The sequence below is a fragment of the Gossypium raimondii genome, chromosome 13, assembly GCF_025698545.1.
Source record: "Gossypium raimondii isolate GPD5lz chromosome 13, ASM2569854v1, whole genome shotgun sequence".
In the NCBI taxonomy this organism is placed as follows: Eukaryota; Viridiplantae; Streptophyta; class Magnoliopsida; order Malvales; family Malvaceae; genus Gossypium; species Gossypium raimondii.
The window spans coordinates 30,093,321-30,165,409 of record NC_068577.1 but is presented as its reverse complement, the minus strand read 5'-3'; the positions used below and the strand labels follow the sequence as shown (position 1 = coordinate 30,165,409).

The 72,089-nt window shown below is 32.4% G+C and overlaps 2 protein-coding genes and 2 non-coding genes across 4 annotated transcripts; 3 read left to right on the top strand and 1 right to left on the bottom strand.

Moving 5' to 3' along the window:
• The first annotated feature begins 16,754 nt into the window (after positions 1–16,754).
• Positions 16,755–18,779, top strand: LOC105783646 (thioredoxin-like 1-1, chloroplastic). Its single transcript, XM_012609219.2, has 4 exons — positions 16,755–17,196; positions 17,662–17,841; positions 17,919–18,083; positions 18,197–18,779. Exons 1-4 carry the CDS (start codon positions 16,948–16,950, stop codon positions 18,464–18,466), a joined length of 864 nt encoding a protein of 287 aa, XP_012464673.1. The 5' UTR covers positions 16,755–16,947; the 3' UTR covers positions 18,467–18,779.
• A 27,371-nt stretch (positions 18,780–46,150) lies between these two features.
• Positions 46,151–46,342, top strand: LOC128036498 (U2 spliceosomal RNA). The gene has a single exon (XR_008193293.1). It is a non-coding gene; the product is annotated as a U2 spliceosomal RNA (small nuclear RNA).
• A 1,801-nt stretch (positions 46,343–48,143) lies between these two features.
• On the top strand, positions 48,144–48,332 carry LOC105781205 (U2 spliceosomal RNA). The gene has a single exon (XR_001129558.2). It is a non-coding gene; the product is annotated as a U2 spliceosomal RNA (small nuclear RNA).
• A 14,160-nt stretch (positions 48,333–62,492) lies between these two features.
• On the bottom strand, positions 62,493–63,247 carry LOC105781810 (uncharacterized). Its single transcript, XM_012606334.2, has 2 exons — positions 63,092–63,247; positions 62,493–62,994 (listed from the first exon to the last, which is right to left on the bottom strand). Exons 1-2 carry the CDS (start codon positions 63,092–63,094, stop codon positions 62,653–62,655), a joined length of 345 nt encoding a protein of 114 aa, XP_012461788.1. The 5' UTR covers positions 63,095–63,247; the 3' UTR covers positions 62,493–62,652.
• Between the last annotated feature and the right edge of the window lie 8,842 nt (positions 63,248–72,089).

The following is a 72,089-nucleotide window of genomic DNA, read 5'->3' as shown; positions in this document are numbered from 1 at the left end:
ATCTAGAAATTTAAGGAAAAAAGTAAAATGATTATCTGATAAATTCTTAAAGGCGTTCCATATGGAATTACCTCTAACTTTATCATATTTCCAATAAGCTTGTTGTTGATAATGCATAAATTTCAGCATATCTACTATAGTTGACTGATCCGACTCTTTAACATGTGTCGGATTGGTCGACCCAGCATCTTCAAGGATTCTAGTTGGTTTAGCCATGTTAGGAGATTCATCAGGTTCTGGTTTGTCTTCTGGTTCAGGTTGGTCCAAATTCTCAACACTTCCCACCAATCTGGCAATGTCGTTCTCTGTTATGCATCCTTGAGGATATGGACCTCCAAGATTGACTTACGGATGGATGCGCGCTTGCAAACATAGTAAAGTAATTAATGATGGCAAATAAGCGCATCTTGGTCATTTTTTTAACACATTCTCAGATTTCTTTCAAGATAATTTTTCTCACATTAATGGACTTTCCTATCATGATCGTATATAACAAGAGCAGATGTTTCATCGAGATGGTGAAACTGCGTGAAGTTGGCATGAAGCTAAACCGTAAGAAAAAAACCATACCTTGGCAATCAGTTTTAAATACTCCTTTTGGCAAGTATGACTACCATATTTTCTAATTATCTATTGAGATCCTAGATTTGTAACTACTAAAAACACTTTTTGAAGAATATCCCAATTGACATTTTTTAGCATCATGGAATAATCATCTTCTTCATTATTGGGCAGTTCAAGAAAATCATTAATGGATTCAAAAGTCAAAGGTACCTTTTTTCTTGCGGACAAGAATTTCTTATACATCGGTTGGGATCAAATTTGCATAGAACTCTCATACTAATTTTTCATTAAAAGGTGGACTCACGTCACAGAATATGTTTCATTTTAAAGCCACCACTGTTTTTCGAATGGCTAGTGGTACGACAGTGTTATCAATGTTTCCTAGTTTGAACCATTTCCCCAGAAACATCGGTTAAGTCTTGAAAATAGAATCAAACCTCTCCTTTGCTTCATCATCATGAACCCAAATTGAATATTCAGTAGATTTTTGGAAGAATGTGTCCTTTTTGCATGACATAATCTCTGGGAATTTTTGTAAACGATACTGAAAAAATAAATAGTAGAACTTCGTAGCAATTTGTAAACTTAGTTAGAATGTACGGCAATAGGGATATGTGACACAAAGGTTTACCTATGGATACTACCATGGAATTAATAAGCCATGCAATTATCATAAAATTTTTTAACCTTTACGTGTTGATCCTTGGATCACCCACTTATGGTTTCTTGACTTCTCCAATTGGATCACCAATTGCTAACTTCACGAACTGCAACAATTCGAGGTAATTCTTGCCATTCAACTTGTGAGATGTCAGCTGAAAAGAGAGGTAAGATGCTTCCGTCCCTTTAGTCATTGCACTCTCAATAATTGTTCCAATGGTAGAGCTTTCTACCTCAGTTTGGTTGTTGGATCTCTTATCCCTAGTGAAGGTTGTTTTAACAATGGTGTTACTAGAGATTTAACCTAGCTCTTATACCATGAAAGTTTTCAAGAGACTATATTCAATAAAACTATTCTGTATTTATTATGTAAAAAATTGAGTTTAAATAAAAAAACTCACAACATAACTGGGAAAATAAGTCTCTTATTCCGATAAACTACTAAAAGATAAAAAAAAACCTTCCTAAAAAACCTCAATTGATTATTCTAATATTATCTACTCAAATAACTTAAAAATTATCCCAAAGTATATAGAAGTTCAACACATATTTCGACACAATGCTTATATTGTTAAGTTTTTTCCTCCCTGCTTCTGGAACATGGGCATGTGTTATGTAGCCGAAAACTCGAAAATGTTCTACTTATGGCTTTAATCCACTTTAAACCTCCTTTAGTGTAACATATCTGACCGCCAATGTTGGACACCTATTAAGGACATAGTCCAATTTACTACTTCTAGCTAAAACATTTTAGGAATGCTTTTATTAGATAACATCGATCAAACTATGTTCATAATGGTTCTATTCTTCCGTTCAGCCACGTTGTTTTGCTGCAGTGTATGAGTGATGGTCAATTGCCTCCTTACTCCATTGTGTTTACAGAAATTATTGAACTTATTTGAATTAAATTTGCCTCATCTATCAGTGCTTAGACACTTAATAAATAATCTTGTTTCTTACGCAACCATGTTTTTAAAACATTTAAAATAATCTAAAGCCTATGACTTTTCTATCAAAAAATACACTTAAGCTTTTCTACTATAATCATCAATGAATAAGAAGATCTTATTGCTATTAGAAGTAGGTGTGATCAGATCGTAAATATCTGCATGAATGAGTGTCAATTTTTAAGTTGCTCTCTAATTACTTTTCTTTGAGATGGGATCACGATGTTGTTTCCCATTAATACAATCAGTACATGTGACATTTGAGGTGGTGAGTAGAGGTAGTCCATGTACCATGCCTTTGTTTAGCAAGGTTCTTAAGCCTTTGTAGCTTAGATGCTCGTATCTTCTATGCCAAAGATGAGTCAAGTTTTCAGCTTTTGTGTGAAACCATTGATCAACTTGCGCTAGAGAAGAAATATGTGACTGAGTAAGTAGAATAAACATTCTATTGGTACTCATATTGGTTTGAGTAATCAAACCCCTCTTTAGATGAAAAATCTTACATTTTTTGCCAAGCCTTTTTCCTGCAAATACCCTATGCTCAAAAGATTATTTATAAATTCATGAACATAGTATATCTCAATAACAACATGACTAACTCTATTTAGCAATAGTTTCAGACTTCTTTTTCCCATCACACTCATCTTTGTGTTATTCTTGAGTTTCACCGAATGTTGAAATCCTTCATCAAGTTCACTAAACATAGCTCGATCACCACACATGTGATTAGAACCACCCAAATTAAGGAACCATGTATCTTCCTTTCTAACCCCATTTGACTCCACATAAGCCATTAGAAACATCTCATCTTCCTCACCAAATTCTACATAGTTTTCTTCTTTATTCTCAATACACTCATATTGAAAATGTCCAAGTTTATGACATTTGTCACATTCCACCGTTGTTTTCTAGAAACTTGTTCGACCTTTTTCATTTTCTGTTCTATAGGCACTATGACCACGAACTCTTCCTCCATCATATGTCACTTTCAAAACCTGCTCCTCTCCACAATGCCTTTGAAAATTTTGTTCATGTACTATTAATTAGCTTTGTAATTCATCAAATGTGAGAGCATCAATGTCTTGTGATTCCTCAATAGAACAAACAACATAGTTAAACTTCTCAATTAAAAAGCGTAGAATTTTCTACCACTTTAACATCCTACGTATCTTCTCCATAAGTTCGCATCTTGTTTGCCACTGTCATGACCCTTGAGAAGTACTTTGTCACTCCTTCATCATTCCTCATCTCAAGCATTTCAAATTCTCTTCAGAGAGCTTGAAGATTAGATCTTTTGACCATTGCATTTCTTTCATATTTCTTCTTCATGGCATCCCATATTTATTTGGCAGTATTCTTGTTAAGAATGGTGTTAAAAATTGTGTGGCCAATAGCCTGAAAGAGATAGTTCTTCACTTTCAAATCTTTGAGCTTCGTCGCATCATTCTTCTTTCATTGTGCATCTGACTAAGGTGTTTCTCTTGCTAGTTCAACATAGCTAAGAACTACCAACTCTCAATATTCCTTAGAACATAGAAAATTTCCCATTAGCATGCTCCAATGATCATAGTGACCATCAAAGCGAGGAATAGCTGGTTGTATGAAGTTGTCAAAATTCATCTTTTGAGTCATCTTTTATGCTGCTGCTAGAATTTCTCAAGCCCAGTGAGGGTTCCAATACCAAACTGTTGGGAACTTTTATCTGATATGAGACTTAATAACACAAGTAAACAACAAGCTAGATTTTTAATGACTTGAGTTTTATTGATGATGACCTCAACTTATGTAGTCATACAATAAGATCTTAACAGAGAATAAAAACTGCACATTCAAATCAAATCAAAGATAAGAAATAACAGTAACATAGAATAATTCAAATATCAATACCCCTAAAGAATAGGAACCTATTCTAACAATAAGATCTGCAAAAAAAAAAAACTCATTCAATCTTCTCTTAATAAAAAAAATCAATCCAAGGCCTCACTCTTTTCATTACTTTAATTTTACCATTTCAACTAAATCACATTTAATTTTTACTTCAGTTTTTATAAATTTATATAAATATTTTATCACATCATGATTGTAATAAAATCTAATATTAATAGTATGTGGATGTGGAGGGTGAAATTTTAATGAATTTCTAATTTATTTGTTTAATTTTGTATATTTCAATTTTCATTCCTTTATTGGTGCAAAGATTCTTCAATGAATGATTACTTAGAAAATTTTAAAAGTCAAACTTTTGTATTTGCTAATTTTTCTTTTTCAATTTTAGCAGACGGTGGGATGAAAAAGGATTGAATGAAAGGTGAGGTTATATAAACTCATATCTTCTCTTTATTAAAACGCGTAATTTTTTCACAGTAATAATGTTACGTGTGATTAATTTCTTTTTAAAAAGTCAAATAAAACTTGAACCTTGAATGAATTGAGGTTCACGCGTAGGTTCTTGAGAAGTGCCTTCAATGATTGTAAGAGTCTCTTTCAAGGTGTACTCACAAATCACGTTTATATATATTCTTTTAATTTAATTTTTAGTTTAATTTAATTTTTAATTTTTCAAAATAAGTTAAATTAATTTTTAAATAAAATACAGATTAAAACATTAAAATTTTTAAATATGGAAGCTCATATGACAATCCATGTATTTTTCATATTATTTTTAAATTATTTGTTGACATAACATATAAGATAAATAATGTCATGTCGGCATGAAATACATATGAAGTGTCACATTAACATCATTAAAATTAATGATTTAATCAACATTTACGTTAAAGAAAAACCATTTAACGATTTTGAAATATTAAATTTAGTTAAAACATCATGTTCATAATGTGAAAGTATAGTCTTTTTAATATCACTGAATATACGAAACACTTTCAAAGTTTTATCCCTAAAGTTTAATATTGATTCTCAAAAATACTTTTGGGGTCAAAATATTTTTAGAGCCATAAGCAATACTAATTAAATAACTTTTGGAGTTGGAAATACTTTTAAAAATATTTTTGAACCCAAAAGCAAAATCAATTTTTTTTCTAGCTCCTACCTTTGGCAAAAGCACTTTTAGGGACAAAGAACAATTTTAATCTTTATAAATTATTTTATATAATATTTATATTGTGTATGTAATTACTTTCTTATTGAAATTTATTTTAAATATATAATATTATATATTTAAATTTTTATTGGTTATATTTTAATATTTAGAATATAGTTTATATATTTAAATTAAATTTATAAATAATTAATATTAATTATTTTAAAATATTTAAAATTTATATTTCATATATTAAAATATTAACAACAAATTATAATAACTTATTTTTGTATTATTACTAAAATATCATAATATTAACTGATTTGAATATTATTTAAATGCATATTTGTTACCTTATAACACCATAATTAAAATGAACATTTTATTTCTTAAAAGTATTTTTTGACAAGAATACTAACTACTTAAGTCTCAAATAAAACTTTTCAAAAGTACTTCCCAAAATAACTTTTCCACGGTACTTTTAAAAGCACTTCTCAAAAGTAATGTTAAATTAGCCTTAAAAGCATTAAAATTTTGAGAATTGACAAAAAAAATCTAAATTAAAGAAATACATATAGTTTTCCCTTAAATTTTATTTAAAATTTTCATTTTTACTTTTTTTAAAAATAAACTATTTACATTTTTTTCATATGACTCATATAGGGGAACGTGTCACTACGTACACTATATATCTTGACAAACATTTGTTAGTACAAATCTCCAGTGAAGAAAATCTCAAACACACGAATGGAACTCAAATAAAAAAAAGAAGAAATAGGACAAGGCTCCAAGGCGTGTATCAAGTCACTATCTTTAAGGTTATATTCGCCTCCACCTATCTTTGGTGTGCAAATGAGTTCTAAGCAAATTAACCTCGAGGATACAATTAAGCCAATGATTATTTGTGTTCTGTACTGATGAGAATAGTCCACTACACACTAAGCAATGTTTAACAAGAAACTCAATTTCTACAAAGGATTTATGCAGTAATACTTTATAGAATAATGTAATAATATTAGAAAATAAATGAAGGAAAGAAAGAATATTAGAATTTATTGGTTTTATTTCCAAATGAAATCTCATTCCTATTTATAGGAATTTTTATGTCTCTTCATAGAGATATCTTTCAATAGGTGTCTTTCTAAATAATTATGTCTTTAAAATAAACACATAATTATTCATTTAATATTATAACTATTCAAATAATATTATTTAAATAGTTATAATTCTTTTCAAAAATCAAATAATATAACTTTTGATTAATTACACCCATTCATTTATAGTTATTAGAACACTATAAATATTTGAAAATGTTCCAACAATCTTCGCCCAGTTTCAAAATATTTTAGATTTTGATATTCTTGGAAATCAATTTGCATAAATGAAGGTATCTTACGATTGAACCTTCACTTAGTGAAAACATGTTAAAGTTAATCGAAATTGCATGGTAGACTAAGCTTTGAATCAACTATTCTATTTGATTAACCGAACACACTCACACAATGATTTCAACATCGGTCAATGCATGGTATCTAGGGACATTGTTATGGCCATGTGTCTATGTCCTCTTTTCATGAGTGTAACACCCCAAACCCGGTCTAAAGGTTATGACCGAATCTGGCGATGTCACATTGTAACACCCCTTACCCGTATTCGACGCCAGAATAGGGTACGAGGCATTACCAGAACACATACACTTATAAACATGTTAAACCGAGTTATAAAATTTCATTCAAATTTAAACTCTTCAAATTTTTAACATGCTTTTATAAATCTTCACGTTATAACTTCAAAATACTATATTTGTAAAAATAGGGCTTCTGAGACCCAATACATGCTCATGCAATTCAATACTTCATTTCCATTTCATTTAATTCACGATTCTCATTTTCACGATTCAATTCAATTTCTCAATCCAATATATATTTCAATACCACAATAATTCATTTAATTCAAATCATATCATTTGCAATTTCCATTTAATTCACATACAATTCAATTTCATTAAGTTCAATACTAATACATATTTATCGTTTAACTTAACATCCCCTTTTTGCATCATTTTACACTTCAAGCATGAACCTAGTATTTCATTTCCTTTCCACTCTCGTTTCCTATGCATATCACACAAGATATAAACATTACACTAAACCGTAGTCGCAAGCTAGCCTTTTTGAAGACTAACCACATGATAAACCATTTTAATAAAGATTACAAACTTTAAACCTTACCACCCTTTTATGGTCACAAGCATATTTTCATCTAGACATTTACCATCTCAATGCATAATTTTATAAATTTAATGTGGCTTAATCCAGCCACAACTTGGCCAAAGCCTAAGCATACACACCAAACATGCTAGCCAAATAAACATATAGTATAAGCATTATAAGCATGGATAAGCACCACATTTATTTATGTATCAAACTTATCAACATGAGTTAATTTATAAACCATTTCTGACATTGCTACATACCAAATCATATACCAAGTATACCACATACACATACTATGAAACTTTATTTTCTCACATGAACTTTAACTATAACTAATAATGCACAATTATAAACATCATTTCTTTTTAATTGTTTATCGATTATAATCGAGCATATGGCCAATTATACACAAAGCATTCATATGTTCTTCCAATTTTCCTCCTCCTCCTCTCCATTACACATCCTTAATGTGTATAACACATTTAAACAACATTAACTACAATTTTACTATTCACTCACATGTATATTCAAAGTTGTCTATTCGAGTCAGAGTCACTAAATTATTTTTACCTGGAGCTACAGAACTTCAAATTAAGATTCATAAATTTTCCCCAAAACTATATTCACATATCCTTTTACCATAAAATTTTTATAATTTTTGGTTTAGCCAAATAGTACAGTTTATTCTTTAAAGTTCCCCTGTTTCACTGCTCAACATTTCTGACCTCTCTTCACTAAAAATTAATTATCTCATTGTACAGAATTCAGATATTGTTTACGTTTGTTTCTCTTGAATATATATTCAATGAGGATTCTAAACATATAAAATTTATCTCATAATTATTTTTGTACTATATTTAAAAATTTTCCAAAGTCAGAACAGGGGATTCCAAACTCATTCTAAACAGGGGATTCCAAACTCATTCTAACTCTGTCTAACTAAACTTCAAATATCTCAAAATATATAACTCTTTTTCTTGCCCTGTTTCTTTTATGTGAAAATAAACTCATTCAGCTTCAATTTCATATATCATTAAGCCTCTAATTCAATCTCCATATTTTTTGGTGATTTTTCAAAGTCACACAACTGTTGCTGTCTAAACTGTTTTATTGCTAAATGTACTCTTTCATAATTTCACTTTTTCACTTTCAATCACAATTCAATTCAAAATTCACTTTTCCATTTCTAAGTCGATATTCAATTCAATTCCACACCTATATTCATTATTCAATTACACTTAGTCAATTTCCCGATGAACACTTCGGAATAATAACAGATACTCTGTGGATTCAGCACATAGAAACCACATTATTAATCAATGATGTCCGGTGGAATCAGCACATAGCAACCACCTTACTAATCAATGATATTCGGTTCACATTGTAGCCTGCACATAGTACTACACATGTGACCATTACCATCCGATACACGTAGTAGCCTGCACATAGTACTACACACGTGATCGAAACTATCTGGTACGTATAGTAGCCTGCACATAGTACTACACATGCGACCTATCATTTCGGTACACGTAGTACCCTGCACATAGTACTACACACGTGACCATCACTTTCACTTTTATATAGTGGCCTACACACAATCCGTGCCACACATGTGATCATTTCTGTCACTTCATTCGTATCCATTTTTATTCCAAAAGTTCATTCGGGAGTTTTTCACTTTTTCTCACTTTACTTTTTATCGATCAATTTCAATTTCTTGTCTTTCTTGATTTATAACAATACATTTAACTTATATAACATTCACACTATTCATTCCAGTCCAAAAATCATACTTTGGAAAAATTACATTTTGCCCCTAAAGTTTCACAAAATTACGATTTTGCCCCTAGGCTCGTAAAATAATTTTTTTTCAATTTCCTTGCATTTTAGGCCTAGTTGAACCATTTTCATAACTATAGTAGTCCACAATACTCACTTATTCACACACTTGTGACATATTTTATAACCTTTACAAATTAATTCTTTTAGGCATTTTCATCGAAAATTACTTAGTACAAATCGTTTATCACACTCCAAACATTCATATTCTTCCATAAAACAACAAAATACATGCATATCATTCATGGGTAAATTTTTAAACACAAACCCTAGTTCAAAACAATGGTAAAAATAGGCAAATCTTGTTATGAGGATTTCAAAAACGTAAAAATCATTAAAAACGGGGATAGAACGGACTTACAATCGAGCTTGGAAGCTTGAAAAACCCTAGCCATGGTTTATCCATGCAATTTTCGGCTTAGGGGTTGAAGATGGACAAAAATTGGCTTTTAATTTTGTTTTTAATTCATTTTAATAACTAAATGACCAAAATGCCCTTAATGAAAAGCTTTGGAAACATGCCTAACCATACCCATTTTTTTCCACCAACTTAACCAATGGTCTAATTACCATATAAAGACCTCTAATTTAAAATTTCATAACAATTGGACGCCTCTAACATATAGAACTCAACTTTTGCACTTTTTACAATTTAGTCCTTTTGACTAAATTGAGTGAACAAATGTCAAAATTTTCGAACGAAATTTTCACGAAATCATTTTGTGAAATAGTAGACCATAAAAATATAATGAAAATAAATTTTTTTCTTGTCGAATTTGTGGTCCTGAAACCACTATTCCAGCTAGCCCCAAATTTAAGTTGTTACAATGAGTGTTGTCAGAGCCAAGCCCTTGAGCTCCTAAAAGCAGCCACACTTCCACTCACATAGGTAGATCCCATCAAGAGTGTTCCCATAATTATAACACTCTAACATATTTATGTTATGGGTCCATTAAGAGTACATTACTCATCTTTCCATTATCATTACGAGTACCTAACACTTTAGTCTTAGGATGAATTTATTTATAGTGCTAACAGTCACATACTAATGGTCTACTTTGTCTCATTGAACTCAAGACTTGACGTTATACCAAGCGTTAAGTCGAGTTTCCATCATAGGTGACTCTAATTAATGGGTTTGAATCCCATCCGTTTTGAGGTTTTTTTTTACTGCATCTCTAGCAATACTTTTTGTCAAAAGATCCACCAAATTTTCAATTGACCTCACATAATTAATAGTGATCACTCCATCAAAGATTAATTATCAGACATAACTATGTCTTAATCCAATGTGTCTAGATTTTCCATTATATACTTGGCTATATGCCTTTGGTAGAGTAGCCTCACTATCACAATAGATAGAAATAGGAGAAACTGGCTTAGACCATAAAGGTACACCATAAATAAAATTTCTTAACCATTATGCTTCTTTAGATGTAACGACTAATGCAATAAATTATGTTGCCATAGTGGAATCAGTAATACATGTTTGTTTCTTGGAACCCCTAGAAATAGCTCATCCACCAAGAATGAAGATTCATCAACTAGTAGATGCAGGATTTTTCAAACTTGTAATCCAACTAGCATCCGAATACCCTTCTAAAATTGAAGGATATCCATTATAACACAATCCATATTAATAGTTTTTTTAAGTACCTAAGTACCCTATTCAAAGCTTGCCAATGCAAACTATTTGAATTACTTGTGTACCTACTCAATTTCCCAACATCATATGCAATATCTGGTCTTGTACAAGTCATTATGTACATAAGACAACCAATTAGACTTACATATTTCAATTGGTCAATTTTCCTACCAGCATTAGATACTAATTTTATTTGAGGATCCATGGGTGTAGATGCTAGTATACAGTTGAAAAGATCAAACTTTTTAAGTATGTTTTCAATGTAATGTGATTGTGATAAAGCTATAGTGCTTTCATCTCGGGTTATTTTAATCCCAAGAATAACATCTGCTACACCCATATCCTTTGTAGCAAAGTTGTTTGACAAGACTTTCTTTGTGTTTTCTGTTTGTCCCAAATCCGTGCCAAAAATGAGCATGTCATCTACATATAAGCAAATTATGACACCTTTTCCGTTTTCAAATTTGTTATATATGCACTTATCGGGTTCATTTATTTTATAGTCATTAGCTAAAACAACCTTGTCAAATTTTTGGTGCTATTTTTTTAGTGCTTCTTTAAGTTCATACAAAGATTTAACAAGCTTACATACCTTATGCTCTTGTCCTAGAACAACAAATCCTTCCGGTTGTTCCATGTACACTTCCTCTTTCAATTCACCATTTAAAAATGCAATTTTAACATCCATTTGGTGAACAACCAAATTATATATAGAGGTAAGTGATATTAAGAGTCTAATTGTAGCAATTCTTGCTACTGGAGCATAGATATCAAAGTAATCAATACCTTGTTTTTGTGTAAAACCTTTGGCTACCAACCTTGCTTTAAATTTATCAATGGTTCCATCGACCTTCATTTTCTTTTTGAAGATCCATTTACAACCTATTGGTTTGGAACCTGATGGAAGATCAACTAAAATCCAAGTTTGATTTCCCATTATTGAACCATCTCATCATTTATTGCTACTTTCCAAAAAGCAGAGTCTTGAGATTTCATTACCTCTTCAAATGTAACAGGATCATATTTCGTATTATAATAATAAGGTATCTTATTGCATATACTTTCACATTTCCTTCTACAAGAAATATAATGAAATCTAGTCCAAAATCTTTGACATTTTTAATCCTCTTACTTCTTAATAATTCTTGGCAAGATTCATCATTATTATCAATTTGTTCCAATGGAATCCCATTCTCATTTGAAAAATGAATCAATTGTTGTGGTTGTAATTGTCTTGATATAGAATTAAATTTATTTTCATCAAAAATATCATCTCTTGATTCAATAACAGTATTAATTAAAATTGAATCATTTGGTTCAATTACCATGAACCTATATGCCTTGCTATTATGTGCATATATTATAAATATGCATTCAATTCCTCTTTCACCTAACTTTTTACGTTTAGGTGTTGGAACTTTGACAATAGCTCTACAACCCCAAACCTTCAAATAATTAAGGTTTGGTTTCCTTTTCTTCCATTGTTCATAGGGGGTTATTTTAGTTTCTGTATTAGGAACTCTATTCAATATATGACAAACTGTTAGAGTAACTTCTCCCCAAAAACCTTATCCAAGACCTGAATATGATAATATTGAATTTACCATTTCAGTCAAGACTCTATTTTTCCTTTCAGCTTCACCATTTTGTTGTGGTGTGTAAGGGGCTGAAACTTGATGGACAATTCCAATGGGTTCAAAATAACTTGGATTATAGTATTCTCCACCTCTATCTGATCTTAAGCACTTGATAAATGATTCACACTGAAGTTTAACTTCAGATTTATAAACTTTAAATTTATCAAGCGTTTCATCTTTTAAATGCAATAAATATACATAACAATATCTAGAACAATCATCAATAAAAGTAACAAAATATTTCTTTCCACCTAATGTAAGAGTATTACGCATGTCACATAAATCACTATGTATCAAATCAAGCAATTTTGTTTTCCTTTTAACCTTAGGGAAAGGGTTTCTTGTAATTTTAGTCAACATACAAATATTGCATTTTCAATATTATTATTAAAACATGAATTAAATTTAACTTATACATGTCATTCAATTTTCTATAATTTAAATGACCTAATCTATAATGTCACAATTAAAAAGATTCAACCATATAAGCAGAAATAGTATTTTTATTCTTATTAATAATATTGAGTTTGAACATACTCTCATACATATACCATTTCCCTACAAAAATTCCTCCCTTAGACAAAATAAATTTATCTGCCTCAAAAACAAGTTTGAAACCAAACTTATTCAACAGACTTCCAGACACTAAATTCTTCCTAACTTTTGGTACATAATATACATCATTTAAGGTTAAAACCTTTCTAGAAGTGAATTGTAGTTCAACAGACCCTTTGCCTTTGATTGTTGCAGTGGAAGAATTTTCCATGTACAAGACATTTTCATTTTCACATTGTGTGAACTTTGTGAACATGCTTTTGTCTTTGCACACATGTTTGGTTGCTCCAGTATCAATCCACCATGTATTATATCTTGTGCCATATTAATTTCAGATATCATTGCAACGAACTTTTCGTTATTATCAGCCTTAGAAGATGATTTCTTCTTTAAAAATTGACATTTATTCTTGAAATATCTCGGCTTACCATAATGATAGCATGAGCCATTTTGTTTCTTTTTGAACTTAGGTGCTCTATCAGTCTGTTTGAACTTTCTCTTGAATGGTTTAGTAGTCTGTACTTCCTCCGTAACATGCACTTTGGTATTTTCAGAATTTAGGTTCTGATCTTGTTTTATCCCTAAAGTTTAATATTGATTCTCAAAAATATTTTTGGGGTCAAAAATATTTTTAGAGTCATAAACAATACTGAATAAACAGCTTTTGGAGTCGGAAATGCTTTTAAAAAATACTTTTGAACCCAAAAGCAAAATCAATTTTTTTTCTAACTCCTACTTTTGGCAAAAGCACTTTTAGGGACAAAGAACAATTTTAACCTTTATAAATTATTTTATATAATATTTATATTGGGTATGTAATTCTTATTGAAATTTATTTTAAATATCTAATATTATATATTTAAATTTTTATTGGTTATATTTTAATATTTAAAATATAGTTTATATATTTAAATTAAATTTATAAATAATTAATATTAATTACCTAAAATATTTAAAATTTATATTTCATATATTAAAATATTAACAACAAATTATAATAAATTTTTTATATTATTACTAAAATATCATAATATTAATTAATTTGAATATTATTTAAATGCATATTTGTTACTTTATAACACCATAACTAAAATGAACATTTTATTTCTTAAAAGTACTTTTTGACGGTAATACTAACTACTTAAATCTTAAATAAAACTTTTCAAAAGTACTTCCCAAATTAACTTTTCCACGGTAATTTTAAAAGCACTTCTCAAAAGTAACGTTAAATTAGCCTTAAAAGCATTAAAATTTTGAGAATTGACAAAAGAAATCAAAATTAAAGAAATACATATAATTTTCCTTAAATTTTATTTAAAATTTTCATTTTTACTTTTTTAAAAATAAATTATTTACATTTTTTCATATGACTCATATAGGGGAGCTTGTCACTACGTACACTATATATCTTGACAAACATTTGTTAGTACAAATCTCTGGTGAAGAAAATCTCGAACACACGAACGGAACCAAACAAAAAAAAGAAAAAATAGGACAAGGCTCCAAGGCGTGTATTAAGTCACTTTCTTTAAGGTTATATTCGCCCCCACCTATCTTCGGTGTGCAAATGAGTTCCAAGCAAATTAACCTCGAGAATACAATGAAGCCAATGACTATTTGCGTTTTGCACTGACGAGAATAGTCCACTACACACTGAGCAATGTTTAACAAGAAACTCAATTTCTATAAAGGATTTTTGCAGTAATACTTTATAGAATAATGTAATAATATTAGAAAATGAAGGAATGAAAAAGAATATTAGAATTTATTGGTTTTATTTCCAAATGAAATCTCATTCCTATTTATAGGAATTTTCACGTCTCTTAATAGAAGTATCTTTCAATAGGTGTCTTTCTAAATAATAATGTCTTTAAAATAAACACATAATTTTTTATTTAATATTATAACTATTCAAATAATATTATTTAAATAGTTATAATTCTTTTCAAAAATTAAATAATATAACTTTTGATTAATTACACGTTCATTTATAGTTATTGGAACACTATAAATATTTAAAAATATTCCAACAACATTAATAGTTTTCGTAGTTGAATTTGTTACCACAAAAAATTGGTCAAGGAAATAAAACAAACAAATATGGTTACAAACTTATACTAATAAATTATTTTTGAAAAGAAAACTAAATTACACCATTAGTCACTAAATTATGAATAAGTTTTTATCTTGGTCATTTAATTAAAAAAGTTTCAATTTGGTTATTAAACTAATCAAAAGTTTTTATTTAAGTTACTAGGCTATTAAAACCGATGTTATATGGCATTTTCTATTCGCACTACCTGCATCAATTAAAAGCTTTATTTTTCCTTCTCTTGTACAGTTCAATTTTTTCATGAAAAAATTTTGGACGTCACAAATTTGCAAAACAAAATTCAAACAATTTGTTTCTCTAATCTCTAACATTGATTTTTGGATTGACTTGAATCTAAGGTATGCTATTCTACTCGTCAATGAGTATTGATTCACTGTACCGGTCGTCAAATCGTCGCTTGGAGATCGTTGTTAGAACTTTAAAAAGAAAATTTTATAGCCTAGTGATTTAAATAAAAACTTTTGAATAATTCGGTGACCAAATTATAACTCTTTTTAATTAAGTGAACAAAACGAAAATTTACCCATAATTTAATAATTAATGATATAATTTACCCTAACAAAATAAGGTCACTGAGTAAAATTATTAATTTTGTTCCTTTAAACTATTTCCCTATTTATTTCATTTACATCAATTTCCAAAATAAAATACTTAATGTTTTAAAATATAAATTTAGAAACAATTATTTATAATTTTTCTGTAAAACTGATAGTAGTTTAGAATGCTGGTAGTAGTAATATTTTATTATATTAAAATTATTGATCAAATAATAATGTTGTAAAGATATAACTTTTGTACATAAATTTATCTTATAAATATATAAATTTATGTAAAATTACTTTGTAAAACAATATGAAAGAGTGTCTCGCTAAAATGTATATCTCTATAAAAGGATATATTATGGAAAGATACACCTATTTTATGTAAAAAAACTTTTTATTAGCCATTTTATTGTTTTGTTTGAAGCATTTAGAGCTTTATTATACGTTGGGTGCATATAAAACTTTAAGGAAAATATTTTACACGCCTCAAAAATCGCTATATTTTAGTAATATGATTTTATTTTCCTTATTTATATTTTTAATAATTTATTTTTCTAATAAAATATTTAAATTTACTTTTTTATTATTTATTCGTAATCTTTAAGGTGGGACATACACGGTTGCTTTATTTTTCTGAGGAAATAAAAAATAAAAAAAATTCCAGGGTGGCCACAAAGGAAATGATGTGGGTAAAGAAACTACCTTTTATCCAAAGCATATCTGAAACTTCCTTTTATTTTTGCAAAATTGTAGGTACGATGCCACGTGTCTTAAATTTCACTGATCACGTGCATCTCCAGACCACCATAAAAACCGGCCAACACAAAAAAAATTTTTTTAAAAGAAAACCTTATCCAATACGTTTTCAATTTTTCCATCAAATACAAAATTATCCGTCAAAAAAAATCTTTGACCGTTAGATTCACATCATGACAAAACCCGATCAACGGTTGAAGTCAATCCTTAGACCTTAAAATAACCAACAAAAACTGGCAAAGCAAATCCTACACAGAAAAGGGGAAAAGAGAAAAAGGAAATCACTTTTGCTTTAAACTTCAAAGACACTGCAAAAGAAACTCTCCTCTGTATTTGTTGTATTTTAATTTTGATTGTGAGATTATAGCAAAGGGTTCAGTTTTCAATCTGCGTTTTTTTTAGTGTTGTTGTGAGAAAAAAAAAACTAGTTATGGCTGAAGTTTTTGGGAAGGGAAATCTGTTTACGACTTGTAACTATAGTCAGACGAAGAATCTAGAAGGTGGAACTTGTTTAGTTCCTAAGAAAATTTCTGGGTTTTCTTTAGAAAGGAACTGTTTTTCTTCTTTAAAGGTTAAATCTCAGGCTTTGAGAAGTGGTTTTAATGGGCAAAGAATGGTTTTTTTGGAGAAGAAAAGTATGAACAGGAGAAGGTTTTGTCAAGTTCCCATCAAAGCACAGGTTTGATTTAATCAACTTTACATCTTGTTAATTTCAATTTCTGGATCTTTGCTTCTTCTTTTTGTCCTTATTTTTGTGGAAAAGCGTGGGTATATTTTTATTTGTTTAGTTGTGTCAATTTATTTTGTGATTAATTTTTATTTAATTTTGAATTTCTTGATAATTTACTTTTTTTCTTTTCTATTATTAGCTTTCTACAGTTAGTTCTTTGCTCAGTTTTTACATACCAAAGATCAAAATCTTTAAATATAAATCGCCTTATATATGTGTAAAATTTTGATTTTTTTCACGTAACACAAAGATTAAACAAGAAATTTTACTCTTTCTTTCTTTTTTTGTTTGAAAATCTGTAGTAGTGTTATGATTTAAATTCTTTTTGTCCCCATAAGCTGATCTGTACATAGATCAATCAAGAAATACTAATTGGTTTCACTTTTTTTTTCTGGGTTTGTTTAATGGAATCAGATGCAAAGTGGGCTTATTGGTCGAGTTCAGAAATGGTGGGAGAAAGGGCTTCAACCAAATATGAAAGAAGTTGCATCTGCACAAGACCTAGTAGACTCTCTTTTGAATGCTGGTGATAAGCTTGTTGTGGTAGATTTCTTCTCCCCTGGTTGTGGTGGTTGCAAGGCTCTTCATCCCAAGGTATATATATGCATAGCTCTGTATCTAGATTTTGTTTTGGGGGTTTTATGTATTTGAATTGATTGTGGATTTGGCAGATTTGCCAATTTGCAGAGATGAATCCAGATGTGCAGTTTCTTCAGGTTAATTACGAGGAGCACAAGTCAATGTGCTATAGCCTTAATGTCCATGTGCTGCCTTTCTTCCGGTTCTATCGAGGTGCGCAGGGGCGTGTATGCAGCTTTAGTTGTACCAATGCCACGGTTAATCCTGAATCCTTCCTTTTAGATGCTAATTTCATTAGATATGGCTCCTAGTTCTTTTATTATTGTTTTCTAATGATGTGTGTTCTAAATTACAATGGCAAATTCTATAGATCAAAAAATTCAGAGATGCATTAGCCAAACACACACCAGACCGGTGCAGCCTCAGCACGACAAAAGGGCTCGAGGAGAAGGAGCTTTTGGCATTATCCGCGAACAAAGACCTTTCCTTCAACTACACACCAATTCCCACACATGAAGAGATTCTTATTTGGAAACAAGCTCCATCTGATTCAACGAGAAAGCTCCCGCTTTCAGTCCCGACAACATCCGCAAAACAAAGGGACAGTGAGGAGAAAACTTTGGTTGGTGTCGGAAGATGATGTAGTTAGGTTTTCTGCCATTTCCATTGCCCAGTGTACATTCTTACAGTATAATTGGAGTTGCAGGGCAGTTTGGATTTATTTTTTGGATCCTAGCCCTGCATGATTCAAGGGTAAGTTTGAAGACCAAAACTAGTGTGTATATTTTTGAGGTTGTCATTTTAATGTTCAAGGGAAAACCCCTTTTGTGAATGTAAAAACCTTTTGGTGTTGAAAACTAGATTACGAGTATTTGTACTTTTTGGGGGGTAATACGAGTATTTGTATTGGATATTTGGTATTAATGATGTTTTTTTGTTGCCTTTTTGTTTTACTTTGTACATATATTGAATTTGGTTCACACACTTTGTATCATTGGTATGAAAAATGACAAAATCTGATATCCAGCTTTCAAGGTGAAGTAGAGTTAACGAATTTAATTTGTGAAGAAATTACATTCAAAATCATTAAATTTTTAGTAAATTTACGATTTTATCACTCAAATTTGAAAAAGTTAATTTACTAAACTATTTGAAATTTTTTATTTAACTCCTTGGATTGTTAAGTTTTTTTTTTTTAAAAGTCCAGGTAGTAAGCTCTAAGAAATAATTTGACAATACCACTAAATGTGACGTCTCAAATCCGATCTGGACGATCTAACCTGAATTTTGAACGTCACATTAGCCATCAAAGTGACTTTTCATTTAAAATATTACGAACCACATTAACAAACTGTATACACCACAAATTTGCAGAATATTTCATATAGGAAATTAGACCTAAGTGTATATTTTTCTAAATTAATCATTTGCTTCACACAATCAGAAGGTAATACTCGACGGTCTCCCTTAGCCACAAAAATTTGTTAGTTCATTTAATTATCATCACATTAAACAAGTAATTAAACCATCCAAATTAACAATCAAGCAAGCAATTATAACATTCAAAAATCTCAAAGTTAAACAGTTCATAATGTTCGTTTATAACCTGTTGAAAATTTTATTTAGAGTATGTGTGTTGAGCTTTTAAACTCCGAAGTGAAATGTTGAAAAACATGCCTTAGATCCGAGTTGACCTAACGATCAATATTGGAGATTGGAGAAGAAAGGTGTTTCGATTTTGGTCTGTAAATTCGTGATGTTCAAAATTGTTTCATGAAAAACGAAATTAAACTATAGAAAAGAAAGAAAAAAAAAAGCTTTTGATTGATGCAGGCAGTGCGAATGGAGAAGATTATATAGCAACAATTTTAATAAATAATGAATAAAATGAAAACTTTCAAATAATTCAACAAATTTTTATAACTTTTTGAAGTTGAGTGATCAAGATATAAACTTACTAATAATTTAATAACTTGAATATAGTTTATTATGTTACAAGTATCCCAGGTTAATATCCAGTAGTTGTGGGTGGCCTACAACTCATGGAAGCCTCAAGAATTGTCTACTTGGACAGTGAACTCTTTTCTCGGAACATGGACAGTTAAGTAGACATCATCAACCGCTGCTTTGAAACATTTGCAGGATGACAATGCCACAAACCCAGGAGAGAGTAGAACATGTTCAGGTCATTAGTTTATAATAGAATTTTTAAATATTTCTTGTGTTGGTTAACCATGTAAAATCTTTACCTTACCTGTTTAATTAAAGATATTTATATTCTTATCAACATATTTTTTTCAATACTAACAGTAAAACAACCTTAAAACTTGGTGGAATTTTGATAAAATTGAGACATAATTCCAATGTTTTCTGATAATATTATCTTTACAAGTTATTAGCAAGAAAACAAGAAAACCTTGACATGAAATTTGGATGAATAGGAGAAAGGCAAGATGGCAAAGAAATAGAGGAGTTTTAAAAGGAAATGTTGGATAAGGTTGCTTGTGTATTAAATTCATCAACGTGGCCAACCTTGCTTTTCAATAAATTTTTTTTTTTTTAAAAACACCTTGGATTGATTGTAGAAAGAATGTGGGGCATTCTGACAACCCAATCCACTCTAGAAAAATTTCAAAATCTGAAAGCTCCCATTATTTCCTCCCAAGTGTCCAACATGTTTCATAACTTTGAAAGTAACTCCTCCCGTTCAATGTTTCCACCATTTCTTTTTCTTTTAATTTTCAAACCCGATCTCTCTAAATGTTTCCATGTGCCCATTGAATAAGCTTTTGCCTGCTTCAAATACTAAGCTTGGAAGCGACAAATGGGGCCTGTAGACTTTGCTTATTTATTTCCAACATCAATGATTTGAGAGCAAATCAGATTTTTTAACATAATATATTCAAAAATTTTATTATTTTTCATCGTAAATTTCTCAAAATTTACTTTTTAAATAGGGTATTTAGAAGATTATCCCAACTGTAGATATAAAAAATTTCAAATCAATTATAAAGTATTACATATCAAATCAAAATGATTGAGTGTCATATTAAAATTATTATGGGTAGAAATTATGTCATAATTATTATTTTAATTAATTTAAATTAATTAAGAGATAAATAACAAAAGTTTATATTATCACTAATTTAAAATAAAATAATTATGTGATAAAATTAAACGGTTATTTTTTCCTAATTAATTAAATCAATAAGAGATAAATAATAAATAAAAGAGTTTAGGTTCTTGTAGAATAATCAAGTGAAGCAGTTAAATTCTACTAAAATTTTCTTTTATTCAAGTAATTGACACTATAAAAAGTAGGAGTGAGCGTTCGATCGAATCGAGTAAAAAAATTTCGAGTTAATTAAGTTCACAAGTCTTATTTTATCATTCAAACGCAATTTGAAATTTTTCGAATCGAGTGAAATTATTCGAGTTAAATTAAAAAAATTAAACATGTCAAATAAAAATATTGTTAGAGTTTAACTAATTTCATGTTAGAGCACATAAATTTGAAACCATATATATTTAAAAAATTAAAGAAAAATTATAAAAATAAGATACTTGAGTATGATAAATTTGAATCATTAATTAGGTCCCTAAATTATTATTTTAGAACATTTTTAAAATTTTAAGGTTTTTTATATATTTTAGAATTTTTTAAAATATAAATTTTGAATTTTTTATATATTTTTGAATTTTGAAATTTATTTTGAATTATTTTGGTAGTTTTTGTTGAGAGTGAGACTAATTTGCTTGTTTTCAAAGTTAATAGGGATCAAAAGGATATTTACACGAATCTATTATTTGAATTATTTGAATTATTCAAGTTATTTGAATTGTGAAATTCAACTCGACTCGAATTCGAAACTCGAATCAAGTTATTTGAGTTGGCTCGAATAATTCGAATAACTTGATTCAATTAACATGAAATTCGAATTTTTTTCGATTTTTAGAATCAAATCAAGATGCTCACCCTTAATAAAAAGGGTCACCCAAGTCATTTTACAAAGTTCAAGAAGCCTAGATGATAGAGGGGTTGCACGCGGACCAAGATCGAGTTGCCAAGTCACGAGAAAACTCCTACGAGGCTCTAAACGAACAGATCTGAAACGAAACAGAAATTAAAAGATTAGAACTTTGAATTTCCAGATCTGGAATAAAAATCCCAAAATCAACAAAGAATCAAATTGAGAATAGGAATAATTGTTAATAAAGGTTCTTGGGGAATCAAGAACATGTAATTGAACCCCAAAGAATACTCCAATCACGAATCAAAAGAAAGACACAAACACGAACAACAAGTTAGTCTTGAAATTCAAAAATCGATGGAAACAAGATAGGATTTGGAACGGCAAGAACAAATAAAGAATTAAGGATCAAACAATCTTCGAATCGCAAGGGTATAACGAATTGATAAAATTGAAACAGAAAGTTATGTTATCCCCAAAATTCCAGCAATCGAAATCAAACAAAGACGAAAGCAAAGAAATCGGCCACGACTAAGAGTTTAGGGATCTTGACGATTTTTGGCTGCTAAGATCAAAGGAACCGATCGGTTTGAATAATGAAGAGATCTTGGAGTTTAATCAAGGCTGAAACACAAACAAGAACAGCAAAGGAATTAGAAAAGAATCGGCACAAGCATAAACAAAGAAAATAAATCGAACAGCAAGAAATTAAATAGAAGTCCTAAGAATCCTTGAAATCTCGAAGACTTCACAAATCCCTTCAAACGGCTCTAATCTCCCCTCCAAATAATATCAATGGCAAGAAGAAGGTTGAAGATGGCTCCCACAATCAAAAGATTGCTAAAACAACTTCTAAAGAAAACTCAAGAGAGAAATCTTGGAGAAAACCTCAAAGAAAATTCTGCTCTCAACAAATCTGAAACTTTGATAAAAATTCTAAGTGTGTGTACAAGGGGTGGCCGGCCATCACTTATATAGGCCTCAAACTAATCCTAATCTCATTAGTAAACTTAAAAAATTAAACCTAATTAATAAAAATAAAGGGAAAATCCGGCCATGCACTCAAATGGGTTGTTTTGGGCCGAATTTAACATGTAATATTCCTAAAGCCTAAAAATTAAATTAAACAATTAAAATTTTACAAATTGGGCCCTTTGACATTTTGGTCTGATTTTCAACTAAGTATGTACGGATTTCTTGATTGGGCTGGAATTTGCTTAATGGGCCTTGCCTTCAAGAATTTGGGCTTGTGATCCATCTCCTACCGAAATTGGGTCGTTGATGCTCGTAACGGAGATCCAATGCGCCTTGGCTGCAAGATTCAGTTTCTTGGACCAAGATTTCCAAGATTTGAAATCTTGATTTTCTTGATTCTTGTAATCGCTCCAAACAACAAAATTGGGCCAAGATTCGGTTTCTTGGCTTTCTTGAAAACAAGAAAGTGAATCTTGATTTTCTTGTTCTTTCGTGTACGCATCTAAGGCCTTGCTAACAAACTCCTGAATGGTCCCATTTAGTTTGGAACGCATTTGTCGGGCCTTTGATCTCGTTATTGGGCCTTGTGGTAATTTGAGCCCATCACGTTCTTGAACTTGGATTGGGCCTTTGTGATCATATCATTCCCCCTTCCTCAAAAAGATTCGTCCTCAAATCTGAAAAATCAAATAGGGACAAGTCAACCACATTAAAAGTGGAGCTTACATTGTACTCACCAGGTAGATCAATTTTATAGGCATTATCGTTGATCCGCTCAAGTACTTGGAAAGGCCCATCGCCCCTTGGGTCCAACTTGGTCTTTCTTTTCGTAGGAAATCGTTCTTTCCTCATATGAACCCAAACCCAATCTCCGGGTTCTAGGACAACCCGTTTGCGCCCCTTGTTTGCTTTGTTGGTGTTGGCATAATTTGTTTTGTCTATTCGCTGCCTAGCCTTCTCATGTAAGGATTTCACCAACTCAGCTTTCTGTTTGCCATCTAAATTAACAATGTGTTCAAGTGGTAATGGCGCAAGATCAAGTACTATTAGTGGGTTAAAACCATAAACAAGTTCAAATGGAGAATAACCAGTTGTAGAATGAATAGATCTATTATATGCAAATTCAACAAATGGTAGGCATTCTTCCCAATTTCTAATGTTTTTTCCCACAACAGATCGTAATAAAGTCCCTAAGATCCGATTAACTACTTCAGTTTGGCCATCAGTTTGGGGGTGACATGTAGTAGACTAAAGTAATTTAGTACCAAGCTTACCCCACAATACCTTCCAAAAGTGGCTAAGGAATTTGACATCTCTGTCAGAAACAATTTTTTTAGGGATGCCATGAAGTCTTACCATTTCTTTAAAGAATAAGTCTGCCACATGTGTAGCATCATCTGTTTTGTGACAAGGAATAAAATGTGCCATCTTTGAAAACCTGTCAACAACAACAAATATACTATCTCTTCCTTTCTTAGTTCGAGGCAAACCTAAAATAAAATCCATGGATAAATCTACCCAAGGTGAAGTAGGAATCGGTAGAGGAGTGTAAAGGCCATGAGGCATTACCTTATATTTTGCTTGTTTGCATGTAATTCACTTGGAACATACCTTTTCGACGTCCTTCTTCATATGTGGCCAATAGAAGTGTTCTTGCAAGATGTCTAGTGTCTTGGCCACTCCAAAATGTCACATCAAACCCCCACTATGGGCCTCATGAATCAATAAGTCTCTCATGGAACACTTTGGTATGCATAACCTGTTTATATGAAAAAGAAAGCCATCTACAAGATAAAATTTTTCAAAAGTAGTATGTCCACAATTCTTATAGATATGGCCGAAATCAGCATCATCATCATATAGCTCCTTAATATGTTCAAACCCTAAGACTTTAGCATTCAATGTAGTTCCTTAATATAGCTCCTTAATATGTTCAAACCCTAAGACTTTAGCATTCAATGTAGTTATTAAAGTATATCGTCTAGACAAAGCATCTGCAACTACATTATCTTTACCTGTTTTATATTGTATCACATAAGGGAATGTTTCAATGAATTCTACCCATCGGGCATGTCTTTTACTCAACTTACCTTGTCCCTTTAACCATTTAAGGGATTCATGATCTGTGTGTATGACAAACTCATTAGGCAGCAAATAATGTTACCATACTTGAAGTGCACGAACCAATGCCAAGAGTTCTTTGTCATAAGTTGAGTAGTTTAATTGTGCACCATTCAATTTCTCACTAAAATAAGCAATAGGTTGCTTATCTTGCATTAAAACGGCGCCAATTCCAATTCCTGAAGCATCACACTCAAGCTCAAAAGTATTAGAAAAATCGAGTAATTTGAGAAGAGGAGCAGAACATAAATTATCTTTCAGGGTCTAAAAAGCCTTTTCTTGGGTTTCACCCTATTCATAACCCACTGATTTCTTTATAACCTCTGTCAATGGGGCAGCAATAGTAGAGAAATCTTTCACAAATCATCTATAAAACTAGCTAAACCATGGAAAGATCTCACCTCAGTTACCGATTTAGGAGTCGGCCATTCCTTAATTGCCTTCACTTTGTCCTCGTCGACCTGAATACCTTGAGCACTAACTATGAAACCTAAGAATATTAGTTTATTACAACAGAATGCGCATTTATCAAGGTTGGCAAATAATTTTTCAGGTCGCAGAATATCCAAAACGGTTTTAACATGGAAAACATGATCATCTAATGTCTTGGAGTAAATTAAAATATCATCAAAATAAACCACTACAAATTTACCCAAGTGAAGCCTTAAAACATGATTCATTAATCTCATAAATGTACTAGGTGCATTAGTAAGGCCGAAAGGCATAACTAACCATTCATACAATCCAAATTTTGTTTTAAATGTTGTTTTCCATTCATCCCCTTCCCTCATTCGAATTTGAAGATAACCGTTTTTTAAATCAAATTTAGTAAATATGACTGAACCATGTAATTCATCAAGCATATCATCAAGTCTAGGAATTGGGTGTAATAGCCTGAATATTCAGTGGTGTCGGAATGGTGATTCGAGATCACTAAATCTGACAAACGTGTAGAAAATATTATAAATTTAGTAAGTATGAGTTAAATGTGAAGTTAGAAAAATTTTTGAAATAGTGAATAGTTTACTAGGAATAAATATTAAAATAATTAAAATCAAAAACGAGGTATCGAGACCTCGAAGATTTTAAACCGAGCCATAAATATTTTTAGAAATATTTATAGAGTGTCATTGAGTTGTTATTAAAGTTTCGTTAGAAAATTTTAACGTTTGGATAGTTAATTAACTAAAAAGGACTAAATTGAAAATAGTGTAAAATTTGTTAAATTGTGATTAAATAGCTTAGGTGACTAACGAGGAGGGATTTAAAAGGCAATTAGGCCCAAATTTTATGGGCTGGACGGTTGGGTAAGAAAAATCAGCAGAATGTAAGTAGAAATAGGGGCAAAATTGGAAATTTAACAAATTAAACATTTAAAACAAAGACAAAAGTGAAAAATCTAGAGATCTCTTCACAATTTATCAGAAAAAACGCCATAGGAGGTCTGAAACAAGCTGGTTTTTCATATATTTGAATCATGTAAGTTTAATTCTTGATTATTTCTTCTAATTTTGTGATTTTGATACTTTTACAATTAGGCCCAACTAATTATTTCATTAGTTTTTATTTCATGGCTGATTTTGAAAGTTTCTATGAATACATGCTGGAATTATATGATGAATGAACATGGAATTAAAGCTTTAATTTTGTTATATGATGATTTTATTAAGTAATTTTGATAGAAATTGATTTTAGGGACTTAATTGTGAAAAAGTTGGGAATTAAGGTTTGGTGTTGCGGTTTTGAGTATGAAAGGCTATGTAGTAGTTTAAAATAGTTGGAAAAGGTGTTAATTGAGAAAAATTAGATCAATTGAGGGGTTAATTGAGTAGGGACCAAATTGTAAAACTGTAAAGTTTGGGGTAAAAGTGTAATTTCGAAAATTTAAGGGCATAAATTGTGAAATGGATTAGAATAGAATTATATGCTGATGAATGAATAAATTTGTATTTTAGATCGAGAACCCGAAGCAAGCCGAGGAAAAGAAAAAGTAGTTGTTGATTAGTCCTTGAACTTTTGCAAATTCTGCAAATCGACCCAGGTAAGTTCATATGGCTGAAATTTAATGATTAAATGTTAATTTCATGAATTATACAATGTATGATGAAATGTATTTATTGTTGAAATGAGAATAAAATAAAAATGTGAAAATCGAATAAATGATCAAATTAAGTGGAACGCCGGATTTGCGTACTTCTGATCAAGTGACAAAGTGATAAGTGGTAGCTTTAGCTACACTTATCTGATCAAGTGACAAAGTGATAAGTGGCTACACTTATCTGATCAAGAAACAAAGTGATAAGTGGTTACACTTATCTGATCAAGAAACAAAGTGATAAGTGGTTACACTTATCTGATCAAGAGACAAAGTGATAAGTGGCTACACTTATCTGATCAAGTGATAAAGTGATAAGTGGTAGCTTCAGCTACACTTATCTGATCAAGTGGCAAAGTGATAAGTGGTAGCCTAGCTACACTTATCTGATCAAGGACAAGTGATAAGAGGTCATATGTCAAAGTGAAAGTGAAGTACTCAATTTTCCGTAACCGTTCCTTAATTTTGATCAAGGATGGTAAGTGACAAATGGGCCCAAAGGAATTATGGTAAAAGAATAAGTAGTAGTGAGTTTATACCAAGGAACTCACCAAAGATTGTGGTTGACAGGTAAATTTAGTAATGGTGTATATTGTATAAGTGTACAAGTGTTTGGTAAGATTTATGCTTTATGCCTATGAACTTACTAAGCTTTTCTATAAGCTTACATGTGTGTGTTTATTGTTTTTGTAGATTAACATATTTATACATTCGGAGGATCGGATCTACATCAAGAATCACACTATCCAGATATACTCTGGTAGATTATGTTAAGCAACTTTTTGGATTTATATGGCATGTATAGGGAATTGAAGTAAAAAGTAAATTTGAATGTTATGGTTGCGTTAGATATCGAAATATATACATGTTTTAGTTTGAAATGGTTGATTGGTTGAACTTCATTAGTATTTAAATGAAGTAGATAAAATACTGGAATTGGTTGTGATTTGAAATTTGCAGGGAAGGTTAGACAATTATAAAGGGGTTATATTGAATTTTTTTAAAAAATTGCAATGGAGCAGTTCTTGGACAGCAGCATTGATGTAACTTTTAAAAATCACCAAAAATAGTGGAAATAGAATTAGAAGTTGATTGAGATATGAAATTAAAGCTGAAAGAGTCTACTTTCATATGAAAGAAGTGGAGTAAGCAAAAGAATTATATACTTTTAGATATTTGAATTTTAGTGAAACAGGGCAAGAATGTTTTGAAGTCCCTGTTCTGACTTTAGAAATTCATTAAAATTGTACAGAAGGAATTATGAGTTATAATTTATATGTATAGATTCCTTAATGAGTCTATTTTCAGTAGAAATAATTTTAATCACCATATGAAGCCTTTAATAAGAGATAATTAAATTTTAGTTATGAGTGGTCAGGATAGTCGATTAGTGAAACAGGGAGACTTCAACTAATAAACTGTACTAATTGGATAAAGAAAAAATTCTGAAAAATTTATGGTGAATAGATATATGAGTCTAGTTTCAGGGAAAATTTACAGATCTAAATTTCAAGTTTCTTAGCTTGAATTATAATTATTTTAGTGACTGCTGTACAGGTGGACAGCTTTATTATGAATGATGAAATTAAATTTGAAAGTAAATTTTTATGCCCCGAACTTTTAAGTTAAGTCAAGTAACGCCTCATGCTCGACTCCGGCAACGGTATTGGGTAAGGGGTGTTACATTGGGTGTCGATACTTTGCCGTTATTTTGTTGATTGGGCGGCAATCAACACACATTCGATACGTACCATCTTTCTTTGGTACCAATAAGACAGGAACGACACAAGGGCTTAGGCTCTCACGAATGTACCCTTTGTCTAGTAATTCCTCAACTTGCCTTTGCAATTACTTTGTCTCCTCGGGATTGCATCTATAGGCTGGTCGATTTGGTATTGAAGCTCCAGGTACTAAGTCAATTTGATGCTCTATCCCTCTTAAAGGTTGTAACCCTTTAGGGGCCTCACTAAAAACATCCTCATAATCCTGCAAAAGAGATTGAAACACACTAGGCAAATTTTCGTCAATGTTAGATAAAGATAAATGATTTTGCCTAAACCTCACAAGGATACAAGGCTGTTTATTGAGTAGGGCTCTCCTCACATTTTTTTTTGTTGCCAAATTTTTTTTTTCGCTCATTTTACCACTTGTGGATTCACTCACCTTTGGGCTTTTTAAATTTTGACTTTTTCCACTACTAGCCTCTTTTCTCTCTGTCTTTTGTACTTGTCCTTTCTCCCTTACCCCCTCACAAAATTTCATCATCTTCAATTGATCTTTATATACATCAGTAGGATTTAAAGGAGCAAAAGTGAATTTCCTACCTTTAAACACAAGGGAGTATCGATTAAGCTTACCTTGGTGTGTAACATCGCGATCAAATTGCCAAGGTCGTCCAAGGAGCAAGTGTGTCGCATGCATTGGGACCACATCACACCATACTTCATCTTCATAATTGCCGAGCTTAAAAGTGAACAAGGACTGTTTTGTAACTTTAACTTTGGAGCATTCATTAAGCCACTGAAGGTGATATGGCTTAGGGTGTTTGGTACAAGGCAACTTTAAAGAATCCACCAAATAGCTACTCACTACATTTGAGCAACTCCACTATCAATAATGAGTGAACATAAGTTACCTTTAATAAAACACCGAGAATGGAAAATATTGGTCCTTTGGTTGTCATCATCTTTCATCTGGATGTTAAGGATTCGGCGAACTACAAGGCATTGAAAATCATTAAAGTCCCCTTCTTTTGGTGGTTCGACCAACCCTTCGCCATTATCACTATCATCCACAAGTTCTGGCATATCTGGATCTGTTTTATCAGAGTCGGAAGTGTACTCACCATTATCTTTCAGAAGAAGTAATCTCGTGTTAGGGCATTCCCTACTATAATGACCACACCCTTTGCATTTAAATCATTCAACCTCACGAGTCCTCTTCACACTCGAATTACCTAAATTGGGCTGCTTAGAAGGTGTTTGCATTTTAACAGGAGCCCCTTTTTTTCCAATCTGATTGCTTACTTTCATTACTCAAAGAAGACTTATTAGTAACAAAAGGAGATTTTGAACTTTTGAACTCAGAATTGGAATTGTTACCTCGGTAATATTGTGTAGTAGAGAAGGAACCAAACCTTTGTTCCTTTAATTGTTGCTCGATCTCAATGGCTTTATGAACTGCTTCTTCCAAATCAATGTAAGTTTGTAGCCTCAATGTATTAGCTATCGGCCTGTTCAAACCATCAATAAATCGAACCATAGTTGTTTCCTCATCCTCCTCCACATTAGCTCTCTGAATGAGAATCTTCATCTCCTTAAAATATTCAACCACCGACCTACTACCTTGAATAAGTCTTCTAAGCTTTGTTTTAATCTCTCTATAGTAGTGAGGTGGAATAAACCTTTTACGCATAATCTGTTTCAACTCCTCCCATGTCGAAATCTCACCTTCATAGTTCCGCTGACGATTCACCCCAAGTTGAGTCCACCAACTTAAAGCATAATCTGAAAATTCCAGCGTTGCTAACGCTACCTTTTCATCATCCGGACATTTATAATATCGAAACATAAGTTCAATCTTAGATTCTCATTCACAATAAGCTTCTGGATCATTCTTACCACGAAATTGGGGAATTGTGAACTTCGGTTTTGCCAAAGAAGGTTGCCCACGATCATGAAAATCAAAATCAGTTCTAGTGACACGTCGAGGACCGCGCCTATGAGCAGGAGGCTGGTTATCCATATCTTCTTTAATTGGATCTCGATATTGAGACTCTTGATTCAATCACACCTCATTGATGGTAGCAGTCAAAGCTCGAAGTGCAGCAGCCTGTTCGTCCAACTGTTGTTGGAATTTTTTAAATGTTTTATCATTATTATCACCTTTAGACATTTTCCAAAAACCTGCAAAAAATAACACTCAACACTCAAAAATAAAAATTAGCAAACCTCACCGTTAATCACTCAAAAAGAAAAATTAAATTCTCAATGAGGTAGAATTCAGTCTTGTGAGTTCTTTATTAGAGTTTATATCAACCAATTAGAAAGTGTATGAACCGAACTACCAAAGAGTCCTAATTTGCACTAGGATGCCAAAAACTGACGAGACACCAATTGATTTGTGTCGCACCGAGGAAGAATTGTGCACACTTTAAAATCATAATAACACAAGAAACAATAAGGTGTTAGATAATGTAAAGGGAGAATAAAGTCAAACAAATGAAAACCTACAGCTAAGAATCAATAAAAATTGCTGAAACCAGAAAACCCGAAAAACTGCGAGTAACTTGACAACTTTGTTCGAGGTGTTCCCGATCTCCAAAAATCATGAAATTAAATCTGCAATGTCCTTAAATATTGAATTTTTTATCTGGAAAGTTTGGGCACAAAATTCAACCCGCTGAATATTTTTTAAAATTTTTATTAGATTTCGTCTTTTTTGATTTTTTTGACTTTTTCGACTGATTTTTTTGCGGGATTAATTTTTTTAAATTCAATAACAGTGCCACAAATATATATGTAAAATTTCATATCAATCAGACAACGTTTACCCACTCAAATGAATTTTTTTCAAAAAATTTTTCTAGGTAAAACTGCTGTTTGTAATTTAAAAAATAGAGATCAGTTTAGAAATCAACCAAGAACACCCAAAACGCCCAAAATCTGATACCAAATGATAGAGGGGTTGCGCGCGGACCAAGATCGAGTTGCCAAGTCACGAGAAAACTCCTACGAGGCTCTAAACGAACAGATCTGAAACGAAACAGAAATTAAAAGATTAGAACTTTGAATTTCCAGATCTGGAATAAAAATTCCAAAATCAGCAAAGAATCAAATTGAGAATAGGAATAATTGTTAATAAAGGTTCTTGGGGAATCAAGAACATGTAATTGAACCCCAAAGAATACTCTAATCTGCCGAATCTGAAAAGAAAGACACAAACACGAACAACAAGTTAGTCTTGAAATTCAGCAAATCGATGGAAACAAGATAGGATTTGGAACGGCAAGAACAAATAAAGAATTAAGGATCAAACAATCTTCGAATCGCAAGGGTATAACGAATTGATAAAATTGAAACAGCAAGTTATGTTATCCCCAAAATTCCAGCAATCGAAATCAAACAAAGATGAAAGCAAAGAAATCGGCCACGACTAAGAGTTTAGGGATCTTGACGATTTTTGGCTGCTAAGATCAAAGGAACCGATCGGTTTGAATAATGAAGAGATCTTGGAGTTTAATCAAGGCTGAAACACAAACAAGAACAGCAAAGGGATTAGAAAAGAATCGGCACAAGCATAAACAAAGAAAATAAATCGAACAGCAAGAAATTAAATAGAAGTCCTAAGAATCCTTGAAATCTCGAAGACTTCACAAATCCCTTCAAACAGCTCTAATCTCCCCTCCAAATAATATCAATGGCAAGAAGAAGGTTGAAGATGGCTCCCACAATCAAAAGATTGCTAAAACAACTTCTAAAGAAAACTCAAGAGAGAAATCTTGGAGAAAACTTCAAAGAAAATTCTGCTCTCAACAAATCTGAAACTTTGATAAAAATTCTAAGTGTGTGTACAAGGGGTGGCCGGCCATCACTTATATAGGCCTCAAACTAATCTTAATCTCATTAGTAAACTTAAAAAATTAAACCTAATTAATAAAAATAAAGGGAAAATTCAGCCATGCACTCAAATGGGCTATTTTGGGCCGAATTTAACATGTAATATTCCTAAAGCCTAAAAATTAAATTAAACAATTAAAATGTTTACAAATTGGGCCCTTTGACATTTTGGCCTGATTTTCAACTAAGTATGTACAGATTTCTTGATTGGGCTGGAATTTGCTTATTGGGCCTTGCCTTCAAGAATTTGGGCTTGTGATCCATCTCCTACCGAAATTGGGTCGTTGATGCTCGTAACGGAGATCCAATGCGCCTTGGCTGCAAGATTCGGTTTCTTAGACCAAGATTTCCAAGATTTGAAATCTTGATTTTCTTGATTCTTGAAATCGCTCCAAACAGCAAAATTGGGCCAAGATTCGGTTTCTTGATTTTCTTGAAAACAAGAAAGTGAATCTTGATTTTCTTGTTCTTTCGTGTACGCATCTAAGGCCTTGCTAACAAACTCCTGAATGGTCCCATTTAGTTTGGAACGCATTTGTCGAGCCTTTGATCTCGTTATTGGGCCTTGTGGTAATTTGAGCCCATCACGTTCTTGAACTTGGATTGGGCCTTTGTGATTCGTATCACTAGAAAATCTCTATAAAAATCTTTGAAGAAGTCAAAAAAAAATTGAAGAACGTTACTTCACTTTTGAAGAAAAGCCGTCTTTCGATCTTATGATCTAATTCAAGACAAAAGTTGTTTTTGAAGAAAGTCACCTTTCAATCCAAATCAAATGAAGAAAGGAGGTTCAAACCCGAATCAAAAGTAAATTAACACGACACTTGGAACAATCCACATCCATCCAAGATCAAATTGGATGACTCTTGGATCGAAGCTCAAGTTGAAGAGAAGAATCAAAAGAGAGAATTTCTTCGTAAAGAAATTTCTCAAGATCGTAACTTTTTCTTTTTAAAAAGTTACCAATAAATTTGACTTTGAATTTCTAAGTCAATTTCCGACTTGAAATTTATGTGTACAAATTTCAGGCATATTCGTTGAGACCATCTCTTTCTTTCATCTCTTCTCTCAAAAAGTCAAAGTTCAAAGTTATAATACACTCAAAAAATATCATCATCAACAAACTAGCTCACAAGCCTACTCAAGCTAATCATGCAACTTGTTCAGCTTCATTATCAAGCACCAATATCCTTACTCATCCCTACAACACTAGGCAAAAGATAAAAGAAAAGGAGGCAACAAGAGGTAGCCTCCAAAATGGAAAATTTCTCTTTAGGCCCTTTTAAAAATTTATAAAATTATAAGTAGTATATCCGTATGGCACTAGGCAAAAAAGAAAACATAAGGGATAGCAAGGGGGAAGTAGGAGGCTACCCCTTTAAAATGGAAAATTTCCTTTTAGGTCCCTTCAAAATTTATAAAAATATAAATAGTATATGATAAATTATAATTTAGCCTTTTAAAAATGATAAAATTTTGATTTAATCCTTTTAAAATTATAAAAATTTAAGCTAATAAATAGATAAAATTACATTTTAAATCTTATAAAAATATATAACTTAATTTACAGCATTCTAAATAAATTCTTACTTCACCCACGATGAGATTGAATTTTAAAATCACAAAATTTCTAAAGCCTGAAGGTCTTATTAGAATCAAACCAAAAGTTACGATTAAAAGCTAAGGGAAAAGAACAGAAAATTATATATTATTTTTCCATTAAAAACTATATGTTGTTTATATGCACTTATGATTTCTAAAACCAAACAAAACCTTAATATCCATCGAATAAACTTTCAAATATAGAAGTAATGAAATGAAAGCAAAAAGTTAAGTATGGGCATGGAGTATAAGATTATTGGTGAGAATGTTATATTGCATAATCACATATCTATGTTTGGTTTAATAAGATTATCTTAAGTCCATAATATTATACTATTAACAGCGGTACCAAGGTTAGATATTACAGAGGTAATGTGATTCGTGAGAATTTAACTCGATTTTTAATAACTTATTTATTTTCTTTAAATCATACGATCCGAGTTTTTGTAAACCGAACCCCCAAATGTTTTTTTTAAAGGTAAATCCATTAATTCATTCAATGAATTGAACCATACAATTCAGAGAAAAAAATAGCAAACATTCATTGTAGATGGTGAAAGACAAGCTCCATCAACACAACAAAGGCTTTAACCTCAACATCAATAGAACATTATGACACGTTGACAATTAGCTTTGTCACAACTCAAGCACGACATATCTTGAGTGATTGCAAGCACTTAATGCGATAAGGAAATTAGCCCCAGATGGTCCAAAGAGGCGAACAAAAATCGACAAAAGAATCGAGCATTCACCAAATTAGAGAGGACGACAACAAAATCATCCCTAAAATCACTTGTAAAATGCATAAGCAAGACTAGAAAACGTGCTACAAGAGCAAACAAAACGTAAATGTTAAATTAAGATATTTGCAGAGTTATTATATAGATATATTAATACTTGATTAAGCAATTTAGTCGATAATGTGGTTAATTAAGGCTCAAGGACTAAATTGTAAAAAAAATTATCGCTATAGATTTTTAATTAGGAAAAGACCCGAACTTAAATAACAATTATTCCAAGAACTAAAATGGCTAATAGACCAAATTAAAATGACTTAAATATAAAATTGGTACTTGAACTTGTCCACTTCTCCCAGATTGGTACTTAAGGTTTTTTTTTCCGTCAACTAAACCAACACTCTTTTGTAATGTCATCTAGGATAGGTGGCAAAATAATATTGTGACAAGTGGCATTAATGACATAATCATGATGTCATAATCTAAAAATATATTAAAAATCAATAAAAATATTTTTAAAATTAAATAAAAAATTATAAACTAACAAAATTACCAAGAAATTAAATCAAAATAACAAAAAAAAAACTCTTTTTCTCACTTCATTAATTTTTTTTCTTTTCATTTTTTATTTCTTTTCCTTTTTCATCTTCTCTTCATACCTTCACCACTATCATGACACTACTGTCCATGGCCTTCTCCGATCGATCGTACCACTAAAGACACTAGAATTTTTGATCAGCCAAAAAAAGATAAGGTTGCTTCTTTGGAAAAAGGATTGGTTAATTGCTAGCCTTAAGCAAAAATCAAAGAGGAGGGCAACCTTGATTTGTTGACAACAACTCATAATGAATCATCAACTAAACAATGCATGAAATTTGGATGTTATGTTAAAAAATTGAAAACAATGTATAGCATTTAGAGCAGATGTTGATTTAAAGTACAATAAAGCTGGCGAATCCTTTTCATTTCAACCCACACATGGCCCACCCACCTCATTTTCCCTCTCTTTCCTCCTTCCTCAAATACTTATCTGGTTTCCCCATCCCAAACGCCTAAACAAATCCAATTCTTCACCTACCACCCAAAGAAATGATTGATCCTGAATCTCCCACTGCCAAGGATTCTATCGCGCCAACTAGGGAACCCCACTAGACCCAAACCCAAGTAGACGACACTACAGCCAACCTCACCTTTAAAATTTGGCCCCCTACCCAATGAACTTGTAACATCATCTTCAACCATCTCATTACGACACTATCCTTCAAATTTATCCTTTCCAAACGCTATGGAACCATCCCAAGCAGTCGGCTTCCACCACAGCCAAATTGATCGAAGAGGAGACTTTCTTAGTTACCGGCGCATCCTTCTCCACTGACGAGGACAACATCGAGATCCTTCGGCTGTATTCCAAAGAAATCAACAAGTGTATGCTTGACATTGTCAAAGTTGGATATACCATTGGCATTGACTCCACTATTTTAAGTTCAATAGAATTAGCCAAAGAAGGCCATGGACGGTAGTGTCATGGAAATGGTTAAGGCATGAAGAAAGAAAAGAATGGAGAAGATGAAAAAGTAAAAGAAAAAAAAAGTTAACAAAGTGAGAAAAAAAGTTTATTTTTGGTTATTTTGATTTACTTTTTTGGTAATTTTGTTAGTTTATAATTTTTTTAATTTTTAATTAATTTTTAAAAATATTTTTATTGATTTTTAATTTAATTTAATTTTTTAGATTATGACATCATTAATTCCACGTGTCACAGTCTTATTTTGTCACATGTCCTGAACTTAACGGCGTTACAAAAAGTACCGATTTAGTTGACGAAAAAAAAGTTAGGGTACCAATCTAGGACAAAAAAAACCTTAAGTACCAATCTGAAAGAAATGGACAAGTTCAAGTACCAATTTTATAGTCAAGCCAATTAAAATAGATGATAGTGAGATTTGATGGTGGATGACATATGTTTAGTTAATTGGTGATTAAAGCATTATTAAGTATGATTAACCTAATTAAACATGTTTAATTACAAATTAATCCAACTATATAAACCAACAAAAAGTGGAAAAAGATGACAAGTAATCATCTTCTTCAAAAAGTCACCGTCCACCTTGTTTGAAGAGAAGAGAAAGCTTAAAAACCTAGCTTGAACTTTTGACCCTTAATTACAAGTCCTTAGCCATTTTTCTTTGTTTTTTTTTATAGATTTTTTTTATCATGGGAGCTTGATTAAACTAACCCATGGATCAATTTGATCAATTGATGAAATTTTGGTAAGTTACCATTGTTGAGAATTGGATGAATTAGGTGTGAAATTGATAGAAATTAACCTTAGATTATGAAAAATACTAAATTGTAAAGCTGAACAAGCTTGATTGTTAGCTTGTTTATATTAGGGACCAAATTGAATAAAATGAAAACTTGTTATGAAATTATGGTAGGAATAAAAAAGTATAAGGTTCCTGATGAATAAATGTGAAATCAAATTTTAATCCGAAGCTCTGGATTGAAAGTTATGTTTGTCTTAGTTTTAAGACTAAATTGGATAAAATGAAAAATATGCATGAACTAATATTTGGTTATGAATTTGCTCGAAATTAATATTGTGTTATGTATTATGACTATTGTATCTAACATCAATGCGAAACCTTTGAGAGGGAAAGGAAAAATGAGAGTTGTCAACGAGTGACGCGATACCACAATTTGTACTTTTATGATTCGGGATAGAAATATTTGCTTGCATATGCATGTTTATATATTGATGAATCATTGAAGTGAGTATATATATTGATAGTATGATATGTTTTGATTGAGTTTGGTATGGACAATTAGGATAGGGGACTAAAATGAATGAAATGAAAAATAACATTAAATACTTGAATTGTGATATGTGATGTAGAAATTGAAATGAAATATATGCATTTAATGATAAAATGGGATTGTGATTATGAAAATGATATGAGATATAATGTAGATTGAATTGTAAAACGCAATTGAATATTGATATCCTATTAGTTGTTCGGGTTGTATTAGATATAGTTGGCATGTCGTAGGATTGATTTGTGTATGGGATTATGCGCTTATGCCCCAAGATGCACCTCGTGTGCTAGGATGCACTTCGTTTGCCATATATGCGCTTCGTGCTCCAAGATGCACTTTGTGTGTTAAGATACAGTTCATGTGCCAGATATGCGCTTCATGCGCTAAGATGCACTTTGTGTGCCATGATGCACTTTGTGTTTCAAGATGTACTTCATGTGCCAGTATGCGCTTTGTGCGTCAAGATGCGCTTTATGTGCCAATTTATTCTACTTTAGTTTATCCATTGATGCACTTTGGTGCCAGTTTGGTGTGTTGTTGGACGATATGTGTATCGTCCAAGCCCGAGTCATGTTAATAGGGGTTTGTATTATAAACTTGATAAATAGTATTGGAATGAAATGGTATAATGATATGTGAAAAAATATGTGCATAGATGAGCTTAATACATTTTTTTTACATTATTGTGCAAATCAATTGAAAACGAGCCTTGAGGGCTGAAATGAGTACGAATGAGTCGATAGACTCCAGGAACAAGTTTGAATGATAAGTGTAATAGCTCGTTTTTAGTGATGTCAGAAACAGTGGTTTTGGGACCGCAAATCTGATGAGTGAGTCCGTAATAATAATATTTACGAGTCAAATATAGAATTATAATAAATTTTGACTTGATAATTTTTGTTATTTGAATTATTAGTTAAGTGCAAGTGATTTATCTCTAAAGACAAGTGGTTTAAAAAGAGATTTGGGACCTCATTTCTATAAATTGAGCTCGTAAATATTTTGATTAAATATTTATGGAGTGATTATATATGTATATTAAAATTTGGTTAGGAAATTTTAACGTTTAGATAGTTAATTAAGTAAAAAGACTAAATTGTAAAAACTGCAAAAGTTAATCGCTATTAGTTTGAAAGGGTTAATTGAGTGCAAAATTATAATTGAATGGATCTTTATGGCACTTTAGCCATAGTCAAGATAGTGGACAGTAGATATATGCATTTTAGATTAAAATTATGTTGAATTAATGACATTTTGGTAATTAAATAAAAAAAACTAAGATAAAATATTAAAACAAGTAGCATCTTCTTTATTTCTTTATGGAGAAACCAAAAACTCCATAGCTAAACTTGGGGAGCTTTCGGCCAAGTCTTTTTGGTGTGCATGGTATGTATTTTCTCACCCGTTTTTAATTATTTTTATGTTTTTGATATCGTTGCAATTGGGTCTAGCTAACTCGTATCTCCATTTTCAAAATTGTTAAAATTTTTTAAAATAATCATTGATGATTTTTGGATGTTAAATGGAAAATTTTGAAGCTTAGAAATGTTTTAGGGCTATTTTGTTAAGTGACTTTGTATAGTTTTTAAATTTAAGGACTAAATTGAAAGTAAGTAAATTTTGGTAGGGTGTTCTTGAGAAATTTTAGAATTTGAGGGTTGTTTAGATATGGCTAAAAATTCGGCAATTTGGGTTGAGTTAATTATGAAAAATAAGCTTGTTTTGATATTAGGGACTAAATTAAATAAACATAAAAGTGTAAAGCTATTGTGTAAAATGTCATCTAAGAAGTTATATGCTTTAAATTAAATTGTTTTAAAACAATTGGGGGTTGATAATTGAAATAAAATATCGTATAGATCAAGAACCAGTGGAAAACCGTGGAAAAGGGAAAGTTACTAAATAGTCCCTGAATTTTACTATCTCTACAGTTTAGCCCTGGTAAGTTCATACGGTTTAATTAGGTATGATTTATAATATTATATTGATTTCTAAGTTGTGGTATGTTAATAAATACATAGATGTAATTGAATTATAATAAATTGATTCAAGGTGAAAAAATAAACTGAATTATAAACTATTATATAGTAACGTGCATTGAGCCTGGATGAACATATGATAGGATACAATTGGCATGCCAATAGGTTATATTGCGCGTTGTATGGGTTTGACTTGAGATAAGATGATGATTCCTGATTTACTACTGTTCACTGAATATACCGTATGTCCAGCATTTGTTGCAGATTATCGTGATATATTAAGTGTTTTTGGTGTGTTACTAGGGGCACATGTAAAGCCTTTGGGCTTGGCACTTGGTGCCAAGGTGTGTTCTGGAGGGATGTTATCCTACGGGCTAGGCACTTGGTGCCAAGGTTTGTTCTTGGTTGGTTTGGCTCGTATAAGCTTTTTGGCATGTTTCGGATGGATAACCTCATATCCGTATCTATTTATATAGTTCATCGGGCTGAATTTTTAATGGTTAAATGACTTAATTATGATATGTAACAGTTATTTGCTTATAATTTCTTGTAAAAGACCTGTGCATGTGTTCATGATTTCTGATATTATATCGTGACTTGATAATGGTTGATACTGTACAAATGATGTGATTAAATGACTCGTATTTACGAAACTCACCTGTGAATGACTGTGATTGACAGGGTTAATGTTAGCCATTGTTTTTTTTTATTTATAAAACTATGATTATACAGTAAGTTATAATGTTTTAACCTGTGAACTTACTAAGCTCGTAAAAACTTACTCGTTTCATTTTCCTGTTTCCTTGTAGATAACATTTTGCAAAATCAGGCGATTGGATCAACGCTAATATCACACTATTCAATTTTCTTTTGTAGATTTTGAAAACGTTTAATTTTGGGATATGTCGCATGTAATAGGAATATCTTGTATATGTTTTTAGTATTTTTTTTACAAGTGGTATGTTCTCTACTTGTGTGATGAATATATGCCTTAGATAATAATGTACTAGTTCATGGTTTGGTATGAAAATTCAAATATGGTGTGGAACTTGTCATGTAATAGGTGAAATTTGTATATGTTCTGATTGTGTATTATATGTGGTATTGGTTAGATTGATGAAGTGATGTTTATGTATAGAACTAGTTTATAAGTGATCATGTTTTCGAGCTTGGTAGGTCTATAGTCTTGATATGTTATTTAGTCACTTGATTAAACTCTTCAATGATGTTGGATTTATGGAACAAAACGAGTAAAGAAATGTTGTGTCATGAATGTATATGCTTGGTTTGAATTGAGGTGCCAAATGAAGGCATATTGGTTAGGCTTAGGATGATTGAATCTGGCATGTTTTAGGTGTCTTTGCAAGTGTTTATATGCATGTGGAAATAGGTTGAAATGGTGTGTCACCTTGATTTTATATGCAGGATTTTCCACATCGCATCAGTGAGTTATACGGCCTAGCGACACGGCCGTGTGACCCTGATATACATGGAATCCATGAGTTATACGGGCTATGGGCACGGGCGTGTGGAATAGCCACACAGCTGTGTGCCCCCTATTTTCAAAAAATTTCAGAGTTTCTCATATTTTCCTGTTTTGTTTCTAATTAGTCCCTACTTATTTTCAAACTACTTTAATGTTTCGAAAACTCAATTTAAGGCTCGTAGCATGTATACAATGGATAATTCAAACTTGCATGTTTTGGATTGATTATTCATTGTAACATCCCATAACTCTAATCTGGTGATGAAGACGGGTGAGATGGTGTTACAATAAGAGTACTATGGAACATTTATGCCATAATGTAAATTGCATATATATAGAGATATGTGACTATATAGTTGATGCTGATGGTTAATAAGATATAAGTAGTGGTATTTGTCACATGGTATGCATAGTTCATTTCTCATGCAAATATTGATGAATGAATTGGTTAATTGTCATATTCATGTGCTTACTTGTATCAAATATGTGAATTATTTGGTTTGATAGATTGTGACTCATGCAAATAACGAGAATATTTAAATTCAGTTTACGACACAATATTATATATATACAAGCCTAGGTACATGTCATTTGTATCAACTATAAAGTAAACTTTTCACCAACATTGTTTGAGTTGATCTTCGGATGCTGCTGGAACGACCTACCGAACCTAACCACTTGTGCACGAAAAAATAAACAAACCTTACGTTGAGCAATTTTTATGCTCGATGGTGCTAATATCATATAAATCATTACATAAGTATTGAATATAAATTAATTGATAGAAATAAATTAAAACATGATTACAACTATTATTAATAACATCACAATAAAAGGAAACTTTAATATTAATAAACTTTAATTTTATGATATTGACAAACCGAGTAAAAAAATAAGTTTTTTTAATCAAATTCAAACTCACGTAATTAATTTAATTCACACAATATGAAAATTCAAATAAATTCAACTTTTGTTTTTCTTTTAATTTAGACTTTGTACTAAAGCTTAGACTCATAACCAGATACACGGATTTGCCACCCCGAGTTGTTCGGTAATAATGGCTATCAGAGTAGTCCACAACCCTTTAGGAATTGGGACTGCCCATGACCCTCTGGGGATTGGGGCTAATAATAATAACTGATCAATTTGGCCTTTCCTCTCTCGACCCTCTAGGAATTGGAGAGTTCTAAATCCTATGATATAAAGACTTTATGGCATGCCAACTATATTTGATTTAATCTAACATAGTGTAACAGGGTAAAAACCAAATTTCATGACCCTTTTCAATTCAATTTTCATATAATTCACATTTCAGTTTCATTTCATGTTCAAATCACATATCACCTAATGTAAAGTTAGGCTTCCAATTCAAAACATATTAAACATTTTCTTGCTTAATCATCTAAAATCATAATACTCAAATCCAAAACATAACCATGAATTTGCTAATTTAACCATTTGAAAAAAAACATATATTTCATCTCAAACATAATTTTATAAATATTAACTAAATCATTAAAACTGATCCAAAACTCATAAAAAAATAAAATAAAACTAATATAACTAGTCATAGTAAACTAAATATTCTAAAGCATTATGTAATGAAAATAAGATATTAGCACAAACCAAAGTTTCAATCGCTTTACTCCTTCTCTTTGCCTTTCTCCTTCAAGATGCTCGCTTCGTTTTTAGCTACAATAGGAGCAATTCAATGCTAAACAATGTCATTTATCCATTCTAATATTAAAACTAATAAAAACAGACTTAAATATGCATGGTTAATCAGGTTGACAACTTAAGTTTCCTAGTCCGAAATTCGCATATCTTTCGATTCAATTATCCATTTTCAATTTCGTCTACACCATAATACTCACTACTTCACAAGCTATCATTTAGAACCAATATTACACAAAGTGGCCAAGGTTCTCTATTTCCCCTTCACCATGGCCAAATGTACCAAGTAAACTTTCCATCCATTGTTATTTCTTCTTCGCACTTCTAACAAGCTAGAATTCATCTTCTAATAATTTCTTTCCAAAAAGTGTACCTATTTCACTTAAGTTTTCTAAGCTTCCATCAATGTTCTTTAATGACAACTTTCAAAATACTTGATAAAATAAAAAACTATTGGTATAAATATGTAAAACAAGCTTCAAAGATTTAAAATCTATGAAAATTTGAAGAAAAATCATACCTTATACTTGAATTTGAAGGAAAAATGATGAAAGAAATTTATTTTTCCCCATTAGTTTTCAAAAAAGAAAGATGAGAAAGATGAGCATCTTTCTCTCTTTTATGTATTATAATATTAATTAATAAAATATTATTACTTATTAAAATATTATTATTTAATAAAAATATCATTTAAAAGCCATCATGAAACCATTAATTTTTTAAGTAATGGTAAAATTGCCATTAAGTCCTTTCCATCAAAATAAAAATAGAATAATTGCACTTTAGTCTCAACCCAATTTTAATGAGAAACGTGAGTTGACCGTTAGTCAAACTGTAAGTCAACGAAGTAGCCTATGTGGCGTGCCACATAAGCACGAGATCATAGATGACATAATCTAATACTAATTGTAAGCTTGATTGATCAAATCGAAATCGCCAAGAGGGGGTGAATTGACTTTTAAAAATTTAGGGAAATTAGAAAGAAAAGATAGAACAAATAACACAACAATTTAAAGAGGTTCGGCTCCAATTAACTACTCCACTAACTTAGCATTCCACAACTAAGATTTTCTCAAATTCACTAATTTGTACAACCTTTGAGGACAAGGTTTAACCTTACAACTTCCTTAAGATTTCTACCCAAATCTTAAGAAACAAACCCTCTCAAAGAATTACAAAGAAGTAAACAAAAAATTAATCCTTACAAGATCAAAATGTTTGTCAATTAAGCACAAATAGACAAGAATGCACTTGAGCTAAAGAATAACAATAAAAACTCATAAGTGTGTACAAGAAAATTATGAAAGTATTCTGGACAAAGATTGTTTGATTGATGATTTTTGTTTGAATATGTTTTCTTGTTGTTGTAGGATCTTTAAAAGCTGATATTTATACTCCCTAATTGATTTTCAATCGTTGAGGTTGTTGTGGTAGTTAATAGAGCAGTTGGGGATGTATCAATACCAAACAAAAAGGTATCGATATTTTTTTGTCATAAATGCTAAATTCAATGACTGTTGGAGATGAAATATTGGTACCAGGAAGATATTATCAATACCACATAAAAGGTATCGATACCGGATCGATACTTAGCTGATTTTGTGAAAGTTAGAATGTCAATTTGGTATCGTTTGTTTCAAGGGGTATCGATATTTTGAAAATATCGATACTTGGCCAAAAAGGTATCGATATTTTTTTGGCTTGAAGCAATTCTGACTTGTTTTAAAAATAATTTGTCTAGTTGAAAAAAAATCCATACTTGATTAAAATCATTTTAACTTGATTTTGAGATTGTTTCACAAATTTTCTAAGTAAGAATTGAAAATTTTATCTCTTAGGCTTCTTTTTAAAAATCATTTAGTCAATTTTGTTTAATTTTTAACTTTTATTCAAAAACCCTTTAATGTGTTATATCAAAATATATTTTCAAATAAAGTTTAGTTTAACAAATATTTTCAATAATATGTGAATATTTTCAATAATATGTGAAGAATATTATTTAGAATTATTTTTAAAACTTATTATTAAAATAAAATTGAAATATTAAATAATTTATTAAAATAATAAATTATATTAATTATTTATTATATGATTAAATATAAATAATTAAATATCTATGTTTAATAATAGTGAAAATTATAATATTTTATATTAATGTTTTAATAAATTTAAATATTTTAAAATAAAATAAACATTATTATCAATATAATAATATTAAGCTTGATTTAAGTTAATTTTTATATAAAAAATAAAATTACCCATGGAGGAGCTCTCTTCTGGAAAATAACTTACGCTTTTCAAAAGGGTAAGTCGTTTTACTAAAAAAATAGCGTATTTTTCATTGATCTGTAAATCATTTTCGGTTTTGTAAAACAAATATAAAAAAATATGTTCCTTAAAACAAACCGCCCACTTTAAATAAGAGGGAGAACTAGTGCAGCAATATCATTTACATCCACAAGAATGATTACAGAAAAAAGAATATATAAGCTCACTCAAAAATTGAGAAATCATGCACCTAAAATTGTCCTTAAACACTGATGTGCTGCTATGCACATAATGAAACCAATATTTGTAATTACTCTATAAACACAAATGAGAGAGAAACAAGCTGTTGTTTATTGTAAAAAATTCCAAAATATAAACGTGCCAATTGCTATGCAAAAATATTGGAAAATAGGCTTGGGGTCTTGCCTTTAAGCTACAAAGGTGTTGGATCCAAGCATTCCAGGGCTTGACATGCCAGGAAACAATGCTGAACAAACACAAGGACTTCCAGATCAACATGGATAAAACCAAACAACGGTTGTTGCCATTGCTGCTTCTTTGAGCAAAGACATAATGCATTGCAAATGCAGTGTTTGGATCCAATCCACCCATCAGTCATTTTGTATTATCGGCATTGGATTCCAGTGGCGAAGCATGCATATCCAGCGAAACCCCACCCTCCATCAAATTGCACCTTATTTCATATCATTCTTTTCATACTTTTGCTCCTTAACACTCTGGTTTTCTCGTTTAATTAATTTGCTTCTTGGATGTTGATTTTGTTTTTTCTTTTTCTGTTATCCCAGATGCAACTATGGCACCTAAACCACAACTTTTGTGGTGCCCTGGTTCTTGAATCAAGTGTGGCCCCAGTAGTCAGCGCCTTTATAATTGGTTCACTTAAAATCCCATATCAAGAAGCGATCCTGAGAATAGGCGACAAGCTGGCTTTAAATAGTGCGAACCGTGAGAATCAAAGGCATACCTTTCTCGGCCTTTTGGCTAAGATCAAGTGTAGTATCTGTTCTTATCAGTTTAATATCTGATACATGGGCCATTGGCCCACTCGATGTTAAATTAATTTTTTGAGGGGGAGGGTACATTACGGTAGCTTGCTACTGGGGTTCTCAGGCGTAGCCCAAGCTCTGCACTATTGCACCTTACCCAATTCAAGTTCAAATGATGTTCAAAGTTACTTTTGGTTGTAATGTTGTGTATTTTGATTTGATCATTGACTTAATCGGTTAAAGTCTCTTTTTTTGCGTATTGGCTTTGTTGGTTATAATCTCTGATTGTTAAAGTTTTGACTAATTAGTGTCAAAGCTTTGAGGGATTAAAATTGTAATTTAACTATTATCTTACGGCGTGAAACAAATTTGTAAGTATATATTAATACACAAAAGCGCTATTGTTTCATAAAGAAATTAGCACAAAAGCCAAATATGGTTTTGTACTTTTGTTGTGATAATTTGAGGAGGTCTCATTATTTTAGATTGATGAAAACAGATCAAATGCTATAGAATTTATTTTAAAAGATGTAACAATTTAGTAAGATGGATAATATTTATTTTAAAATGAATAACTAATCTTTTAATTAGATAATTAGGAAACTAACACCCAGAACTTGTAAACAAGTACACTATCGCAATTTAATGGCATAGCCTGTTCTCTTATTTGTAGAGAATGTGATAATAAGCTTCTTTAAGGTTCTTCGATTATTACAATTTTGAGTTTGTTTATAGGGTTTTATGCTAACATTTATAAAAGAGATATAATGTTAGAATATTGTTGTTGTGCATCTACTTTATTAAATTTAACTATTAAACAAATGGCATCATTCCACATTTAATGTGTCTTCAATTCATCCATTCTCTTTTCAATTTGCTTTAAATTTTGATTTTTAGATTTCTCATTACATTTTTTAATTAATTTGAATAAGAAGTTAGATTTTTGAATTGAATCAAGTTGAATTTTATAATTTAAACAAGTCGAATAATTCCCTACCAATTTTGAAAATGAGCAAATTGAACACTTTCAACAACATAATTCAAAATAAATTTTAAATATTTTAAATATTTATAAAAATTCAAAATTCTTTAAAATTATAAAATAAAAATTCTAAATAATATATAAAATAAATTTATTTAAAAAAAATCAAATCAATAACTTTGAGGACCTAAACGAGTAAATTGCCAATTCAAGTTATCATACTAATCAGCAGCACCACATCCAAACACCATCACCATATAATTCCCCTTCAGCTGCTCACCCCTCGCATAGCATAGCATAGCATCCCTTACCCATCACATAAACCGAAATTCAACCCAAAACCTAACAGCCTCCACCTTCATCAACCTCACTCACGCCACCACCTAACATTGATGATATGGGCGAAATGAGTGACTCCAAGACCCTGCTTTGTACTCCATAATCTATGATTTCTTTCATTATATATTGCTGATATTATTGATTAATACTATGTATCATATCCAGATTCTTTGATAATGGTGTTGAACAACTTGGCTGATTATATTAAACTAACTGGACGCCTCAGACTTTAAAGAAAAACCTCACTCTTCTTTCTTGCTTTTCATATCAACTCATATGCCCATCATTTGCTTATGTACATCTTTCTTCTGTTTAATTCTCCTCTTTTCTTCACCATATACCCTATGAAGTTAAAAATGGTCAAACCAGAAATGGAAGGCAGAGATTTGTCCCACATGAATAAAGTTTGACTCCAACGAAACACTAGTCCCCATCTTTGCATGACTGTCTTCTGATTCAATTTCAAAGCCATTTTCGATTTCAGGATATGAAAATTCCCAGTATAATCCGAGGTGTTCGCCATTAGCTTTTAGAAGCAGCTTACAAACAAGTTGCTGCATACATCGTCTAAATCACACATCCTGAAGATACAAAGCGACGAGGCGAAAAGCAGCTATAAAAGAAGCGGGCTTGGACAATACATGGCATACCTTTGTCGGCCTTTTGGCTAAGATTATCTGTTCTTTATCAGTTTAATATCTGATACGTGGGCCATCGGCTCACATGATATTAAATTTATTTTTTTGAGGGGGAGGGTCCATGACAGTAGCTTGCTACTGGGGCTTTCGAGCGTCGCCCATGCGTTGCACTACTGCTTGGGCCCGGCACGCCTCACCTAAATTTTAGTTCAAGATTGTTTATCTCCAGATTCGTTTCAGCATAGCATTTTTATTAATAAAAATTATTATAAAAAATCAAAGCCAAACAATTAATCAGACTTAAGAGTTTAAGCAAGAAATTGTAGACGAACTGGAATCTGCAAACAACTTATACGCCATCCGATCTGGAACAATCTCAGGTAGTGTGATATGCAAACATTGGGGTATTTAAGGCGGATATAAACTTATTTACTTCCTAAAAATATATGAATACGGAATGCATGTACAATAAAATTAGTCACCTAAATTCATCCCAATTTTATCGTATTAAAGATGGAAATTTTAAGAAAATTCCAAATACCCCTCCTAATAAACAGAACAATTGGTGCTTAAAGGTTGACCATCATTTCTTCCATTAGCGGTTTCAAGCTTTGCACAAGTCTCATTTGTCTATTTTATGAGTGACAATTCCATCAGTTTGACAGTGGAGTTGATAAGGTGTGTGTACAGCCCAATTTATGCCCGGGCCCAACAAGCAGAGGCAAAGCAAAAAAACAAACAGCAAACACAAATAACGGGCCCAAATACCAGACCCATTTTGCCCTAGCCCAAACTTTCAATACCCAACTAACCTAACCCACCTAAATAACCCACTAACCCTCAGCCCAAAACAATTAAACCCCATTACCAAACCCAATACAACATCAGCCCAATACCCCAAATTAGACCCAATAACCGAGCCCAGTTGCATTGGGTCCAAGGTCTCAGCCTCCATGGTCAAACTAGGGTTTCAGAACTGAAACCCTAGCTTACCTGCCCTCAGCGCCGCAACCACCGCCAACTGCCACTGTCATCTCCACCCACGTGCGCCCATGCCTGCAATGACAGAGAGGAAACATCAGCAAGCAAAGAAATAGACTAAAAAAACTTATGTAAATCGGCTATAAAGCCAAGAATGAATCATTGTAAAAAGGGGGGACTTCTGTTTTTGGGGAAATTGGTGTAAAACTGATTAAAAACCATTGTAATAAAAAAAAACGGTTCAGAAGAAAGAAAAGATTGAAGGTTATTTTCGTTTTTCGTTTTTTTTTCTTATTTTTTCAAAATATTAAACAAAAAAAAGAAGAAGAAAGGAAGCATCTTTACCTTGTTTTACCGACACCGGAGCGTTCAAGAGGCCAAGGAGACCATTCGGCGGAAAAAAGGGAGACTTTTGGTCTCCCGCCGCAGGTCTGCAATGGCGCTACAAGGCCGCACGACAACGAAGCAATCTGTGGCTCTCCATGGATTTCGGGCGACATCGAGAAAAGGGGAAGGCTTGAGAGCTTTTTAAGGTTTTTGTTTTTGAGAAAAGAAAAATGAGGAAATTTGAAAAAAATTTGGCTTTTATAGCCTTTACAAAACGGCGCCGTTTTGGGAGGGTCAGGTAAGCCCCAAAACGACGTCGTTTTGGGCTCCTGACCCGACGTCCGACCCGCTCCAGGTCAAGATCCGCGTGTTATGCTTGGAGGGGCTATTTTCGCTTTTAGCCCCTCCGCTTTTTAATGCCTCCGCAATTAGTTTTTTTATTTCTTTAAATTTATCCCTTTATTTTATTTTAGATTTCAATTTAATCCCCTTTGAGGCTATGCATTTTAGAGGAGAAGGGAAAATTTCCCTTCCAGCCCCTCTATGTTATTCGCGTGTTCAATGTGGTCCCTTCCCTTTGATTTTATTTAGATTTAACCCCGAATTTCATTTTAATTTTTTAGTTTAGTCCTTTTGTTAGTTTGTTTATTTTCTTAATAAATTTCATATTATTATTGTTATTATTATTATTATTATTATTGCTTTTATATATATATACTTATATACATACCTACATTTTTTATGTATATTGTATGATTTTTGTACATATTTACATATCTATATATATGTATTTTATTTTCATAAATATATATATATTTACATATTCTTCATTTTTAAAATATTTATTTTATATATGTATTTTATATATTATGATTCATATATATATATACCTATACATATATACTTTTCATATTTTAATTCACATACGTATATGTATATACTTACTTATATATATATATATTTATATAATAATTTTAAAATATGTAGATATGTTTTTATATTTTATATATATATGTATACACGTGAATACATTTACATAATATGTTTATACATACATAGTTCTTCTCTTTTACATAAATATATAAAGTATACATATATATACTTACATATATTTTCATATTTTCATAGCTTTATTTATTTTATTCCTTATTATCCTTGTTTACTTAGTGTTCATTTATTTATTTATTTATATGTCCATAATTTTCTTTTAATGTTTTAATTTTTCTTACTTGTTATTGTATATACATGAATGATTTGTTTTTGCTCATATTATTTTTGTTCACATTATCATATTTATTATTCCACTTAATATTTCAAAAAAGGAAAATATTTCTAAATAAGGCAATATTTTACGTTTGGAAATTCGAGAAAACATGCCCTAAGGTGCTGGGTGTCGATTTTTCTCGTTCAACCAAATGGCTTAATATCCTTCTTAAAATTTTCAAAATAAGGCAATGTTTTGCGTTTGGAAATTTGAGAAAACATGCCTAAGGTGCTGGGTGTCGATTTTTCTCATTCAACCAAATAGCTAAATACCCCTTCAAAAATTTCAAAATAAGGCAATGTTTTGTGTTTGGAAATTCGAGGAACGTGTCCTAAGGTGCTGGGTTTCGATTTCTCGTTTATCCAAATTGCCAAATATCCTTTTGAATTTTAATCCATGCCATTCGAGTTTTTTTTTTTTTTAGGATCGTATTTTAAATTTCTTTAAAGTTTTCAGTTTTTCGACACTAAGACATTAAGTAATCAACTAGGTACCAATTTTGGGCGTATCGAGGGTGCTAATCCTTCCTCGTGCATAACCGACTCCCGAACCCATTTTTCTGAATTTCGTGGACCAAAATCGTTGTTTTAATAAAATTAAATCGTTTATTAAAAACAATCGCTTTGCAAGGTGATCCGATCACACCTCATCAAAAAGGATCGGTGGCGACTCCCATTTTCGTTTTCATTTTCCAAAACCCAAGTCGACCCCGTTTTCATCCAAAAAAATGGTGTCAACAGCTTGGCGACTCCACTGGGGAAACCTTTTCAAAATAAGTGAGTCGAGCCACGAGTTGATTATTTTTTGTCTTTTTTGTCGAAAATTGAAAATTTGGTTTAAATTTACGATCCTTTCATTGCATATCATTCTTCATTATAATTTTCATTATTGTGGTTTATAATTGCTCTATTTGTTTAAATTTTTATATCTTTATGCATTGCATTGCATGACCGCTGGTCACACCTTTTAAGTGGGAATGAGAAGCTACTCCTTCGTGAGGTTTTCACCTCCGTGCAGGATAGTGGATCGCTTTCGGGATACATCCGTACCTATGTTTTCGTGAGATTTTCATCTCTGTGCAGCCATAGGGAAATGTATTCCCCTAAACCGAACTTGGTCCGTATGAGCCTATAATGGGTGAGGATCGAGGAATCTGCTGGTTCGGGTACCCTTACTTTAGAACTAAACCTCATGTAGTGGACTTAGGAACTTAAACTAGATAGAGCCACTCCAAACCCCTAGTAGTCACCCGATTAGATACTTTCTGTTTTCCTTGTTTGTTTTTGTACTAACCCTTTTTCTTGTGCTTTGATTATGATTGCATCGCATCTGCATCTTAGGAAAGAGATATTGATTTAAGTCCGATTACTAAATTAGAAAGCTTGTCATGGAATACGGATTCCTTGATAAAGTGGAAAACAATACGACTTCCCAAATATATTCCGAGAAACACAAGAAGGGCGATGGAAGAGTTCGTGACCCTGCTTCGTGGCCTGAGGATTCAAGGCAATTGTCTAAGAGCCTTCAACATTCCAACCCCTTAAAGAGGTGGACGAGCCTTATGAGGACGGGCAGGTGATGGATTACAACCAAGATCAAGAGAAGGAGCTAACAATAGCATCTATTGGCGAGATTACCTCAAGCATGCAGATGAAGAAAAAGACCGATATTGTTTCTTGGAATATGAGGGTGAGGTCGTACATGTATCCATTTTGTGTAAGGGAATTTGCTTTCTAGAAAAGTTTCCTAAATGTAATTGAATCAAAATCAACGTCTCTTTAGGCATTCATTTCATGCATTTGCATTACATTGCATCATATGCATTAGATTTTCACGAAGTGACCCTAATTAGGTAAAATTATTTCAGAAAGTCTGGAAAACCAACATTTTTGCGGTACCCGAATAGAAACTAAGGAATGGACCAAAGGTTGGAGAGATTAGAGCGAATGCAGATACAGATGCTAGAGTAATTGGCCAAATTTCAACAAGATGTGAAAGATCAGATGCTAGAAGTCCAGAGAAATCTGATGAGCCAGTTAACCCAGTTATTGGATATGAGGTTGGAAAAAGGAAAAAACCTAGTGGTCCACTTTGGGAATGATAATGAAGGTCCTGCATATCTTCCAAACTTTACTCCAACCGACATCCAAGCACAACCAAACACATATCCACAAAGGGTAACTGTCAACATCCAGACCAATACCTCGACACCGGTGAATTTCGCAACAAGTTCAGGTTCCAATCTGAGGGGCAATCTAACTAATTCTCATCCCCTGATGATCTAGCAGAACAAAACAGCAAGGGTAGAGTTCTCAAAATAATTCAAGATCATTACAAACAGAAAGGGCAAGAATGGAACTCCCAAAACAATACTTCAAAGGTCTCGAGGAAGAGGAAAAATGAGGTGAGCAATGCGGGTAGGCATAATGAGGGTTATTCAAAGCCGATTACCGCAGGTCAGCAAAGGTCGGTTGTTACTGGCCATCAGATATCCCCAAGACATGAATCTGACACTAAGCAAAGCATTAAGAAGTCTCAATTTACACCGATCCCAATGTCGTACCAGGAGCTGTATCAGAGTTTATTTGACGCACGTGTTGTCTCACCTTTCTACTTGAAGCCTTTACAACCTCCGTACCCCAAATGGTATGACATAAATGCGCAATGTGACTATCATGCGGGAATTACAGGGCATTCTATAGAAAACTGCACTGCCTTTAAAAAGCTGGTCGAAAGATTTATCAATATGGGCATCGTCAAATTTGAGGATTCACTCAGTACAGAAAACCCGCTACTCAATCATACGGATAATGAAAGGAATGCGATGAATGAAGAGATGTTGGGAAACGTTCACATTAGTGCCGAATACGAAGAAGCAACCGGAGAAGAGATCTTATTAGATGTTCGCCTTTATAAATTTTGGAGTGTTCTAAAAGAACCCCTGTAGTATTTAGAGCTTACTCAGAGTAACATTCAAAACACACTTGTTGCTTTTAGCCTAGAGGCAACAAGAAGTCTTTTGTGAAATAGGCTCATGTCTGAACGTCATTATTTTAATGGAATGCATCTTTGTGATCTTTTGAACCAATATTCTTTCATTTCTTGAATGATTATTCTTTTATTCTTTCATCCAAATCATTTTTTTCATTCATAATCATACCGTGCAGATAATTATTCTTAAATTCATACATTCTTTGTATATTCTTTTGTACCTACAGTAGGGCCCTAGATATCAACGACATGAATGACACTGCTACAGACTTAGAATCTCCTTTTAAGTGAGACATGTGTTTAGAGGGATCTCACGCTTTTGAAGATGACATAGATTGTAGCCTATCTCTGGACTTGTTGAGGATGGTAGAATAAGAGGATAAACAGGTCCTACTTCTCAAGGAATCATTAGAATTTATGAACTTGGTGAAGACTAGAATTTACCTAACCACAGAGACGAAGCAAAACCTTGTTGAGTTACCTCTAGAGTTCAAAGATGTCTTTGTATGATCATACCAGGGTATGCCTCGATTCTTATAATAAAATCTGCACAACAGCATGATGTTAGAAATTCGCAGTGCGAACGATGTAATTCTTTGCCGGGGCAATGCCTCTCTCGTTGAGTCAGCATAGCTTTGCCCATTTGAAGTCAAGTTCCCATCCCTTCAAGATGTTGCTGGATTTTATCCTGATTAAAGAGAAAGATCTAAAGTTTTCTGTCGTAGTTGCGTCCCAAAAGGGCTCTATGAAAGAAATCTAGTATCAAAGAAGGTTTTTGTATGATCATACCAGGGTATGCCTCAATTCTTATAATAAAGCCTGCACAACAGCACGATGTCAGAAATTTACAGTGCGAACGATGCAATTCTTTGCCGGGGCAATGCCTCTCTCGTTGAGTCAGCATAACTTTGCCCATTTGAAGTTGAGTTTCCATCCCTTCAAGATGTTGTTGGATTTTGTCCGGATTAAAGAGGAAGATCCAAAAGTTTTCTGTCGTAGTTGCGTCCCAAAAGGGCTCTATGAAAGAAATCTGGTACCAAATAAGGTTTCTCACATACAAGATGAAAGTGGAAGATCTTATGTGGAAGACTTTAGAATAACATTGATTCTGGTCGAAAAGCATGATGAGGACTTGCCTAATCTCATCAGTTCAGACTCAAAAAAAAAACAAAAACAAAAATAAAAAATCGAAGTCAAAAAAAAGGAGAAAAAAAGAAGAAAAAAGAAAAATAAAAATAAAAAGAAAAATAAAAAGGAGAGGTTAAGGCGAAAACCCGCAAAGGGCGCTTTGACCAAAGGTGGATCTGAGTTGAAAACCCGAAAAAGGGTGACTCAAATTTTGAGCAAAATGGGGCATGGACATCACCATTATCGAAGACTTCTAATGGGCATTGCTTCATTTTTGAGAGGCTACTGCATGGATCAAGGTCATCCTATACCGATACAGAATTTCAGAGAGGATGATATTGGAAAATGCATTGAACTTAAATGATAGCACGATAACTGAGGTCTGAAATCAATTCAGAAGCAGACACCACGTTTTGTCACCGAATTACCTAGAGGTGAACAGGGACTGGCATGAGAAATTACCATTTGCCCTCCTTGTTTGTCGAACATCTGTACTGGGGCAGCACCTCTCTTTTTAGTCTACAGGATTGAGGTAGTTTTACCTATTAAAATCCCTTTATTGCTTGTTGGAGGGATCCAATCGCGATGTGAGCAGTTGGCCTTAGGAAAAGGGTTAAAAGTTATTCATCAGGGTCGGATGTACCATAAATAAATAATATGAGCCCATAATAAATAGGCTCGTCTCAGAGAATTCCACGAGAGGGCTGGATGTTGAAAAGACTCTTCCTTAACGAAAGGATTCTAAAGGGAAATGAATGCCAAACCAGGAATGTCTCTATGTTGTAAAGAAGACCATTTTCAGAGGAGCACTGATCCTGAGAAAGATTGCCAATCCTATAAACTCGGATCCAGTAAAGAAATACTTCATTTAAAGAAGAAGAAAAGACCAAGGTAAAAATCCGCAAAGGGCACTTTGAAAAAAAAACTCTGTTGGGGCAATGCCGTTCTCTTGGGCCTATCGCGATTTTTCCTATTGAAGACGAGATTCTTTCTGAGTTTTTGGACCCAATCCCGATCGAGGAGGAATGTTCAAAGTTATCCATCATGGTCAAATGCCCCAAAAGTAAATGATGTGAGCTCAAAAAAAAAAGGGAGAAGAAGAAGAGAATTCCATGAGAGGACCTAGTATCGAAGAAGATCCTTCCCACATAAAAAGAACTTCATGCCAAGATGGGAAGAACCTTATGTGGAAGGCCTTATCTAGAAAAGCGTCAATCTTGATCGGAAAGGATAACGAGGACATGCCTAATCCAATGAGTTCAAATAAAAAAAAAAGGGAGAGGCCAGGGTGAAAACCCGCAAAGGGCACCTTGAGACCAAAAGGGATTTGAGTTGAAAACCTGAAAAGGGCGGCTCAAACTTTTGATCATAATGGGACATTAAGTGATCAGAGCGACTCAAATTTTGGATCAAATTGGGGGATGAGGCGATCAGAGCAGCTCAAATTTTGATCAGACCGAGGCATATGGTGATCTTACTATACCTGAATCAGTAGGAAAAGGTAGGCGACATCTTGGGGCATCGACAAAGTCCTGTTGATCTCCTAAACACATGTCTTCAGAAAGTTTGTACAGAAAAATTCAAGCTGCGATATCTGGGGCAACCAACCTTCATATTATTTATATATTAAATTTGTTGTTCTTGGAATACTTTTTCTTTTCTAAGATATACATTCCCAATCAAATTTTTTATTATTATCATTCTTTACTATTTTTGATAATTTATTCATTTTGAGCTATGCTCAGAACCATCTTTATTCTTATCCATTGTTATAACCCTTTTTGCAAGCATGTTGCATTGGAATAATGATTAATGGACAAAAATTACTTTCACAAGGGAAGTTTGCATATTACTCTAGAAGTTTCTAAATAATATAGGAACCTGAAACAGGACTATTGTTTAAAAAACACCAAGTTTAAAGGGTGAAATATCTAAGAAGGAAAAGCCTAAATCAGGACTATCCTTTCAAACTTTGTTATCCAAACAAGGATTGAACAAAATGAGAAGATACCGTGTTGGTGACAAAGCTTCAATGAACAAACAAGCGATGTTCACCAAGCAATAAGAAAAGGTTTTCTGTGAGAAGAAAATACTTCATTGTGCATAGACATTTGGTATGACACCTTGGGAATGGTGTAGGAGACCAAAGAGTTTCACATTCTGTATCCTTGAATTGTGATAGCAGAAGATCAAGAAAAAGCCATATTTTTCTACCCTTGGGTTACAGTGGGAGAATGATGGTACAAATTTTGCATCCTAGTGGACTGAACTTGGAGGTTTGCAGTGGGGGCAATCTAATTAAGTGTTTCTTTGGATATGCCAGCCAAGCAAGAAGGCGTTGTAGCACGTCAGTGATAAAAAATGAGCAATAACAACTCAAACATTAAAAAATGGATTATTCTCATGACATTCTGCATTCATGCAAATATCATTCATACACATCTAGTTAGGAAATTTTGATTCATTTTAATCATGACATCCTAAACACTAGGCATAAATAGGTCCATCAAATGGATTATACAGGACATGTTTCCCAGAGAACAGATCAATGAAGATAGCAGATCTTGCCTTCCTGTACTGACAGTGAAGCAGATCGAAGAAACCATAGTTTGCAATTCAAACGACTAAAGCCACCTCGGTGAATCTTGATTAAAGCTACAACAGCGAATCTTACGCCCCAAGCGATGCAGTGGAATAGATTAAAGCCAAATTGGTGAATCTTGTTTCTCCGACATTGCAGTTAAAAAGATTAAAGCCACCTCGGTGAATCTTGATTAAAGCTCTGTGAAAGATAGGATCAGTAAATGGAAATTCACTGAGATTTAATCTTTGTGAGATCTTCAATAGTGGTACCGAGGGTGTCTTTAGAGTGTACCGAATCAGTATAGCTATCCTTCTTTTGACCCAAGAACGCAATTTTAATCAAGATAGAAAAGAAGTGATACAATATTTCTTTCTTTTTTTTTTTTTGCTTGTTATGTTAATGCAGAACCATGTGCCATTCAATAGGAAAATGCCTCTCCTGTAGTATACGGTTTCTTTCCATTACTGGCTTCAAACTAGAAACTGAAGATTTGGTAAAGTGTGAGTCCGACGAGTTGGGTTCTAATAATTCATGAAAGAGATTTTCATATTCCCACAACAGCGAATCTTACGCCCAAGCGATGCAGTGGAATAGATTAAAGCCAAATTGGTGAATCTTGTTTCTCCGACATTGCAGTTAAAAAGATTAAAGCCACCTCGGTGAATCTTGATTAAAGCTACGACAGCGAATCTTACGCCCCAAGCAATGCAGTGGAATAGATTAAAGCCAAATTGGTGAATCTTGTTTCTCCGACATTGTAGTTAAAAAAATTAAAGCCACATCGGTGAATCTTGATTAAAGCTACAACAGGGAATCTTATGCCCAAAACAATGCAGTGGAATAGATTAAAGCCAAATTGGTGAATCTTGTTTCTCCGACATTGCAGTTAAAAAGATTAAAGCCACCTCGGTGAATCTTGATTAAAGCTACAACAGCGAATCTTACGCCCCAAGCGATGCAGTGGAATACATTAAAGCCAAATTGGTGAATCTTGTTTCTCCGACATTGCAGTTAAAAAGATTAAAGCCATATCGGTGAATCTTGATTAAAGCTACAACAATAATCTTACGCCCAAGCAATGCAAAGGAATAGATTAAAGCCAAATTGGTGAATCTTGTTTCTCCGACATTGCGCTTAAAAGATTAAAGCCACATCGGTGAATCTTGATTAAAGCTACAACAATAATCTTACGCCCCAAGCGATGCAAAGGAATAGATTAAAGCCAAATTGGTGAATCTTGTTTCTCCGACATTGCGCTTAAAAGATTAAAGCCACATCGGTGAATCTTGATTAAAGCTACAACAATGAATCTTACGCCCAAGCAATGCAAAGGAATAGATTAAAGCCAAATTGGTGAATCTTGTTTCTCCGACATTGCAGTTAAAAAGATTAAAGCCACATCGGTGAATCTTGATTAAAGCTACAACAGTGAATCTTACGCCTCAAGCGATGCAGTGGAATACATTAAAGCCAAATTGGTGAATCTTGTTTCTCCGACATTGCAGTTAAAAAGATTAAAGCCACATCGGTGAATCTTGATTAAAGCTACAACAGCGAATCTTACGCCCCAAGCGATGCAGTGGAATAGATTAAAACCAAATTGGTGAATCTTGTTTCTCCGACATTGCAGTTAAAAAGATTAAAGCTTCAATGACGAATCTTACTTTCCAAAAGTTACGAGTTACAAATCCTATATCCCTGATATTACAATGGAGTGGATCGAAGAACCAAAATCTCATCCCCCTAAAGTTGCAGCAGAGTGGATTGAAACTACAGATCATATCTCTCTGAAGTGCAGTGAAGTAGATCGAAGCGATAAGACGCAGTGGACTGGAATAACTACCTGAAGAAGAAAAACATCAGAAGAAGTCAAGACTCGGCGAGACCGAACAAAATTGGCCTTTCTTAGTCTTTGCTCTGTTCTCGTTACACAACAACGAGCAAAGAGGGGCAGCTGTACAGCCCAATTTATGCCCGGGCCCAACAAGCAGAGGCAAAGCAAAAAAACAAACAGCAAACACAAATAACGGGCCCAAATACTAGACCCATTTTGCCCTAGCCCAAACTTTCAATACCCAACTAACCTAACCCACCTAAATAACCCATCGACCCTCATTTCAAAACAATTAAACCCCATTACCAATCCCAATACAACACCATTAATACCCCAAATTAGACCCAATAACCGAGCCCAGTTGCATTGGGTCCAAGGTCTCACCTCCATGGTCAAACTAGGGTTTCAGAATCAAACCCTAGCTTACTCCGCCTCAACAAGAACCACCGCTAATCGCCATCGCCATCTCCACCCACGTGCGCCCATGCCTGCAATGACAGAGATGAAACATCAGCAAGCAAAGAAATAGACTAAAAAAACTTATGTAAATCGGCTATAAAGCCAAGAATGAATCATTGTAAAAAGGGGGGACTTCTGTTTTTGGGGAAATCGGTGTAAAACTGATTAAAAACCATTGTAATAAAAAAAACGGTTCAGAAGAAAGAAAAGATTGAAGGTTATTTTCTTATTTTCGTTTTTTTCTTATTTTTTCAAAATATTAAACAAAAAAAAGAAGAAAGGAAGCATCTTTACCTTGTTTTACTGACACCGGAGCGTTCAAGAGGCCGAGGAGACCATTCGGCGGAAAAAAGGGAGACTTTTGGTCTCCCATTGTCGTCTGCAAGGCGCCCGCCACGCAAGACGACGGCGCTAATCTGTGGCTCTCCATTGGATTTCAGGCCTGACATTGGAGAAAGGGGGGAAGGCTTGAGAGCTTTTTAAGGTTTTTGTTTTTGAGAAAAGAAAAATGAGGAAATTTGAAAAAAATTTGGCTTTTATAGCCTTTACAAAACGGCGCCGTTTTGGGAGGGTCAGGTAAGCCCCAAAACGACGTCGTTTTGGGCTCCTGACCCGACGTCCGACCCGCTCCAGGTCAAGATCCGTGTGTTATGCTTGGAGGGGCTATTTTCGCTTTTAGCCCCTCCGCTTTTTAATGCCTCCGCAATTAGTTTTTTTATTTCTTTAAATTTATCCCTTTATTTTATTTTAGATTTCAATTTAATCCCCTTTGAAGCTATGCATTTTAGAGGAGAAGGAAAATTTCCTTCCAAATTTCTCTATGTTATTCGTGTTCAATGTGGTCCTTCCTTTGATTTTATTTAGATTTAACCCTAATTTCATTTTAATTTTTAGTTTAGTCCTTTTGTTAGTTTGTTTATTTTCTTAATAAATTTCATATTATTATTATTATTATTATTATTATTATTGCTTTTATATATATATATATATACTTATATACATACCTACATTTTTATGTATATTGTATGATTTTTGTACATATTTACATATCTATATATATGTATTTTATTTTCATAAATATATATATATTTACATATTCTTCATTTTTAAAATATTTATTTTATATATGTATTTTATATATTATGATTCATATATATATATACCTATACATATATACTTTTCATATTTTAATTCACATACGTATATGTATATACTTACTTATATATATATATATTTATATAATAATTTTAAAATATGTAGATATGTTTTATATTTTATATATATATGTATACACGTGAATACATTTACATAATATGTTTATACATACATAGTTCTTCTCTTTTACATAAATATATAAAGTATACATATATATACTTACATATATTTTCATATTTTCATAGCTTTATTTATTTTATTCCTTATTATCCTTGTTTACTTAGTGTTCATTTATTTATTTATTTATATGTCCATAATTTTCTTTTAATGTTTTAATTTTTCTTACTTGTTATTGTATATACATGAATGATTTGTTTTTGCTCATATTATTTTTGTTCACATTATCATATTTATTATTCCACTTAATATTTCAAAAAAGGAAAATATTTCTAAATAAGGCAATATTTTACGTTTGGAAATTCGAGAAAACATGCCCTAAGGTGCTGGGTGTCGATTTTTCTCGTTCAACCAAATGGCTTAATATCCTTCTTAAAATTTTCAAAATAAGGCAATGTTTTGCGTTTGGAAATTTGAGAAAACATGCCCTAAGGTGCTGGGTGTCGATTTTTCTCATTCAACCAAATAGCTAAATACCCCTTCAAAAATTTCAAAATAAGGCAATGTTTTGTGTTTGGAAATTCGAGGAACGTGTCCTAAGGTGCTGGGTTTCGATTTCTCGTTTATCCAAATTGCCAAATATCCTTTTGAATTTTAATCCATGCCATTCGAGTTTTTTTTTTTTTTAGGATCGTATTTTAAATTTCTTTAAAGTTTTCAGTTTTTCGACACTAAGACATTAAGTAATCAACTAGGTATCAATTTTGGGCGTATCGAGGGTGCTAATCCTTCCTCGTGCGTAACCGACTCCCGAACCCATTTTTCTGAATTTCGTGGACCAAAATCGTTGTTTTAATAAAATTAAATCGTTTATTAAAAACAACCGCTTTGCAAGGTGATCCGATCACACCTCATCAAAAAGGATCGGTGGCGACTCCCATTTTCGTTTTCATTTTCCAAAACCCAAGTCGACCCCGTTTTCATCCAAAAAAATGGTGTCAACAGTGTGAGTGTTATCTGTTTTGGGTTTTAACATGGGCAAAATTAATTAATCATTGCTAGTTTCAAAAGTGTGACCTCTCTCTTTTAGTAATTAAAACTATGATTATTGAGGTCTACTTTTACACCATAACTAGGCTTATAAATTCTTTTTCTGATCTCTCCATGAACCATAGCTAGCGAAAGTTACTAGGATTTGATACTAATGGCAAAAGGATTTGCACTTCAGACACTGCAAATGAGTTGAAGGAACCTGAAACACAAATACACCCATGAAGGGGTGGCTTCAATTTTTAGCAAAGGGCTTCTTCATAACTGTGCCATAAATCCTCTGACAGAGGGATGTATACCAATAGCACTAAAGGAAATGTCAATTTAACAAACATATTTATTAAAAAATTAACCTAAATAAGTTTGATTGAATGGTAAATTACAAATGTGAAAAATTAAAGAAGTCTAAATTTTAATCTTATTATGCAGGTAAGTGAGAATATTTTCCCAATTGAGTTCATACCCAATTAACTCATAATACCAATAGATTTATAATATGTATGGATATGCCATTAACAAATGAAACTAATAATTTTATTAATTTAAACCCTTCCAAAGTAGCATATTATATCACGTCATAACTTAACCCCCAAGCTTGACCCAAACCTTGAAACACCACTTGAGCTGCTAAGCTTGGCCATCGGCACCACCATCTCCAGGGCGGCCCAGGCGAAATTGAGCTTTGTCCAGTGCTTCAGTGAAGTCCCTCACAGCTTCCTCTATCAAGCTCTTGATGGTTTCCTCGTCAAAACTACCGTTGTTCTCGTGAAGGTTATCAAATCCTGCATCAACACCAATGTCACTCAGCAAATGATCAGTCAATTCTACAATGGCTTTATACTCAGCAAGCAATCTCTTATGTTCTTCGAGTGCTTTTTCCAAAGCTATTAGCCTTTCTTCCATGTATATATTCTCAGATCGCATCCCTTCCAGTTCAACTTTCATGGCTTCAAGAACATTCTCTGCATCCTGTATTAATTGCCCAAAAAAATGAAAAAGAAAAGGGTGAATGATGGATGAAGAATAAGATTTGAGACCGAAATGATTGAAAGGAAAGGATGTTTACCATATCAGAAACAAGTAAATAAAAACAGAATTAGAAGGCAGAGAATGAACAAGAACTTAATATGAAAGGGTTTTGGTACTTATAAGCAATTATTATGACATATGATGGGATAAAGTTTTTGTTCAAAAAAGAACAAAACTTATTATTATATTTAATGATTAAGCATTGGGTTTGGTTAAGTAGGGAAACGGGATAGAGTTTGGTTTAGTTGGGGGTTGACATCACATGCACTGAAATACAAACCATAGTCCATGGTCCATAGTCCATATGTAAAATCTTAGAAACCATAGTCCATAGTCCATAGTCTTAGAAACCATAGTCCATAGTCCATGGTCCATGGTCCATATATAAAATCTATTATATTAGAGTCATAACAAAGGGGAAAATTGGAATAGCCTATCAAAAACTAGCATTGAAGCTACAATGATCAGCATGCCTAGGGATATGATATAGGATTTTATTAGCGCTTTTATTTTTGCGCATAGATTTTATTAGCTCGTTGAAGTGCATAAGATTTCAACCAAATACAACTCGATTGGGTAAACATTATGCCTCAAACAAACCAACTCCATTGGCTAAACAATATGCTTATACAAATCTCCTATTAATTTTTCTTTTTGGTTTTTTAAGATATCCATTTGAGCGAGCTCCATGATTAAACTGCCACGTTTTAATAGACTTGTTAAAGAGGTGAATGCTAACCACTAATTTATTAATTTATTAATAATAATGAATGTGATTATATTTACATTTGGGGTTAAAGAGAAAGATTATAGATATGAACATTCAAAACCCAAATATGAGTAAACAGTTATAAAAAGTTTTGAGTTTAAATTGATAGTAATTTGAAATGATAAAAAAGAAGTTTCAAAACCGTGAAACTAAAGCTGAATTCAAATAAACTTAAATATTCTACATCTTTTCAATTCAGTTTTTGGAATTAGATTCTCTGTTTTTAGTGATTGTGATAATAAGGTTTAGACCGTTCATTCCATGAACAACTTTGATAAGTCTAACATTTTTTTCTATATCGGTTGATTAGTATAACAATGTTTTTGAAAAGGTTTTTTTTTAAAAAAAACTATTTTTAAGAAACAAGAAATGTAGGTATTAGGACTTAGGAGCACTTACAGCTCACTGTCTAGTTTCTTCTCGGAGTTGCGGAAAGTTTGTGATCTCTGTGGAAAAGGAGACAAATGTCATGAAAAGGCAGAAAAAGCTTCTAATTAAAAATTAATTAAGCCCTTCGCCATCTATCATGTCAGCAGTTAACCTGTCAGGGGCTTCAACAGAAAACCATATTAGAGGGGCTCAATTGAATTACTAACTTTCAATTAAGATTCAATTGATTTTACTTTTCAACTAAGGGCTCATTTAATTTTTAAATTAGTTTATAAGAGTTTTTTTAGTACTTAAGCTAATAATTTATTTTCAAAAACTTTGGTGATCATTTTCAAATTCTTTTGTGAGATGAATATATCAATTATATAAATTAAAAAATCTCCTACAATCACACATGTGGCTCTACCACCGGTTACAAACTTAAAAAATCATAACTGATATTAGATTATATATCATAACTAGATTAGTAGAGAGAGGAACTACTAAAAGACTTATGAAACCTTGACTCGACTCTCATGTTTAGTCTAAGACTTATTACATTCTAACATACTAATGGGGTCACACAAGGATAATTTGTGCTTAAGTATGGAGATGGAGTTCCATTGTTTCAAATTCTACCTAGTTCACTACACAAAAACAGGCTTTTAGTGGCGTTTCTAGTGGCGATTGGACAAAAAACGCCACTAAAAATTAAGCATTAGCGGCGATTGTTGGAAAACGCCGCTAAAAATAAGCATTAGCGGCGTTTTTTGGAAAGCGCCGCAAAAAGCCTAAGCCCAATGGCACCGTTTTCTGAGTTTTTGGGGCCTTTAGCCGCGTTTTTGAAAATGCGCCGCTAATGCTCGGTCCTTTAGCGGCATTTTATCTATCTATTTGCTATGTAATTTGTTTATTTATATTAATTAAAATCCAATTTATTTTTAATTGAATATTTGTTAAAAATGGATAAATTTGAAATAATGACACGTAGAAATAATTTGAAATAAAAAAACATAAAAAAATATTTGTTAAAAATGGAGAAATTAAAATACTATTATTTAAAATAATTTTAAAATTTTTTGGGTACATAATTGATTATTTTTAATTTATATATTAAATAATTTCAAATATAATTGTAAAAGATACGATAGTATTAATTTTAAAATATTTAATTTAATTATCATTATAGTTTAGGGTATATATATGGTTAATTTAGGATTTAAGGTCGGTTTAAGAGTTACAATTTTAAGGTTTATAGATTATGGAATTAGGGATTATATATGGATTAGGGATTCTGATTTAAGGGTTGTGATTTAAAGTTTATTGGTTAGGGGTTAGGGGTTAGAGGTTAAAAGTTAGGAGTTTAAGGTTTATTGGTTTAGGGGTTAGGGGTTAGGGATTTAGGGGTTTGGGGTTTGGGATTTGGGATTTAAGGGTTAGGAGTTAGGGATTTAGTGTTTAGGGTGTCAAGGGTACTCAAGTTAGGGATGGTTGCTTAGATTAATTAATTAGTTTTATTAATTTATATAACAATAAATTAATTTAATATATTTAAATTATGAGTATATATTACGTCTTATCGCCCGGCCGCGCGATTTTATTTTTCTCCAAGTTTTTGTCAGTACTCTACAAAACTTGGTTCAGCCTTCTTTATAGTAGAAAGGATCGTTCTAAAAATATTTATTGATGAACGACGGGATTTGGATGTATACATTAACTTTTAATTAGTTTGATCCAGATAATCTTGTAAAATAGTAACATAATTATTGATATAATAAAAATAATTTTTTATTTATATTGCATACATAAATATTTATATTTATTCAATATAAAAATATATTGATGTATTTATTTTTTAAAATGTGTAATTATTAGTTAATATTTTCTCTCTAATTTAAAAGAAATTATAAACATTAGCGGCGTTTATACATAAACGCCGCAAAAGCGATGCATTAGCGGCGTTTTTGTAAAAACGCCACAAAATTTATTGAAATGTTAGCAAAACATCACCGTTTTGTTCTTTGCACTTAGTGGCGCTTTTTATAAACGCCGCAAAAGTGTATTATGAGTTAAGAAACTGCGTCGTTTGGCATTGTCTATAGTGGCGCTTTATTTAAAACGTTGCAAATATGTTTTAAGTTTTATATAAACGGTGTCGTTTTTTCTATATTAGTTGTGGCGTTTGTTAAAAACGCCAGGAGTTTGATTTAACTGATATTGAAACGACATCGTTTGGCTATATATTTTGTGGCGCTCATGTATAAACGCCGCAACTGGGTTAAATAGGAAAAAAACGGTGTCGTTTGTTTTCCATCCTTTTGATCGAAACAAAACCAAAAACCCCGATTCTTCCCCCCAAACTGTCATCTCCCCAAAATCCCTAAATTCCCCTAATCCCTAACAGTTCCCCAAACCCGACGTATCCCTATAAGGCGTCGTCTGCTTTGCCGCATCACAACCTCCGTGCGTCTCCGGTGCCGCAGCCATCGGTAAGTTCGGCAACTTCCTTTTTCTTCTTCATGCGTGGATGTTATCTGGAATACTGATTTTGAACAAAAAAAAATCCATTTCGGGTGTATGGCTAATCTCGTGCATTTGGGGCTTCCGAGCATTTTTTTTTTCATTTTCAGAAAATGTTATAGGTTGATTTGTTCTCATTTTCAGAAATCAATGATTTGTTCTCATTTTGATTTTTGATATGCTTGAGCTTAGGTTGATTTATTTGTTAAGTTGTTAGTTCAGTGCAACTATTTACTCTCTCTTTTTTTGTTCAGTAACTATTTATTTATTCGTTATTACTTTTTCAATGTTTTAATATTTTCTAAGTATTTGAATTTTTCGTAACTATATATGCAAGAAAGGTTTAGTGTTTTAATATTTTCTAAGTATTTGAAATTTTTAAAATCGTTTGTGCATAGATGGCATTCTTTATTTTAACATATTTGATATTTTAAATTCGTAACATGCAACTTGATTTTGTATTTACATCATTGTATTGTCTTCATTAATGGATGGTAAACACCTGACTGCTTTTAGTTGATCTTATGTTTACATACAACTTGATCTTATGTTTCACTTGACTTTATCAATTGATACTTTGTTTAGTTACTTTTCTATAGTTTCGTAAACATCACCTGGATGCTTTTAGTTCTGTTTTCTTTATATTTGGTTTAGGGTCACTGGTATTCATCAAGTTTTTATATTTGGTTCTCATATTGGTAAAGTTTTAAGGTGCCATTTAATGTTTCCAAGTAATATTTGGTTGTGATATCGATAAAGTTTTACATATTTGATGGCTAAACTGAAAAAATATTTGGTGCTAGTCTGATCATGGTTCATCTATTGTAGGCAGAATTAATAGTTGGTGCAACTTAATACATATCTGACCATTGACATCTGGTTTGCTACGTGTGTTTTGCGGAACTATTGTTTGGGCAGGTACATGTTAAAATTTGAACGTTTTTCCCCTTATTTATATTCATTTTCCCAAATTGCTTAACAAAATTCATATTTCTGACTGCAGTCTCTGTTTGCTGGCGAGAGTGAGGTAGACAAAGTTGAGTTAAATATTAAGGTATGTTTTAGTTCATAACTTAAATCTGTAATAGTTTTATCATGATGATTTTTGAAAAATGTTTATTTTGGGGCTCTGCTTTTGTATACATGTAATTGGTTTTGGTTGTTTCCCTTTACCTTATGTATACTGCTATTTAATTTGTTTTGTTTCCCTTTGGTTGTAATCACGGAAATTTAGTTCGTTTTGTTAATACTGCTATTTAATTTGAATAATGGAAAAATTTTCAAACTTTTAATTTATTTTTAAGATTAATTTTGATAACTTACCAAATTTTTTAAAACTTACATAAATTTAAAATATTTTATTTAATTTAAACGACGAATTCAAAGTTATTTAATTCAAAGTTATTTAATTTACGTAATTAAATATTTTATTTAATTCAAAGTCATTTTTATTTGTTTTAAAGTTAAAATTAACCTAGCATACATAAATTAAAGTTAAAATTTCTTAACTTTTGTAAATGGTATAACTTGCTTAATACAAAACTTATATAATATTAAGATCAAATTTCAAGACTTGCAAAATCTTTCGATCGATTTCATAATTTATGTATTTTATGTAACTTACATAATATATAACTTACATATAGCTTAAGCAACAGTAATTTCAGATCTACTTTCACAACTTACATAGCTTTTAGCAGACACTTCATAACTTTTATAATATTAAGATAAAATTTCTAACCACACATCAAGTTCTAATTACATAAAATTAAGATAACTTATATAATATTAAGATTACTTATATAGTATTAAGACAATTTCTAATTACATAACTTATATAATTATTAAGATAACTTATATAATATTAATATAAAATTTCTAACATAACTTACATAGCTTACATTCTACACAACTTACATAACATACATAATACATAACGGCATAACTAACATAATACATAGCTTATATAATTATTAAGATAACTTATATAATTATTAAGATAACTTATATATAACTCACATAACTTACATAGCTTACATAATACACAACTTACATAGCTTACATAATAAATAGCTAACATAAAATACAACTTACATAGCTTACATAATACGTAACTTACATAACTTATATAATACATAAATTTTCAGGCTTCAAGAATTAAGAAATGGACCGGTCTTGGATGAATTTGTCAAGGGTAAGCAACGGTTATCGAAATGGAGTACAGACATTTTTAAATTTTGCATTTCAACATGCAAGCCAAGAGAACATGATTCTTTGCCCGTGTAACAAGTGTGTCAACATAAACTGGCATTATCGTGAAATTGTATACGAGCATCTAATTGTTGATGGGTTTGTTCGGGGTTATAAAAAATAGTTTTTTCGTGGAGAATGCCCGCCTAGTACTTCCTCCTCAACGATGGATGTTTCTTATCCTGGTACTGCTTACCATCAGTCTGATAGAGTGGATGACATGGAAGGTATGTTGCGGGATGCATTTAATATGCACAGTCATGGTGTCCAGTCGTTCCCAGCGGACTTTGTGGCTTCTGATGATTGTAATATTGGGAGAAATGCTTTTACTGAACTGGGAAGTAGTGTACCTCATGAAGAGCCGAATGGAGAAGCGGCGAAGTTCTACGCACTACTTAATGACATGAATGAAGAACTGTATGAGGGATCAAAATTTTCAAAAATGTCATTCTGTGTTCGTCTTTTTCAATTAAAATGTTTGGGAGGGTGGACCGGAAACTCCTTGACAATGCTGTTAGAGTTTTTGAGAGAAATGTTTCCGTTTGCAAAAATCCCTCAGTCATGCAAAGATATGAAGAAAATGATAAAAGATTTAGGCCTTGGGTACAACAAAATCCATAGTTGTCCGAATGACTGCATGTTGTATTGGGGCGATCGGATAAACCAACAGTGTTGTCATGTATGCGGCGAATCCCGTTGGATAAATAGAAACACAGGAGATGGGAACGACGATGAAAATGATGCACAACCAAGAAAGAAGCCGGTCAAGATTTTGCGGTATTTTCCGCTGATACCAAGGCTTCAAAGGCTTTTCATGTCGTCAAAGACAGCAAAGTTAATGACGTGGCACCATGATGGACGAACCGATGATGGAGTATTAAGGTATCCGGCAGATTCTTTAGCTTGGAAATCATTTGACAATAAATTTCCAAGCTTTGCAAGCGATCCTAGGAGTGTGAGGCTTGGCCTAGCATCTAATGGATTTAATCCTTACAAGATCATGAGTACTGCGTACAGTACTTGGCCAGTAGTGCTTGTTCCTTACAATCTGCCTCCGTGGATTTGCATGAATCAATCTTCCCTTATCTTATCTATGATTATCCCTGGAGAGAAAGGGCTCGGGAATGATATCGACATTTATTTACAGCCACTTATTGAAGAGTTAAAACAATTATAGGCTGGTGTCGAGACATACGATGTGTTGAGAAATGAGAACTTTAATTTACGTGCAGCTTTGATGTGGACCATTAATGACTTCCCCGCTTATGCCAATTTATCCGGTTAGAGTACCAAGGGTCGTTATACGTGTCCTTGTTGTGCTGCACAAACATGTTCGCAATGGTTATACAATGGGAAAAAGTTCTCTTACATGGGGCATCGTCGGTGGTTATCGGAAAATCATAGATTTAGATTTTAGAGTTCGGCATTTGACGGTACTGAAGAGTTCAGAGAAACTCCTTCACAGACAAGTGGATCTGAAATCTTGTTAATGTTGGAAGATATGAATTTCAGTTTTGGAAAGATGAATCAACCGGCAAACACGCAAAGAAATAGAAGATCAAATGATGAAGCTGATGATGACTCCGATGAAGAGGATGATCCTAATGAGACGGACTTGTGGAAAAAAAGAAGTATTTTTTTTGAGTTGCCTTATTAGGAGCATCACCTTTTACGACACAATTTTGATGTTATGCATATTGAGAAAAATGTCTGCGAGAACATTATCGGTACAATTTTGAATGTAGACGAAAAATCAAAAGATAATCTTCAGAGTCGACTTGATTTAGTCGACATGGGAATTCGACTTGATCTTCATCCGAATCCACTTCCGAATGGGAAATATCGGTTGCTGCCTTTTATTTTCTCAATGTCGAAGACAGAGAAAGAAGTGTTCTGCATGGTGTTGAAGGATATAAAGGTTCCAGATGCGTATGCATCAAATATATCTCGATGTGTTAGTGTTAAAGATCGAAGACTATATTCGCTAAAATCACATGACTATCACATCTTGATGCAAGATTTACTGCCAGTTGCTCTACGATGTTGTAGTTCGAAGAAGGTGACGTCTTGTATAATTGAACTATCTAATATAATGAAAGCCATTTGTGGCAAAGTTTTGGATGTTCAAGAACTTCAGAAGGTACAGGGTCGAGCCGCTTTAACTTTATGCAACATGGAGAAAATCTTTCCACCTTCATTCTTCACTATTATGGTTCACTTGATAATCCATCTCCCGCATGAAGCAATTCTTGGCGGACCCGTTTTCTATTGATGGATGTATCCCATAGAAAGGTGTTAATTACAATTTTTAAAAATTTCCTTCATTCACCTATATGCCTTTAGTTACAACTTTTGATAATGTTGTATATCGTGTTTAGGTTCCTATCCAAATTAAAGTCTTACTGCCGCAACAAGCGTTATCCAGAAGGATCGATTGCTGAGGGCTACTTGGCAGAGGAATGTATGACCTTCTGTTCAATATATTTGGAAGATGTTGAAACAAGGTTGAACAGACCAAATAGAAATGTTGGACTCACGGATCATAACTTTGCCGATAATTATTTGTTCCAAAGTTTTGGAGAACCAATCGGCAAAGTTGAAATTGCAAAATTAGATGATTTATCGTGGGTACAAGCACATCGATATGTTTTGTTTCACCACGAATCAATGGAACCTTTACGCAAGTAAGTTCTAGAAATTTGATAAATATTCATCAATTAAAAATTGTTTATATTCTAACAAACTGAACATATTTTTAACATAGTGAGTACAAACAAATATTGAGATCTCGTTCGCACTCCCGAAGAACACAACATCGAGATATCAATAAGTTGTTCATAGAATCTTTTCATGAATGGTTAAGCCAAACAATATGCAATTGGAGATTTCACCGACAACTAATAATATTTACTCAAAACATTTTTAATTACTCAGTTTACTTTCCATTCAATAGTTTGGAGTGGGAAGAACGTCACCGAAAAAGTTAAATGGCTTTCCCAAGGTCCAAATCGGGTGGTTAAAAGATATAGTGCGTTCCTCATCAACGGATTCAGATTTCATACAAAATATCGCGAGAGATTGAGGAGAACGCAAAATTGTGGAATAGTTGTTAATTCCTCAATTACAA

Bases quoted from the DNA above. Each gene is read 5' to 3' on its own strand.
- LOC105783646 (XM_012609219.2), top strand. From the start codon at position 16,948: ATGGCTGAAGTTTTTGGGAAGGGAAATCTGTTTACGACTTGTAACTAT. The intron at 17,197-17,661 runs GTTTGATTTAAT...TAATGGAATCAG, and splicing joins AAGTTCCCATCAAAGCACAG to ATGCAAAGTGGGCTTATTGG. The intron at 17,842-17,918 runs GTATATATATGC...TGGATTTGGCAG, and splicing joins GCAAGGCTCTTCATCCCAAG to ATTTGCCAATTTGCAGAGAT.